This window comes from Panthera leo, chromosome D4, assembly GCF_018350215.1.
Source record: "Panthera leo isolate Ple1 chromosome D4, P.leo_Ple1_pat1.1, whole genome shotgun sequence".
NCBI classification, from domain to species: domain Eukaryota; kingdom Metazoa; phylum Chordata; class Mammalia; order Carnivora; family Felidae; genus Panthera; species Panthera leo.
In genome coordinates, this window is record NC_056691.1 from 28,236,962 (window position 1) to 28,309,050 (window position 72,089).

The window sequence follows — 72,089 nt, forward strand, 5'->3', positions numbered from 1 at the left end:
GGCCCTCCTACAAATGATCTGCAAAAGGCCAATATTCAGGGGCTAATAGAAGCCATGTTTCAGTTGGGTACCCAGAAAGATGGCTTTTGTTTAAATGCTTTATACAGACTTTACAAAGGTACAAATCTTTTGATTCCCATGTCAGTGAAAAATCTTTTGATATAAAAACAAAAACAAATCAATTCATTAAAAAGATGGGCCAATCCATGGGACACCTGGGTGGCTCAGTCCGTTGAGCATCCGACTTCAGCTCAGGTCATGACTCGGGATTCATGAGTTTGAGCCCTGGGTCGGGGTCTGTGCTGACAGCTCAGAGCCTGGAGACTGCTTTGGATTCTGTGTCTCCCTCTCTCTCTGCTCCTCCCTCGCTCACAGTCTGTTTCTGAAAGATACATAAATGTTAAAAAGTTAAAAAAAAAAAAAGATAGGCCAATCCCTTGATATTCAATCTATAATTCAGTTTTGGGAAATTAGAAACAACCATCTGTGTCTTCCAAATCTCCACAAGACCTGAAATACAACCCTAAAAACAAGTCCAAATCCACATATATTTACCAATCCCCTAAACTCACCTATTCCTTTCAAGATATGGATACTATAAAAGATCAGGATATCGGAACAAATTGTCCTGTACTTCAGAAAAGAAAGATCCATTTCCATGTTTTTGTTAACATGTATTTATTTTTGAGAGATAAAGAATGTGAGCTGGAGAGGGCCAGTAAGAGGGAGACAGAAGATCTGAAGCAGGCTCCGCACAGTGAGCTCAGAGCCCGACGTGGGGCTCGATCTCACAAACCATAAGATCATGACCTGCTGAAGCCAGAAGTCAACCACTTAACCGACTGAGCCACCCGGATGCACAAAGAAGGATCCATTTTAAACAGGAATTACTCTGAAACTCTAGAAAAATGTGTACATTATTTTCTCTCTCCTTACAATTATAAAACTTGTTTTAAAATGTAAAGACAGCGTGGATCATCTGAGACTGGAAGAAAAAAAAGAAGGGAAAGTGGCATTTAAAAAATTTTACTTACTTACTTGCTTACTCACTTGATTTACTTAGAGAGCTTTTTAAAATACAAACTGCTAAAAGGGCTCTTGTGCCCAGACTCTACCACCTCCAATATCAGTAAGATATGCTCTTAATTTCTCCCTTGGAGAAAACTTAAAATACTCTTTCTGCAGCTTTGCGATATAAATTTTCTATCCCCATCTTCTCCAAACCTAAAAGCCATTCTTTGAAATGCAAACACTAGAGAAAATGGTGTCATCAGAAAAATACATGAGATATTTGAAAAATGGGACTTTAATGTCCTCTCCTGAAAGTTAATATTGTTTTTACTATCTTGTCTGTGTATATGTCAACATATGTTGTAAATGTGAGATGTTTTCTGTCCCCCCAGATGGTATTACTAACATTAAGGGGTGAAAGAGGTCTATTTAGTTGAAGGCAAGTGCTTGTAAAATTGGGCGTTCTAAAACTCAAAAGATAAAAACCACCTGAAATGTTTCCAAGTTCATGCGATCTGGGAAAATATTTGGTACTAAAGGTAATTTAAGTTTATTGGTTTAATTAAAATAGACATGTCTTTAGAATTATCAACATTATTTTTTTATTATTTATTTATCTATTTATAATTTATTGTCAAATTAGTTTCCATACAACACCCAGTGCTCATCCCAAGTGCCCTCCTCAATGCCCATCACCCACTTTCCCCTCTTCCCACTCCCTATCAACCCTCAGTTTGTTCTCAGTATCCAAGAGTCTCTTATGGTTTGCCTCCCTCCCTCTCTGTAATGTTTTTCGCCCTTTCCCCTCCCACATGGTCTTCTGTTAAGTTTCTCAAGATCCACATATGAGTGAAAACATATGGTATCTGTCTTTCTCTGACGGACTTATTTCACTTAGCATAATACCCTCCAGTTCCATCCACGTTGTTGCAAATGGCATGATTCCATTCTTTCTCATTGCCAAGTAGTATTCCATTGTATATATAAACCACATCTTCTTTATCCATTTGTCAGTTGATGGACTGTTAGGCTCTTTCCATAATTTGGCTATTGTTGAAAGTGCTACTATAAACATTGGGGTACATGTGCCCCTATGCATCAGCACTCCTGTATCCCTTGGATAAATTCCTACCAGTGCTATTTCTGAGTCGTAGGGTAGTTCTATTTTTAATTTTTTGAGGAACCTCCACACTGTTTTCCAGAGTGACTACACCAGTTTGCATTCCCACCAGCAGCACAAGAGGGTTTCTGTTTCTCTGCAGCCTCGTCAGCATCTATAGTCTCCTGATTTGTTCATTTTAGCCACTCTGAGAGGCATGAGGTGGTTTCTCAGTGTGGCTTTGATTCATATTTCCCTGATGATAAGTGTCGTTCAGCATCTTTTCATGTGTCTGTTGGCCATCTGGATGTCTTCTTTAGAAAAGTGTCTATCCATGTTTTCTGCCCATTTCTTCACTGGATAGTTTGTTTTTTGGGTGTGGAGTTTGGTGAGCTCTTTATAGATTTTGGATACTAGCCCTTTGTCTGATATGTCATTTGCAAATATCTTTTCCCATTCCGTTGGTTGCCTTTTAGTTTTGTTGATTGTTTCCTTTGCAGTGCAGATGCTTTTTATCTTCATGAGGTCCCAATATTCCATTTTTGCTTTTAATTCCCTTCCCTTTGGGGATGTGTCAAGTAAGAAATTGCTGTGGCTGAGGTCCAAGAGGTTTTTTTCCTGCTTTCTCCTCTAGGTTTTGATGGTTTCCTGTCTCACATTCAGGTCTTTTATCCATTTTGAGTTTATTTTTGTGAATGGTGTAAGAAAGTGGTCTAGTTTCATTCTTCTGCATGTTGCTGTCCAGCTCTCCCAGCACCATTTGTTAAAGAGACTGTCTTTTTTCCACTGGATACTCTTTCCTGCTTTGTCAAAAAGTAATTGGCCATACATTTGTGGGCCCAATTCTGGGGTCTCTATTCTATTCCAATGGTCTATGTGTCTGTCTTTGTGCCAATACCATACTGTCTTGATGATTACAGCTTTGTAGTAGAGGCTAAAGTCTGGGATTGTGATGCCTCCTGCTTTGGTCTTCTTATTCAATATTACTTTGGCTATTCAGGGTCTTTTGTGGTTCCATACAAATTTTAGGATTGTTTGTTCTAGGCTTTGAGAAGAATGCCGGTGCAATTTTGATTGGGATTGCATTGAATGTGTAGATTGCTTTGGGTAGTGTTGACATTTTAACAATATTTATTCTTTCAATACATGAGCATGAAATGTTTTTCCATTTCTTTATGCCTTCTTAAATTTCCTTCAAAACCTTTCTATAGTTTTTAGCATACAGATCTTTTACATCTTTGGTTAGGTTTATTCCTAGGTATTTTACAGTTCTTGGTGCAATTGTGAATGGGATCAGTTTCTTTATTTCTCTTTCTGTTGCTTTATTATTGGTGTATAAAAATGCAACCGGTTTCTGTATATTGATTTTGTACCCTATGACTTTGCTAAATTCATGTGCCAGTTCTAACAGACTTTTGGTGCAGTCTGTTGGGTTTTCCATGTAGAGTATCATGTCATCTGTGAAAAGTGAAAGTTTGACTTCATCTTTGCCAATTTTGATGCCTTTGATTTTGTTCATTTTGTTGTCACAGTGGTGAGAGTGGACATCCCTGTAATGTTCCTGATCTCAGGGGGAAAGCTCTCAGTTTTTCCCCATTGAGGATGATATTAGCTGTGGGCTTTTCATAAGTGACTTCTATGATGTTTAAGTATGTTCCTTCTTTCCCGACTTTCTTGAGGGTTTTTGTTAAGAAAGGATGCTGAATTTTGTCAAATGCTTTTTCTGCATTGATTGACAGGATCATATGGTTCTTATCTTTTCTTTTAATGTGATGTACCACATTGATTGATTTGCAAATATGGAACCAGCCTTGTAGCCCAGGAATGAATCCCACTTGATCGTGGTGAATAATTCTTTCTATATGTTGTTGAATTCGATTTGCTAGTATCTTGTTGAGAATTTTTGCATCCATATTTATCAAGGATATTGGCCTGTGGTTCTCTTTTTTTTGCTGGGTCTCTGGTTTGTGAATCAAAGTAATGTTGGCTTCATAGAATGTGGCCAGAAGTTTTCCTTCCATTTCTATTTTTTGGAACAGCTTGAGAAAAAATAGGTATTAGCTCTGCTTTAAATGTCTGGTAGAATTCCCTGGGGAAGCCATCTGGTCCTGGACTCTTATTTGTTGGGACATTTTTGATAAGTGATTCAATTTTTTCACTAGTTATGCATCTGTTCAAATTTTCTATTTCTTCCCGTTTGAGTTTTGGTAGTGTGTGGGTGTTTAGCAATTTGTCCATTTCTTCCAGGTTGTCCAGTTTGTTGGCATATAATTTTTCATAGTATTCCCTGATAATTGCTTGAGGGATTGGTTGTAATAATTCATTTTCATTCATGATTTTATCTATTTGGGTTCCCTCCCTTTTCTTTTTGAGAAGCCTGGCTACAGATTTATCAATTTTGTTTATTTTTTCAAAAAACCAACTCTTGGATTCATTGATCTGTTCTACTGGGTTTTTTTTTTTATTCTATAATGTTTATTTCTGCTCTGATTTTTATTATTTCTCTTCTTCTGCTGGGTTTGGGGTGTGTTAGCTGTTCTGTTTCTAGTTCCTTTAGGTGTGCTGATAGATTTTGTATTTGGGATTTTTCTTGTTTCTTGAGACAGGCCTGGATTGCAATGTATTTTCCTCTTAGGGCTGTCTTTGCTGTGTCCCAAAGGGTTTGGATTGTTGTATTTTCATTTTCATTTGTTTCAATATGTTTTTAAATTTCTTCTCTGCCTCATTGACGCATTCATTCTTTAGTAGGATGTTCTTTAATCTCCATGCTTTTGGAGGTTTTCAGACTTTTTCCTGTGGTTGATTTCAAGTTTCATAGCATTGTGATCTGAAAGTGTGCATGGTATGATCTCAATTCTTTTATATTTATTGAGGGCTGTTTTGTGATCCACTATGTGATCTATCTTGGAGAATGTTCCATGTGCACTCAAGAAGAAAGTATATTCTGCTGCTTTGGGATGTAGAGTTCTAAATATATCTGTCAAGTCCATTTGGTCCAATGTATCATTCAGGGCCATTGTTTCTTCATTGATTCTCTGTCTAGATGATCTTTCCATTGTTGTAAGTGGAGTATTAATGTCCCCTGCAATTACCACATTTTAATCAATAAGATTGCTTATGTTTGTGATTAATTGTTTTATATATTTGTGTGCTCTCATACTTGGTGCATAGACATTTGTAATTGTTAGCTCTTTCTGATGGATAGACCCTGTAATAATTATATAATGCCCTTCTTCATCTCTTCTTATAGCCTTTAATTTAATGTCTAGTTTGTCTGATATAAGTATGGCTACTCCAGCTTTCTTTTGACTTCCAGTAGCATGATAGATAGTTCTCCATACCCTCACTTTGAATCTGAAGGTGTCCTCATGTTTAAAATGAGTCTCTTGTAGATAGAAAATAGATGGGTCTTGTTGGTTTTTTTTTTTTCCATTCTGATACCCTATCTTTTGATTGGAGCATGTAGTCCATTTACATTCAGTGTTATTATTGAAAGATATGGGTTTAGAGTCATCATGTTATCTGTAGGTTTCCTGCTTGTAGTGATGTCTCTGGTACTTTGGGGTCCTTACAACATTTCACTCACAGGGTCCTCATTAGAATCTCTTGTAGGGCTGGTTTAGTGGTGATGAATTCCTTCAGTTTTTATTTGTTTGAGAAAACCTTTATCTCTCCTTCTATTCTGAATGACAGGCTTGCTGGGTAAAAGATTCCTGGCTGCATATTTTTCCTGTTCATCACATTGAAGATTTCCTGCCATTCCTTTCTGGCCTGCCAAATTTCAGTTGATAGGTCTGCTACTACGCTTATGTGTCTACCTTTGTATGTTAAGGTCCACTTATCCCTAATTGTTTTCAGAATTATGTCTATATCCTTGTATTTTACCAGTTTCACTATGATATGTCGTGCAGAAGATTGATTCGGGTTACATCTGAAGGGAGTTCTCTGCGCCTCTTGGATTTCAATGCATGTTTTCTTCCCCAGATTGGGGAAGTTCTCAGCTATGATTTGTTTAAGTACACCTTCAAGCCCCTTTCTCTCTCTTCTTCTTCTTCTGGAATTCCTATGATACAGCTATTGTTCTCTTTGAATCACTTAGTTCTCTAATTCTCCCTTCGTGATCCTGGATTTTTTTTTATTGCTCTTTTTCTCAGCTTCCTCTTTTTCTTCTAATTATCTTCTAATTCACCTATTCTCCCCCTCTGCTTCTTCAATCTGCACTGTGGCCGCCTCCATTTTATTTTGCACCTCATTTATAGCATTGTTTAATTCATCATGACTATTTTTTAGTCCCTTGACCTCTGTAGCAATAGATTCTCTGCTGTCTCCTATGCTTTTTTCAAGCACAGCAACTAATTTTATGACCATTATTCTAAATTCTTGCTCTGTTGTGGTGCTTAAATCTGTTTTGATCAATTTTTTAGCTGTCACTTTTTCCTGGAATTTCTTTTGAGGAGAATTCTTCTGTTTCATCACTTTGGCTAGTTTTCTTTTCGTTTTTTTTTTTTTTTTTTTTCTTTTTATTTATTTTTGGGACAGAGAGAGACAGAGCATGAACGGGGGAGGGGCAGAGAGAGAGGGAGACACAGAATCGGAAACAGGCTCCAGGCTCCGAGCCATCAGCCCAGAGCCTGACGCGGGGCTCGAACTCACAGACCGCGAGATCGTGACCTGGCTGAAGTCGGACGCTTAACCGACTGCGCCACCCAGGCGCCCCACTTTGGCTAGTTTTCTGTCCCTTATGAGTTTTAAAAGTTTGTTATGTGCTCTGCACCTGTGAGCACTGATGTATTAAAGAGGAGTTATACACTGTCCAGGGCTGGGCCCTTCAGGAGGTGTTTTTTGGAGAGTGTTACTTGCTCTCTGTTGTTGTGACTTTGGTTATTTTATTTCCCTACTCATAGTGATGTTTTGGACCCTCCACCAGGTGTACTTTGATTTGTTCCTTGAAGTAGCCCTGTAAAGGAAAACAAACAAACAAACAGGAAACAAAAACACAGAAACACAAAAGCAAATATAACAAACAAACAAATAAAACAAAAAACTAAAAACAATCCAAAAGCAAAAAACCAGAAACCCCAGCTTACAAGTAAAGAACAGGATGAAGGCGGTACTGATGGAAGAGCACATACAAAGAGAGAAATGATAGGGCCAGTGAAAAAGAAAAAATAAACATTGACCAAGCAGAGAGACTAAAAGGCTTAATCCATTAAAAGAGAAAAGAAAATAAGGAAGGAAGCGGGGAAAAAGAAACGAAGATAATGTTACCCAGACAGAGAAACTATATGGCTTGATTATTCCCGAGAGAAAGGAATGTAAAGAAGGAGGTATAGAACATGTACTAAGAGAATGGATTAAATATGTTTATTTAAACAAACCAATAACCAGAATAACCAGCCTAGAGTAGGGAAGAGATAAGAAGGAGAAATGGAGGGGAGACTATATCTATATATCAAGAATTGTTCTAGAATTAATCTAGGCAATGCAGCGGTGCTGGTCTGGAGGAGGGTTTCATCTGGTTCCACAGTGTCTATCCTGCCCCAGTAGACACACAGTTACCTGGCTCATAGGGGTGTAGTTTGGTGTAGGTTGGTCCCACCTCCACTATGGGCCCCTCAGACTGATCCCTGACGCCCCACCTTGGTGGTGGTGGGGAGAAAAATGATGACCTCCCAGTCTCTTCTCCATGGCCGAGTGTCCCAAATCACTCCTTTGATGTCGTCCTCACTGTGCCATGGGCACAGACAAGGATGTCTGTCTCACTCTGCCAACACTCTTCTGCCCTGGTACCTGGCTGGGAATTAAACTCCTGCTCTGTGCATCCCGGTACTGGGGAAGCATCTCCCAATATGAGATTCTGGCTGGTTTTGTCCTGTGCCACAGCTCTTCAGGGGAGGGGACCAGTTTCTCCTGCTGCGGACTGCACTCTTGATCTACCACTGAAACTGGAGGTGGCTCCCTTCCTCCCCAGATGTGTGAACAGGGCAGCTGCCCCAGTCCCAAGATGGGGTCTGCAGTTAGAGATCCTCTGACTTGCAGTTAGAGATGGGATCTCTCTCCATCCTGGTCCGAGGTTTTTTCTCTTGCCCAGATACAAGCCTACACTTCCCCAGCTGCTCTTTCTCTTCCTTTTGTTTCTCGCCAGAAGGGGATCCCTCCCCTCCATGCCTATGTGGCCTGTTTTATCTCCCCCAGTTCGCAAGCATCCACCTATGGTCCCTCAGGTTGTTCCAGTTTCTCCCTGGTAGACTCAGTCCCTTTTCCTCCCAGACTTTTGGGGTTCAAAGTCCTTTGGCTTTAGCCCCTCTTTGTTTGAGAGGCATGGGAAGTACGGATCCCCCTACTTCTCTGCCATGTTGGCCATCCATCCCAGAATTATCAGCATTAGATAGGAGACTTGTATTATTGTGTGTTTGCTAAAATTCAAGTAAGTTCAGGCTAGCTCTATTGCAAAACTTGTCAAAAATGGTATTAGGATGGAAATATATATTTTTTATTAGAGAAAGAAAGTGGTTTGTCTCTTAACATGAGGCTGATTGTTTGGGGGCAAAAACAAACAAAAAAAAAACAACAAAAACTTAAGACAATATCTGAGTAAGAAGGAAAGTTATAAAAGGTTTATGGAAAAGGAATCTTTGGAGAGGAATTTATGTGTAGTCAATACTAGCTAAAATTAAAATGAACTTGGGACACCTGGGTGGATTAGTTGGTTAAGTGCCAGACTTTTAATTTTGGCTTATGTCATAATCGCACAGTTCATGAGATAAAGCCCCACATCGGGCTCTGTGATGATAGTCCTGAACCTCCCTGGGATTCTCTCTCTCCCTCTCTCTCTGCCCCTCCCCAGGTCTTACGCTCTCTTTCTCTGTCAAAAATAAACATTAAAAAGAATTAAAAAATAAAATTAAGATAAATTTAAGTAAGAGGTTTTTTTGAGAGAGAGAATGTGTGTGAGCAGGAGAGAGGGGCAGAAGGAGAGAGAGAGAGAAAGAAAGAGAATACCAAGAAGGCCCCACACATATCACAGAACTGGACTCGAAGCTTGATCCCAAGATGCTGGGATCATCACCTGAGCTGAAATCAAGAGTCTGAGGATCAACCAACTGAGACACCCAGGTGCACCAGAAATGAATTTTGATACTAAAATTACCCTGGTGCAGGGTCCTACTTTGGCTCAGGTCATGGTCTCACAGTTTGTGAGTTCAAGCCCCCATCAGACACCGCACTGTCGATGGGATACTCCCTCTCTCTCTCCACCCCTCCCCCACTTGTGTGCACTCTCTCTCTCTCACACTATCCCTTTCTCTCAAACTAAATAAATAAACGATATTTTTAAAAAAAGAGAAAGAAAAGGCACTCTCATGGAAAATTTGTTTTCTCTTTGTTAAAAGAACAAAGTTTTCTTGAACTAATATTTGGCTGTTAATTAAAAATTACAAACAAAGGTTTTTCTTTACCTTTAAAGTTACCTGCCAAAAAAAAAAAAAAAAGGATTCTATATATTGTGAAAATAATTTTTTATGTCTATCCAGTTTTTGAAAACTTAAAGAAAACTGAGTCTATTAAGGAGCTAAATTTTTCTCATAACTATATAACTTCTGATATCTTTTTTTTTTCCTTTGGCATCTTTTATTATCACTGGCTAAATTGCCAACTATTGTCATATAATGATCTATGATCTGGTTTAATCAAATGTTCCAATCTTTTGATATATATATACATATATATATACACAAACTTGATATATATATATATATATATATATATATATATATATACACAAACTTCCCAAAATAAATTTCTGAAATCAAGTCTTTTGACCACAATCTAACTTAAGATTTCGAGAGAGCTCATGGAACATTTCAAAGATTTTCTGAGAAATTAAATTAATTAGACTTTCTTGGTGTGTTAAAAATGACATAAGTTAAAGCACTGTTGAGTAAGTGATGCTAAATCCTGTTAGACTATAATTGTGTAGAGATGTTATTAAAATGAATGTTTCAAAAATCATATAAAGCCCACAGAGACTTGATGTCCAGGTCTGTTAGTATATTGAAGTGTTGTGTGTCACAGAAACAACCAAACGTCCTTGTCAATTGTCCTTGTCAATTGTATTGTCATGAACTCTCACCAGCTCTTTAACCATTTTTAAGCTTTTAATGACTTACAGACATTTATACTTCTACTCAAATACTTTTATAAAAGCTCCTGCCAATGTGTTTCATCTTCAGTAAGGCTCATGAAAAAAATAAAAAATAGAAACAAAACTCTGAGTGCAGATTTCTGATAACCTTAAGGTCATAAAACCGATTTATGTAAAAATATCCAGAACTAGTGGAAAAACTGGATTCGAGCAGAACAAGACTTAATAACATAGGACTGAATGAACCAAGGAGGATTGGTAACATTTTTATGACTTCATGCTCACTTAAAAAATGTTTTGTTGGGGCGCCTGGGTGGCGCAGTCGGTTAAGCGTCCGACTTCAGCCAGGTCACGATCTCGCGGTCCGTGAGTTCGAGCCCCGCGTCGGGCTCTGGGCTGATGGCTCGGAGCCTGGAGCCTGTTTCCGATTCTGTGTCTCCCTCTCTCTCTGCCCCTCCCCTGTTCATGCTCTGTCTCTCTCTGTCCCAAAAATAAATAAAAAAAAAAAAAAAAAAAAAAAAAAAAAAATGTTTTGTTAAGGAAATGTTTTTTTTTAAGCTAACTGACTTCTACCAATTTGATGCATTACACTGTTGTAAGCAGGATTCAAACAGCCATCTTTTCTCCCCACCCGAACCCTCCAAAATTCAGAACTTGAGTGAGTAGTCTTACATTCTTATGGCAATATATTTATTTGCATACGTTCAGGGAGAATCTGTTTTCCTTACAACAGGGACACATTGGAAACACTGGTTACATTACCAAGGCTTTGACGGGAATGTCCTACCTGAGAAAGACATGCACAGACTCAGACCTGACCAGACAGCTTTAAGGAACTAAGGTTGACTTTATGGAGCCTATTAAGCCCCATGAAGACATCAGCCAGGTACCTTGGTATAGAGTTCCCAGCAGCCTTACTGAGTAAAGAAGGTCACTTCCTGACAGGTACAGGAACCTCAGGATATTTGGGGAACCTTGAGTAGAGAGGAATCCCCCCAAATCTATAGGTATTGCAGGTGAACTCTGAGGGCAAGTAATTAGCTTGGCCTCTGGCCTTGAGAAGCTATTAAAAGTTCAATAGAGAAATTTCTATGAAAAGTTCCATCAAAGCAGCTTTTAAAGAGCCTACATGATCAATCACTATTTATTAAATTTTATTTTACTTTATTTTATTTTATTTTATTTATTTTATTTGAATTCAAGTTAGTTAACATACAGTGTAGTCTTGGCTTCAGGAGTAGAACCGAATGATTCATTACTTACATATAACACTCAGTGCTCATCCCAACAAGTGTCCTCCTTACTTCCCATCACCCATTTAACCCATCCCCCTACCCACCTCCCCTCCAGCAGCCCTCAGTTTGTTCTCTGTATTTAAGAGTGTCTCATGGTTTGCCTTCTCCTCTGTTGTTATCTTACTTTTCCTTCCCTCCCCTTATGTTATCTGTTGTGATTTCTCAAATTCCACATATGAGTGAAGTCATATGCCAATCACTGTTCTTGCTACTCTTAGGTAAATAAACAGGACAAGTATTTTTAAAAACTAGACTTATTTTGCAAATAAATGAATGTTAATTTGAATATCTTTGGTAAAAATGAAGTGATTATATAGAGCATATATGTTCCAGTCACATGGCTTTGTAGATAGTAGATTCTAGTACTGATCATCATAAAAACAAGATTCTGATTTCTACAAATGTTTTCCCATGCCCGGCAACAATTCTCCAAACTACCATTTTAGGGACTGTGCCTAGGGTATGAACTTTGGGGAGGTGGTGGGAGGAAGTGTGACGTCCCTTGGACTGCAGCATAAAACATTATTGTCCTTTGCAATTCTCTTCCATTATCTTAACCAATTGTCGGCCATCCATATTGGGTCTGGCACAGCCCTGCGGTGCTACGTGCTGTCTGATCTGGAGTCACAGCTTACAGCTACTGAGGTAAAATCCTGGCCCCCTGCTTGCTTGTTAAGGAAGTTCCCAAAACTCTCTAAGTTTTAGTTCATTCATCTGCAAGATTAGATAAAAGTTATTACGATGATCAAAGGCCATTAGTCAAAACAGAGTATTCCTGAGCAAGCCATAAATCCCAGTTGTCTACTGGTTTCATGAGGCCACAAGGAAGTAGACTGGAATTTTGGATCCTTTTTTTTTTTTTAATCTCACCAGAACTTTGTCATATTTTCAAAATGATTATATATTTTTTTAATTAAAAAATAAACAGAAGAAATTGCTGGGAGGACAATGGCCAAGGTCCCTCTGAGAATCCTTTAAAAGAGCCCCTGCCAAGTTGTTCATGAAAGCTCTAATGGGGGGAAACAAGACAGAGAAATAATGCATTCCTGTCCCATCCCCAGGACGACCATGTAAGCAACATGAGACACTATTGCTCATGAGTCAGGTCGCTGGTTTGGTTAGTTGTTTCACTTGATAATTAGGCATTCACATACTCTGTATTTTCACAAAAAACAACTACCTTTTCCATTAGATTACAAATAGGTCAAGACCTAGACACCGAAATTTTAAGGCAACTGTCGACTCATGTTTGCTGACAAGCCCAGTTTGGAGAGTGAATCCACTAGAAGTGAAGAAAGTAGTTTTTGACCTGCCAATTATTTTTCTGTGAGCGTGCAAGAAAAGAGGAGAAGAACACCAGCTTGATCACCGATGAGCAAGTCTCACTGAGGTGAATCCAGGAGGCAGCACTGCATTTTGCCCAATAATCTACCCACAGGTGGCCTAGTTCCATGCACCATGACCACTTGGGGGCTCAATAAGGAAAGAAAATCTGGGCAGAAAGCCATGATGATGGAAGCTGGATTGGTTGAGAGAGTCCACGTGCACCTTAATCCTTCATTCTCCATCCAACCTTAAGCACAGAGCACACCTGAGGCAGTGTGTTGGAATGGCTCCAGCTGAGAGAGTTGTGGCCTTCTGACCCTAATCTTACGTCCATCTCTGCTGGGTCTTGTGACTTTAGGTGCTCTGCCCTCCCTAGACCTCAAGGGCTTGTCATGTGTCCTAGTATTTTTGGACTGTGATATATCTAAAAATATATCTAAAATCTTCAGTGATATATCTTAAGATATGACCCTAACAAGGGTGTTTTGATGATAATGGCTCTCTTAAATTCCAGAACATCATTAAGAGTAGTAGCTACATGCTAGGGATTGTATGTTGACTGCCATATAACTTATCCTCTATAATCTTTGCAATACTCTTCAGAGGTAGTCATTTTAATCCAAAATGTCACTTCAGCTGAGTTCCCAAACTGGTTCTTAATACAGAACCTAACTGCAGTTTCCATCTACCCCACCAATATAATATTAACCCATCAGCCAGGACCTTTTCAATCTAGTCCAATGAGTCAGCCATTTGGGTTCTCTCCCTCCCTCAAAGAGGTGAGGTGGAAACCACGCTTTGTCCCCTAAAAAAAACATTTCCAGGAACAATCCTATTCCTTTGCTAATAACTTTCTGGACATCCCCTTCTATAAAAATCTTCCATTTTGTTCCACTCCTGGATGCACATCTCTACATGCTCAGTGGGGTCCTGCCTGATTCATGAAGGATTTCAGAAAGCCATTTAGATCTCCCAATTTACTTGGTTGAACTTTGTTAGTTACCAGAAGGAAGAATTTCTTCTGTCCTTTAAGGTCCTTCAAGTTGGGCTAAGAATCTAACTGATGTGAGGCAAAGTTGCAGGAGAAAATCAAATTTAGTTTTGTACATACATGGAATACATGTTGGCATGGAATTCTAATAACAGGTGACATGAGGCTCACTTGACATCCTGAGATGAGGAGAAGGGTGAAGGCTGGGGATACAAAGAGGAGGGAGACCACCGGCAGGCAGGTGAGAGGAGATGTTTGGAAAACAATGTTTGTCTTGTTGTGCAGGTTAATTTCTCAGTTAAGGAGGAATTTCTCTTAATGCCCTCTTCCTACTATAGGCAGATAGTTGAAGGTGTTGGTAAAGAGTTTTTCCTGAATTAGCTGGGTTTTGATTGCTTTTAACTCAAAAACAAATATTATGCCTAGGCTGCCCATGATGGGGCAGCCCGCTCTTGGCACCTACACATTTAAAAAATTTACTCCAAAACGTGATATTTAATCTACTTGTTTTTAACAATTATGTGCAGATTACTTACAAAGCTTTATTAAGCATTAGACAAAGTCAGTTTTATCTTAAGCTATTGTGTTTTTTGTGGATGGGAGATCTTATAAGAGGTAACATAACTTATTTGGCTAGTAAACTCAGGTAGAATAAAAGTCTGTTTATTTACTGTTGATAACTCTAAAGGTGTGTTTGTGTTCATTAAACCATCAACCTCAAAGTACCTTTAATTTTTTTCAGTCTTTATTTTTGAGAGAGAAAAAGAGCGTGAACAGGGGAGGGGCAGAGAGAGAGGGAGACACAGATTCTGAAGAAGGCTCCAGGCTCTGAGCTGTCAGCACAGAGCCTGACATGGAGCTCTAACTCATGGACTGCAAGGTCATGACCTGAGCTGAAGTCAGACACTTAACCCACCCAGGCGTCCAGGCTCCCCTTAAAGTACCTTTAATATCAAATAATTTCTTAGATGTTTTGAATTTGAAAGCACTTGGGTTAGTTTCTACCTTTGGAGTTTTAGAATGCCCAGTGCTTAATGTCATTTGCCTTCAAAGCAACTAAATAGAGGTCTTCACAAAATAATTTTAGCAATGCCATCCGAATGTAGAGGCATTTGTCATACATATAAAGATGCATGTGAACATACAGAGTCGCAGACCCTATAGCCTCTGTTGTAAAATTACTGTCGTGGAATAGGTATAAAACGGACTAGTTTCAGGGCACCTGCCTGGCTCAGTTGGTAGAGCATGTGGCTCTGGACCTTGGGGTTGTTGGTTCAAGCCCCATGTTGGGTGTAGAGATTACCTAAAAAATAAAATCTTAAAAAAAAACTTTTAAGTTTGGATTTGTTTTTATTTTTCTGCCCGATAGAATAAGTTAAGATTGTTGGTCTAGATGGCTAAAGTTTTTTTTTGTTTTTAATATTTGTGGAGAAGACACTTAAGATTTTTATTTATCCTTGGCAAATCAAGTTTTAAATGGCTTTACCTTCCATGTTTGCTTGGTAACAATGATCTCCCTGGAATCTGCACTGTGAAGAGATGGCCCAGATAAGAAATTCCTGGAGAAGACCAGCAGAACACTGAATGTTTATATTTTGAAGGCAAAGGAAAAAAATGCAAGCACTTTCTAGAAGGACTTTTGATCTCGTTGAGCAAGAACTTTTACAATACTTGTAAGACTTTTGAGATAAATAAGGGAGGTTTTTGGATTAGTAAAAAGGATTGGCATTCTTTGGATTATTTTTGGAACCAGATCTCTGTGCTCCAGTGAAGACTAGATCTGTAAGACAAGGACATCTGTTTTTAGCTTCTCAAAGAATTGGCCTGTTGCTTTAATAACAGTCAAAGGACTGACACACCCATCCATCTGTGAGAAAGTCTTCCTCTGGGTAAATTTTGCTTAACAGAAAAAGCCTAAAAATTAAAAAATGAAAAAAAAGAAAAATGAAAAAATTCCTTAGCAGCTTTTAATTTGGCCAAAATTTTTTACTATAGAATTATTAAAAATTTTAAAAATATATTATCAGGTTTTAGCCAGGAAAAATGGTAACATTTCTGGCAGATTAAACATGGATCCAAAAAGACATCCTCAAAGAGAGTGTAAACAGTACTACTTTGACAAGAGCTAGAGCCACTCCCAAAGATAACTGAAGAGAGAGCCCAGGCAAGTGGAAAGCCAAGCCACCTTCTGAGGATGTAAAACCAGAGGGACAAGAAGGAAATAGTTATTCCTAGGGGAAAAAGGGTCCATAACCAATGAGTCTGGACTTGGAAAGGAAGGGATAATGTGAATTTTTATTTGTCACCTGGGCTCAGGAGGAATTGATTTAAAAATGGGACAAACAGGGGCACCTGCGTGGCTCAGTTGGTTAAGTATCAGATTCTTGATTTCAGCTCAGGTCATGATCTCATGGTTCCTGAGAGAGAGCTGCTAGTCAGGCTCTGTGCTGACAGTATGGAATTGCTTGTCCTCTCTCTCTGCCCCTCCCTGAGCTAAACAAAAGAAATGTTTTAAAAGGCAGAGAAAAAAGCATAAAAAGAAGAAGTAAGGAGTTTATTAGTAAGGAATTCATTGTTTGGAAAAGGTGGCCCTGCTAAGAAGAGCAGAGGTGCTCTTAGTAGATTCCCCAGTGTGGACCAGGAAATTCCAGGTTGACTCTTTCAAGGTTACCTTGCTGAGTGTTGAACCTGCAGTTGGGTTAGGTATTAAGTCTTGGTTTCCGGACTTGGGCCCTTAACCTAAGCGACATCATTTTGGGCCTGTGGATTTCTTTTCAACAGCCCTCACAAGGAAGCAGTAGTAAATTAGCCCTACTGTATGCTCATGCCTGATATGTATTATCTCATTTAATCTTCACAAGAATCCTCTGAGGAAAACCTAATTATTATTCCATGTCCTCACTGAGGAAACTGAGGCTGAGGATGTTGCAGAGCCTGCCAGGGCCCCACAACGGGAGAGCTGTAGAATGGCCCAGCTGGCCCAGCCCTGACTCAGCCTGTGTACAGAATCCCTGTGATCACTGCTCTCCTGGAACAGAGAAGTGCTGTAGACAATGTGTGAGGAAGATCACTGGGGTGTCTCATGGACGTAGGTCTAGAGAAGGAGGTCCTGAACCACTGTCTAGATGTGTGGAATCCTGTTTATAAGGAGAGCAAAACCGGTCATCAGAGGGCAAATTAATGGTCTCCCGGTAAATACTTTTTTGCTTGAAATAAATGTCTTTCTGAAGCTTTTAAATTAAATCTCAAGAAAAGCTCATTGGATACTGAAGAACATCCATAATGCAGAGAATGGGGAGGAAAAAGCAGTTTCTACATTCCACCTTTCCTCCTTTTATTAAACCATATTTTTCTGAAAAGAACTCCTTTCTGTTGGCTTTGAGAAAGACATAATAAGGGAGAAGAATCCCAGCCTGGAAGACACAGGAAAGGAGAATTACAGACTACCACGCCTTCCCTGGACACCCCTCCCATGTGCCCATTTCCTTCTAAGGATTTGGGAAACTGTTTGGGGATTGACAGTACACTCCAGATTCTTCCAAAATCCAGAAGCATCCCATCCTGAAATAGTGATAATAAATCTGTCTCTGGGCTCTGCCTCCTCCACTTGCACCCACCTTTGCCTGAAATAATCAGGAACTGCTAGACTAGATTATGGTGTTCTCAGTGCTCAGAGAGATTTTAATCCAAAACTCTAGGACGAAAGGACATGTAGGCTGAGGCTGAAAACCTACTTGGGGCTCCCAAGTGACTTCTAATCATGAACCACCTGCCAGCACATGAATTAGGGGTAATTAGTTGATCTGGGTCCCCAGGGAAGATATGGACCTCTCCTCAAGCACAGTCTCTAGTTCCCCAACTTTTCCTTCTCCAGGTCAACTGAGTCACATACCACTTGCCTTGGGCAAGTGAGACCCAGCCTTTTCACTTGCCAGTAGGCAGAACCCAGAGGCTCTGTGCACAGGCAGGCTGAGACAATCACGTTGAGACACACAGTGGGGGGGGGGGGGGAGGGGGGCCTGGCCCTGGGAAAACCAGGGTCTTAATGCATAGCCTGGGACCCTAAACTAACCTGGACCTGCACCTGTGACTGGGCCAGGGTAGCTTCCCCTGCCACAGGTGAAGCATGGAGTCAATCCTGAGGGGCGGGGCCATCTGGAACTGCCGCCAAAAGGTAGTGGCCCCATGATACACCCCTCCAGCTGGGCTGTGGGATGGCAGTGCCATGGGTCCCTGTCCATATGCCCTGGAGGCGGCGGTGGTCTCAGGGCAGGGAGCAGTTCGACAAGTCCCCTGCACAACCCACATCCTCAACCTTCCTCCCCAGCCCTGTGCAAACACGTCAGAGGATATATTCAATATTTTTTCTCCACCGTGGTGGCTCTAACATCTCAGAAGAAAAGAGGATGGTTTTTTAGATGGTTTGGTTTAATCAGAAACTCATGTGTTTTTCTTTCTTAGGTTTTGAGATAAGCTTCCTTCTCCTCTCTTCCTTGTTGCCCTTTTCTTGGGAATAGCTTCAGCTGCTCCACAACTCAATCAGAGCTCTGATGCACATTGATCCCAGTGGAAGGCAACACATGGGAAGCTATATGGAGTAACATCTAACCTGTCCAGAGGGACCCCTGCAGAGAACGTTCCATGTTGGTAGGAGGTCAGAGCAGAGAGTAGCTTCATGAACCCACTCTTACCAAGGCAATAAGCAGGGCACCATGGCTGTGCACAATGTGGGCATATGTCCTGCTCTGTGGTTGCTGGGGAACAGATCCCGGAAGCATCAGGCCATCTTTGGCTATGTTTTCTCCTCCTCTGTGAGCACATCCACTTGGAGCAGGTGAGTTGGTTTTAAATAGAAATAAAGATCATAGGGAAGGATTTAAGGTGGCAGAACAGCATGGACACTGAATTGTCTTATCACTGAAATGCAGCTACATCACCACCAAACCATTTTGAGCACCTAGGAAATTGATCTGAGGATTAGTGCAACAATCTGCATAACTTGAGCTACAGAACTCAGCAGGTCCATAGTGTGGAGAAGTCAAGTGGGGGAGAGGAAAGCCCTGGAGGGAAGGGAGCCACTTTCATGGAGAGAGAACAGAGAGAGAAAGAGAAATAAGGAGAGTGCTGCACATCAGGATCATGCACTAAAAGCACTCTCCCTGAAAGTAGCTGGAGAGAAAGAAAGAGAAAGTGAAAATACTCGCAGGAGACTGAACAAGAAATCTGTTCCCCAAAATCATTTACAGGGAGAAAGAAGACGGTTTCAATACCACCAGGATTCTATAAAGAGTGGAGAGCAGAGTGAAATTTCAGAGTTCAGTTCCTGGCTGTGCTCTGGAAGCAGGGCAAATCCCTAGGAACAGGCAGTGGGGTCTGACTGATCTGTGTGCCACATGGGAAGAAGCGGTTCCCCTGCTTGGAGTGCATTTGGTAGAGGCCAAAGGTCCCAGTGGACCACAGAGGGTAGCCAAGTTTGTGGTTATTGGGATAAAGATGCCAGACTGCAGTAAACCTGGCTCCTGCTGTGTGTTGTGGTTTGTCATAATCTCTGAACCTCTGTCACTGCATGACTGCACAGACATTTTCTGGGGCAAGGCAGCACCTGGCCCTTGCTCAGCGAGACCCTCCCCCAGAGATTTGGCATGGATACAAACCACAGTGTTCTCTGAATTAGGGGATTTTGAAACACAGCCCCAACTGAGATAAAACTCTAGAGGGAGGTGCCGCCTGGACGTCAGACAGCTTGGACATGGACAAGATAGATACAGGGAGTGGACAAAGACCTGAGACAAAGGAGGGATGCTTAATCGCGGGTGGGTGAAAACACAAAATTCCTGTGCCAGAGACTAGGGAACTAGGTGAAGCTGTCTCACACATGCGCATGCACACACTCACACTGATCCATCCCAGTAAGCTAAGCAGCGCCACCTAGTGAAGAAAGGAGCTGTTAAACCAAGTCCTGCCTAACTGACCCCTCCAAGCACACCCTCCAGAAGATCAGCACAAGTCACTCTACCTGGTTAGATTATGGACTGTTGGGGTACCTGGGTGGCTCAGTTGGTTAAGCATCCAACTTCGGCTCAGGTCATGATCTCATAGTCTGTGTGTTCAAGCCCTGTGTCAGTATCTGTGCTGACAGCTCAGAGCCTGGAGCCTGCTTCAGATTCTGTGTCTCCCTCTCTCTCTCTACCCCTCCCGCACTCACACCTTGTGTGTGTGTGTGTGTGTGTGTGTGTCTCTCTCTCAAAAATAAATAAACATTAAAAAAATTTTTAAAAGATTATGGATTGTAGAATGCTTCATAGTTTCAGTTCTAGGAGAAACTGGATGTAACTTCATTCAGGTGTCATTCTTTCTTGCTGGTTCCCTTACTTGTTCGTTTTATGTACCTCTGTTTTTGCTTAAGTTGTTTTCTTTTCTCTCTTTTTTGGATATACAAAGAAATTTTTTTTCTCTTTTTACTTTATCTTTTATTTTTAAAATTTTTTCTCATTTTCTTTATTATACTTTTTTAAACTTTTAAATGTTTTCTTACCTTTTTTTCTTTCCTTCCCCTTTTTTCTCTATTCTCTCATGCTTCTTTCAACAATCTGACTGAAAGACAGCTCGGACCTAGCTTTCTTTATTTGTTTTTTTGCTTTGTTTTTAATTTTTTTTTACTTTATTAATTCCTTTTATCCCTTCAAAATGATGAAATGAAGGAATTCATCCCAAAAGAAAGAACAGGAAGAAATGACAGTCAGGGACTCATCAACAAGATTTCTGAACTAGAATTGAGAACCATAATAATAAGAATACTACCTGGGGTTGAAAAAGGTATAGAAGATACGAGGGAATCCATTTTGTAGAGATAAAATAAATAAAATATAAAAATACTATAACAGATACCATCTCAAATGGGTGCAACGATGGAAATAATTGACAAAGCAGAGCAGTGAATCAGGGATAGAAAAGATAAAATTATGGAGGGGCACCTGGGTGGCTCAGTCAGTTAAGCGTCCAACTTCAACTCAGATCGTGATCTCACAGTCTGTGAGTTCAAGCCCTGTGTCGACCTCTGTGCTGACAGCTCAGAGCCTGGAGCCTGCTTCAGATTCTGTGTCTCCCGCTCTCTCTGCTCCTCCTCTGCTCATGCTCTGTCTCTCTCTGTCTCAAAAATAAATAAAAACATTTAAAAAATGTTTAAAAAAAGATAAAATTATGGCGAATGGTGAAGGAGAAAATAAGAGGAAAACAAAGGCAAAAGATCATGATACAAGATTAGAGAACTCAGTGACTTATTAAAAAGGAATAACATCCAAATCATAGGAATCCCAGAAGATGAAGAAAGAGAAAAAGGGGCAGAATGTATATGTGAGAAAATTATAGTGGAAAACTTTCCTAATCTGGAAAAGGACACAAACATCAAAATCCAGGAAGTACAGAGATCTCTCATTAGATTCAACAAAACCCACCATCATTAAGACATACCATAGTCAAATTCACAAAATAGACAAGGAAAGAATTACGAAAGCAGCAAGGGGAAAAAAGTCCTTAACATATAAGGGAAGACATATCAGGTACACAGCAGACTTATCCACAGAAACTTGGCAGGCAAGAAAGGAGTGGCAAGATATATTACACGTGATGAATCAGAAAAATATGCAGCCAAGAATTCTTTAACCAGCAAGGCTCTCATTCAAAACAGAAGGAGAGATAAAGAGTCTCCCAAACAAAAACTAAAAGAATTTGTGACCGCTAAACCAGCCCTGCAAGAAATTTCAAGGAGGACTCTCAGTGGAGAAAGATAAAACAAAACATCAAAGACCAAAAGCAACAAAGACTAGAAAAGACCAGAGAACATTACCAGAAACACCATCTCTACAGGCAATATAGTGGAACTAAATTCATATCTTTCAATACTCACTCTAAATGTAAATGTACTAAATGCTTCAATCAAAAGACATAAAGCATCAGAATGGATAAGAAAACAAAACCCATCGATAGGTTGAGTCCAAGACACTTATTTTAGACCTGAAGAAACTATAAGATTGAAAATAAGAGGATGGAGAGCCATCTATCATGCTAATGGTTGTCAAAAGAAAGCTGGAGCAGCCATACTTATATAAGACAAACTAGATTTTAAAATAAAGACTGTGACAAGAGATAAAGAAGGGCATTATATTATATTTAAGGGGTCTATCCACCAAGAAGATCTAACAATTATAAATATTTATGCACCCAACATGAAAGCACCCAGTACATAAATCAATTAATCACAAACATAAAGCAACTCATTGATAATAATACCATAATAGTTGGGGACTTCCACACCCCGATTATAGCAATAGACAGATCATGTAAGCAGAAAATTAACAAGGAAACAATGACTTTGAATGACACACTAGACCGGATAGACTTAACAGTTTCATTCAGAATGTTTCATTCTAAAGCAGCAGAATACACATTCTTCTCGACTTCTCATGGAACATTCTCCAGAATAGATCACATACTGCCTCAGAAATCAGCCCTCAACAAGTACAAAAAGATTGATATCATGACTTGCATATTTTCAGATCTCAATGCTATGAAACTCAAGATCAACCACAAGAAACAATTTGGAAAGACCAGGAATACTTGGAGATCAAAGAATACCTTACTAAAGAATGAATGGGTTAACCAAGAAATTAAAGAGGAAATTTAAAAGTATATGGAAACCAATGAAAATGAAAACATGACACCTCAAAACCTCTGAAATGCAGCAAAGTCAGTCATAAGAAGGAAGTATATAGCAATCCAGGCCTTCCTAAAGAAGGAAGAAAGGTCTCAGATATACAACTTAACCTTACACCTAAAACAGCTTGAAAAAGAACAGAAAATAAAGCCCAAAACCAGGAGAAGAAGGGAAATTAATGAAGATTAGAGTAGAAAGCCATGATATAAAAAAACAAAACAAAACAAAACAGTAGAACAGATCAATGAAACTAGGAGTTGGTTCTTTGAAAGAATTAACAAAACTGTAAACCTGTAGCCAGATTGATCAAAAAGAAAAAGAGAAGGGCCCAAATAAATAAAATCATGAATCAAAGAGGAGAGATCACAACCAACACTGCAGAAATACAAACAATAATAAGAGAATCTTATGAGCAATTATATGCCAACAAATTGGCATATAATTCTTCCAGTTTGGAAGAAATGGACAACTTCCTAGAAACATATAAACTACCAAACTAAAACAGGAAGAAATAGAAAATTTGAACAGATCCACAACCAATAAAGAAACTGAGTCAGTAATCAAAAATCTCCCAACAAATAAGAGTCCAGGGAAGGATGGCTTTCCAGGGGAATACTACCAAACATTTAAAGAGAGTCAACACCTATTCTTTTGAAGCTGCTCCAAAAAATAGAAATAGAAAGAAAACTTCCAAACTTGTTCCAGGAGGCCAAAGGTACCTCGATTCCAAAACCAGACAAAGACCCCACTGGAAAGAAGAACTACAGACCAATTTCCCTGATGAACATGGTTGCAAAAATTCTCAACAAGATACTAGCAAACCAGTTCCAACAATACATTAAAAGATTTATTCACCACAATCAAGTGGGATTTATTCCTGGGATGCAGGGCTGGTTCAGTATCTGCAAATCAATCAATGTAACATACCACATTAATGAAAGAAAGGATAAGAACCACCTGATCCTCTCATTGATGCAGAGAAAACACTTGACAAAATACAGCATTGTTTCTTGATAAACCCTCAAGAAAGTAAGGATAGAAGGAACATAGGTCAATATCTTAAAGGCCATATACAAAAGACTCACAGCTAATATCATCCTCAATTTGGAAAAACTGAGAGCTTTTTCCCTTAATGGTCAAGAACACGACAGGGATATTCACTCTCACCACTGTTCTTCAACAGAGTGTTGGAAGTCCTAGCCTCAGACAACAAGAAGAAATAAAAGGCATCCAAATTGGCAAGGGGGAAGTTGAACGCTCACTCTTTGCAGAAGACCTGATACTCTACATGGAAAACCAAAAAGACTCCACCAAGAAACTGCTGGAGCTGATACATGAATTCAGCAAAGTCACAAAGTATAAAATCAATGTACAGAAATTGGTTGCATTTCTATACACCAATAATAAAGAAACAGAACGAGAAATCAAGGAATTGATACCATTTACAATTGTACTGAAACCCATAAAATATCTAGGAATAAACCTAACCAAAGAGGTAAAAAATCTATACAATGAAAACCATACAAAGCTTATGAAAGAAATTGAAGAAGACACAAACTAATGGAAAAGCATTCCATGCTTGTGGATTGGAAGAACAAATATTGTTAAAATGTCGCTACTGCCCAAAGCAATCTACATATTCAATGGGATCCCTATCAAAATAATGCCAGCGTTCTTCACAGAGCTAGAATAAACAATTCCAAAATTTGTACAGAACAAGAAAAGACCCCTAATAGCCAAAGTAATGTTTAAAAAGAAAACCAAAGCCAGAGGCATCACAGTTCTGGACTTCAAGCTATAATACAAAACTGTGATCATCAAGACAGTAGTATGGTACCGGAACAAAAACAGACACATAGACCAGTGGAACAGAATAGACAACCAAGAAATTGACCCACAAACACGACCAACTAATCTGACAAAGCAGGAAAGAATATCCAATAAAATAAAGACAGACTCTTCAGCAAATGGTGTTGGGAAAAGTGGACAGCGAAATGCAGAAGAATGCACCTGGACCACTTTCTTACATGCTACACAAAAATAAACTCAAAATGGATGAAAGATCTAAATGTAAGACAGGAAGCCATCAAAATCCTCGAGGAGAAAACAGGCAAAAACCTCTTGGACCTTGGCCACAGCAACTTCTTACTCAACATGTCTCTGAAGGCAAGGAAAATAAAAACAAAAATGAACTATTGAGACCTCATCAAGATAAAAATCTTCTGCACTGCATAGGAAACAACCAATAAAACTAAAAGGTAACTGACAGATATTTGCAAGTGGGGTTGTGTGTATTATCAGTTGCAAGTATTACCTTTATTATAAAGATAAATTCTATAAAGAATTTATCAAGCTCAACACTCAAAAAACAACTAATCCAGTGAAGAAATGGGCAAAACACATGAATAGACACTTCTTCAAAGAAGACATCCAGATGGCTAACAGACACATGAAAAAAATGCTCAACATCACTCATCATCAGGGAAATATATATCAAAACCCCAATGAGATACCATCTCACACCAGTCAGAAATGCTAAAACTAACAACTCAGGCAACAACAGATGTTGGTGAAGAGACAGAGAAAGAGGAACACTTTTGCACTGCTGGTAGGAATGCAAAGTGGTGCAGCCACTCTGGAAAACAGTACGGAGGTTCCTTAAAAAATTAAAAATAGAACTACCCTACCATCCAGCAATTGCACTACTAGGCATTTACCCAAATGATACAGGAGTGCTGATTTGAAAGGGCACATGCACCCCAATGTTTATAGCAGCACTATTGACAACAGCCAAAGCATGGAAAGAGCCCAAAAGTCCATCGACAGGTGCAGGTGAATGGATAAAGAATAAGTGGTATATATATATATATATATATATATATATATATATATATATATATATATACAAACACACACACACACACACACACACACACACACACACACACACACTGGAATATTACTTGGGGATCAAAAAAATGAAATCTTGCCATTTGCAACAACATGGATGGAACTGGAGTGAATTACGCCAAGCAAAATAAGTCAGTCAGAGAAAGACAAATATCATATGATTTCACTTATATGTGTAATTTAATAAACAAAAACAGATGAACATAGGGGAAGGGAAGCAAAAATAAGATAAAAACTGAGAGGGGAGACAAACCATAAGAGCCTCTTAAATACAGGGAACAAACTGAGGGTTGTTGGTGGGGTGTTAAGGGTGGGGATGGGCGAAATGGGTTCAGGGCATTAAGGATGGCACTTGTTGGGATGAGCACTGAGTGTTATATGTAAGTGATGAATCACTAAATTGTATTCCTGAAATCATTATTACACTGCAGGTTAACTAACTTGGAATTATATAAAAGATAATTAAAATATAAAATAAAATTAGATCTTTAGCACACACACACAAGAAGAAATAAAGATGATAGGTTATTTGTTTTTCTGCAGGATGAAAAAGGGTGGAGAGGAGTGAGTGAGAGGAATATAAAAATGATTGAACAGCACAATCAGGAATGTGACCAAGGGAAACATAGCTTCATGATGGCAATGAGTGACATTGGTGACATGGTGAGTGTGGCATGAATTGCTGACCATTTGTGCTTCATCTCCCTGGTACTATACCAAAAAAAATCTCCTGCTTGTTAACATTCTATTTCCTTTTTCTTGAAGACCAATGAAGAATTCAAGCATGTGACGAATGGCCCTCAAATCCAGAAGCACAAGAAGGGGAAAGTATTCTGAGCATCTCTCTTTGCTGAGATCCCTTCATCTGTGGACTGGAGAGAGAAAGGCTATGTAACTCCCGTGAAGGATCAGGTGTGACAATATTTAGCAGGTTCCTCTCAAGAATAAAGGCAAAAGGAATCAGTGTCCTTGCTATGGTAGACTGAGAAACAATGTGCAGTTCGCTATGTTTTAACAGAGTTTCAGATGTGTGGGATGCTCTCAAATCTTACTATTTGTTTTGTTGACTGAGAGCTTTATAATTAGGTTTGTGGCTTATGTTGGATTTTTAGTGCAACTGGTGCCCTTGAAGGACAGATGTTCCGGAAAACTGGCAAACTTGTTTCTCTGAGTGAGAAGAACCTGGTGGACTGCTCTCTGTCTAAAGGCAATGGAGGCTTCAGTGGTGGCCTAGTGGCTTGTGTCTTCCAGTGTGTTAAGGAGAATGGAGTCCTGGGCTCAGACAGGTCCTATCCTTATCCTGCACAGGTAAACAGAGCTCCTGATCTTCCTATCAAAGTTGAACATTTTAAGGAAGCAGAGATATCATATTTAATATTCTCATTTTAGATTGTAGTCTTAGTATCTGCAAACTTTCAGAACTGTCATTAAAATTTGTTAGCCTTGCACAGTTCTCTGCTCATATCATTACCATATTACTGTTCCTACATCTCTGCTATGTGGTGATATACATGCTGTCTTATATATAGTACAGATTTCTCCAGAATGAAAAATTTCTCAGGGCAGGTAGACCATGAATTTCTTGCTTAAATAGACACCTTCTACTGTTCATTTCAAAACAACCAATAGCATATCAGGTCCTGGGATTCTTTTTTTTTTTTTTTTTTTTTTTTTTTTTTTTTTTTTAATATATGAAATTTACTGTCAAATTGGTTTCCATACAACACCCAGTGCTCATCCCAAAAGGTGCCCTCCTCAATACCCATCACCCACCCTGCCCTCCCTCCCACCCTGCCCTCCCTCCCACCCCCCATCAACCCTCAGTTTGTTCTCAGTTTTTAACAGTCTCTTAGGCTTTGGCTCTCTCCCACTCTAACCTCTATTTTTTTTTTCTTCCTTCCCCTCCCCCATGGGTTTCTGTTATGTTTCTCAGGATCCACATAAGAGTGAAACCATATGGTATCTGTCTTTCTCTGTATGGCTTATTTCACTTAGCATCACACTCTCCAGTTCCATCCATGTTGCTACAAAAGGCCATATTTCATTTTTTCTCATTGCCACGTAGTATTCCATTGTGTATATAAACCACAATTTCTTTATCCATTCATCAGTTGATGGACATTTAGGCTCTTTCCATAATTTGGCTATTGTTGAGAGTGCCGCTATAAACATTGGGGTACAGGTGCCCCTATGCATCAGTACTCCTGTATCCCTTGGATAAATTCCTAGCAGTGCTATTGCTGGGTCATAGGGTAGGTCTATTTTTAATTTTCTGAGGAACCTCCACACTGCTTTCCAGAGCGGCTGCACCAATTTGCATTCCCACCAACAGTGCAAGAGGGTTCCTGTTTCTCCACATCCTCTCCAGCATCTATAGTCTCCTGATTTCTTCATTTTGGCCACTCTGACTGGCGTGAGGTGGTATCTGAGTGTGGTTTTGATTTGTATTTCCCTGATAAGGAGCGACGTTGAACATCTTTTCATGTGCCTGTTGGCCATCCGGATGTCTTCTTTAGAGAAGTGTCTATTCATGTTTTCTGCCCATTTCTTCACTGGGTTATTTGTTTTTCGGGTGTGGAGTTTGATGAGCTCTTTATAGATTTTGGATACTAGCCCTTTGTCCGATGTGTCATTTGCAAATATCTTTTCCCATTCCGTTGGTTGCCTTTTAGTTTTGTTGGTTGTTTCCTTTGCTGTGCAGAAGCTTTTTATCTTCATAAGGTCCCAGTAATTCACTTTTGCTTTTAATTCCCTTGCCTTTGGGGATGTGCCGAGTAAGAGATTGCTACGGCTGAGGTCAGAGAGGTCTTTTCCTGCTTTCTCCTCTAAGGTTTTGATGGTTTCCTGTCTCACATTCAGGTCCTTTATCCATTTTGAGTTTATTTTTGTGAATGGTGTGAGAAAGTGGTCTAGTTTCAACCTTCTGCATGTTGCTGTCCAGTTCTCCCAGCACCATTTGTTAAAGAGACTGTCTTTTTTCCATTGGATGTTCTTTCCTGCTTTGTCAAAGATGAGTTGGCCATACGTTTGTGGGTCTAGTTCTGGGGTTTCTATTCTATTCCATTGGTCTATGTGTCTGTTTTTATGCCAATACCATGCTGTCTTGATGATGACAGCTTTGTAGTAGAGGCTAAAGTCTGGGATTGTGATGCCTCCTGCTTTGGTCTTCTTCTTCAAAATTACTTTGGCTATTGGGGGCCTTTTGTGGTTCCATATGAATTTTAGGATTGCTTGTTCTAGTTTCGAGAAGAATGCTGGTGCAATTTTGATTGGGATTGCATTGAATGTGTAGATAGCTTTGGGTAGTATTGACATTTTGACAATATTTATTCTTCCAATCCATGAGCAGGGAATGTCTTTCCATTTCTTTATATCTTCTTCAATTACCTGCATAAGCTTTCTATAGTTTTCAGCATACAGATCTTTTACATCTTTGGTTAGATTTATTCCTAGGTATTTTATGCTTCTTGGTGCAATTGTGAATGGGATCAGTTTCTTCATTTGTCTTTCTGTTGCTTCATTGTTAGTGTATAAGAATGCAACTGATTTCTGCACATTGATTTTGTATCCTGCAACTTTGCTGAATTCATGTATCAGTTCTAGCAGACTTTTGGTGGAGTCTATCGGATTTTCCATGTATAATATCATGTCATCTGCAAAAAGCGAAAGCTTGACTTCATCTTTGCCAATTTTGATGCCTTTGATTTCCTTTTGTTGTCTGATTGCTGATGCTAGAACTTCCAGCACTATATTAAACAGCAGCGGTGACAGTGGGCATCCCTGTCGTGTTCCTGATCTCAGGGAAAAAGCTCTCAGTTTTTCCCCGTTGAGGATGATGTTAGCTGTGGGCTTTTCATAAATGGCCTTTATGATCTTTAAGTATGTTCCTTCTATCCCGACTTTCTCAAGGGTTTTTATTAAGAAAGGGTGCTGGATTTTGTCAAAGGCCTTTTCTGCATCGATTGACAGGATCATATGGTTCTTCTCTTTTTTTTTGTTAATGTGATGTATCACGTTGATCGATTTGCGAATGTTGAACCAGCCCTGCATCCCAGGAATGAATCCCACTTGATCATGGTGAATAATTCTTTTTATATGCTGTTGAATTCGATTTGCTAGTATCTTATTAAGAATTTTTGCATCCATATTCATCAGGGATATTGGCCTGTAGTTCTCTTTTTTTACTGGGTCTCTGTCTGGTTTAGGAATCAAAGTAATACTGGCTTCATAGAATGAGTCTGGAAGTTTTCCTTCCCTTTCTATTTCTTGGAATAGCTTGAGAAGGATAGGTATTATCTCTGCTTTAAATGTCTGGTAGAACTCCCCTGGGAAGCCATCTGGTCCTGGACTCTTATTTGTTGGGAGATTTTTGATAACCGATTCAATTTCTTCGCTGGTTATGGGTCTGTTCAAGCTTTCTATTTCCTCCTGATTGAGTTTTGGAAGAGTGTGGGTGTTTAGAAATTTGTCCATTTCTTCCAGGTTGTCCAATTTGCTGGCATATAATTTTTCATAGTATTCCCTGATAATTGTTTGTATCTCTGAGGGATTGGTTGTAATCATTCCATTTTCATTCATGATTTTATCTATTTGGGTCATCTCCCTTTTCTTTTTGAGAAGCCTGGCTAGAGGTTTGTCAATTTTGTTTATTTTTTCAAAAAACCAACTCTTGGTTTCGTTGATCTGCTCTACAGTTTTTTTAGATTCTATATTGTTTATTTCTGCTCTGATCTTTATGATTTCTCTTCTTCTGCTGGGTTTAGGCTGCCTTTGCTGTTCTGCTTCTATTTCCTTTAGGTGTGCTGTTAGATTTTGTATTTGGGATTTTTCTTGTTTCTTGAGATAGGCCTGGATTGCAATGTATTTTCCTCTCAGGACTGCCTTCGCTGCATCCCAAAGCGTTTGGATTGTTGTATTTTCATTTTCGTTTGTTTCCATATATGTTTTAATTTCTTCTCTAATTGCCTGGTTGACCCACTCATTCGTTAGTAGGGTGTTCTTTAACCTCCATGCTTTTGGAGGTTTTCCAGACTTTTTCCTGTGGTTGATTTCAAGCTTCATAGCATTGTGGTCTGAAAGTATGCATGGTATAATTTCAATTCTTGTAAACTTATGAAGGGCTGTTTTGTGACCCAGTATATGATCTATCTTGGAGAATGTTCCATGTGCACTCGAGAAGAAAGTATATTCTGTTGCTTTGGGATGCAGAGTTCTAAATATATCTGTCAAGTCCATCTGATCCAATGTATCATTCAGGGCCCTTGTTTCTTTATTGACTGTGTGTCTAGATGATCTATCCATTTCTGTAAGTGGGGTGTTAAAGTCCCCTGCAATGACCACATTCTTATCAATAAGGTTGCTTATGTTTATGAGTAATTGTTTTATATATCTGGGGGCTCGGGTATTTGGCGCATAGACATTTATAATAGTTAGCTCTTCCTGGTGGATAGACCCTGTGATTATTATATAATGCCCTTCTTCATCTCTTGTTACAGCCTTTAATTTAAAGTCTAGTTTGTCTGATATAAGTATGGCTACTCCAGCTTTCTTTTGAATTCCAGGAGCATGATAGATAGTTCTCCATCCCCTCACTCTCAATCTAAAGGTGTCCTCAGATCTAAAATGAGTCTCTTGTAGACAGCAAATAGATGGGTCTTGTTTTTTTATCCATTCTGATACCCTATGTCTTTTAGTTGGCGCATTTAATCCATTTACATTCAGTGTTATTATAGAAAGATATGGGTTTAGAGTCATTGTGATGTCTGTATGTTTTATGCTTGTAGTGATGTCTCTGGTACTTTGTCTCACAGGATCCCCCTTAGGATCTCTTGTAGGGCTGGTTTCGTGGCGACAAATTCCTTCAGTTTTTGTTTGTTTGGGAAGACCTTTATCTCTCCTTCTATTCTAAATGACAGACTTGCTGGATAAAGGATTCTCGGCTGCATATTTTTTCTGTTTAGCACACTGTAGATATCGTGCCAAGCCTTTCTGGCCTGCCAAGTTTCAAAGGAGAGATCAGTCACGAGTCTTATAGGTCTCCCTTTATATGTGAGGGCACGTTTATCCCTTGCTGCTTTCAGAATTTTCTCTTTATCCTTGTATTTTGCCAGTTTCACTATGATATGTCGTGCAGAAGATCGATTCAAGTTACGTCTGAAGGGAGTTCTCTGTGCCTCTTGGATTTCAATGCCTTTTTCCTTCCCCAGTTCAGGGAAGTTCTCAGCTATAATTTCTTCAAGTACCCCTTCAGCACCCTTCCCTCTCTCTTCCTCCTCTGGGATACCAATTATGCGTATATTATTTCTTTTTAGTGTATCACTTAGTTCTCTAATTTTCCCCTCATACTCCTGGATTTTTTTATCTCTCTTTCTTTCAGCTTCCTCTTTCTCCATAACTTTATCTTCTAGTTCACCTATTCTCTCCTCTGCCTCTTCAAGCCGAGCCATCGTGGTTTCCATTTTGTTTTGCATTTCGTTTAAAGCGTTTTTCAGCTCCTCGTGACTGTTCCTTAGTCCCTCGATCTTTGTGGCAAGAGATTCTCTGCTGTCCTGTATACTGTTTTCAAGCCCAGCGATTAATTTTATGACTATTATTCTAAATTCACTTTCTGTTATATTTAAATCCTTTTTGATCAGTTCATTAGCTGTTGTTATTTCCTGGAGATTCTTCTGAGGGGAATTCTTCCGTTTGGTCATTTTGGATAGTCCCTGGAGTGGTGAGGACCCGCAGGGCACTTCCCCTGTGCTGTGGTGTATAACTGGAGTCGGTGGGCAGGGCCGCAGTCCGACCTGATGTCTGCCCCCAGCCCACTGCTGGGGCCACAGTCAGACTGGTGTGTGCCTTCTCTTCCCCTCTCCTAGGGGCGGGATTCACCGTGGGGTGGCGTGGCCCGTCTGGGCTACTTGCACACTGCCAGGCTTGTGGTGCTGGGGATCTGGCGTATTAGCTGGGGTGGGTAGGCAAGGTGCACGGGGGCTGGAGGGGCAGGCTTAGCTCGCTTCTCCTTAGGTGATCCACTTCAGGAGGGGCCCTGTGGCAGCGGGAGGGAGTCAGATCCGCTGCCGGAGGTTTGGCTCCGCAGAAGCACAGAGTTGGGTTTTTGCGCTGCGCGAGCAAGTTCCCTGGCAGGAACTGGTTCCCTTTGGGATTTTGGCTGGGGGATGGGCGGGGGAGATGGCGCTGGCGAGCGCCTTTGTTCCCCGCCAAGCTGAGCTCTGCCGTCCGGGGGCTCAGCAGCTCTCCCTCCCTTTGTCCTCCAGCCTTCCCGCTTTCTGAGCAGAGCTGTTAACTTATGACCTCCCAGACGCTAAGTCGCGCTTGCTGTCGGAACACAGTCCGTCCGGCCCCTCCGCTTTTGCCAGCCAGACTCGGGGGCTCTGCTTGGCCGGCGAGCCGCCCCTCCGCCCCGGCTCCCTCCCGCCAGTCCGTGGAGTGCGCACCGCCTCGCAGCCCTTCCTACCCTCTTCCGTGGGCCTCTAGTCTGCGCTTGACTCCGGAGACTCCCTTCTGCTAATCCTCTGGCGGTTTTCTGGGTTCTTTAGGCAGGTGTAGGTGGAATCTAAGTGATCGGCAGGACGCGCTGTGAGCCCCGCGTCCTCCTACGCCGCCATCTTCCGGAACCCCCCCAGGTCCTGGGATTCTTAATACCCAACTTGAATTGAAAACCATTCAGCTACAAACTGTCTTGCACTCATTTTCTCCTGGAGGTGGATCATAGTGATCAGGTCTCTTTCCCTTTCCCTTTGAAAGGATGAATCCTGCCTTTCACACAATCCAGAATATTCAGCTGCTGATGAGACTATCTCCTGGGAGTCTATGGGCTGGGAGATTATGATCACAGAGGCAAGTGTGGGGCCCATCTCTGTTGCTATCGATGCAACTTTACATTCTTTCTAGTTCTAGAAAAAAGGTAAACATTTATCTATGTAGAAATGTGGGCAGAGAAGTGGGAAAACCACCATGATATATGACAAGATTGACTCTTTGGTATGTAGAATTTAATGTAGAATTTTTCTGGGTTTGGATTTAACACAATTGTTCATTCTGTACATGTAATATTTGTGCCTGATGTATCCATTGACATGACTGGATCTATATTCCCCATATTTTCAGCACTTCATAAGTATACTTAAAGATGACATAATTCTATCAGTATACCTTACCTTACTTTCCATTTTACAAATTATTACATATTTCAAATTTTCTGAATGATTTTACTACAAAAAATTGGAACAAAGCCCTTGGCTCAGGTAATTTTGTGTTCTGTGCTCTTCCTTAGGCTGACATCCTCAAAGTAGAATGAGAAGATTTTCACAAATGGTTTTTTATGCCTCTTGTCTAATTGTTTATTTTTAAATTTGTTAAATTAATTTATTTATTTTGAGAGAGAGACAGCACAAGTGTGGGAGGAACAGAGATAGAGGGAGCGAGAAAGAGAATCCAAGCAGGCTCCACACTGTCAGTGCAGAGGCTGATGTGGGGCTCGAACTCACGAACCATGACATCATAACTTGAGCTGAAATCAAGAGTCAGAGGCTTAACCAACTGAGCCATCCAGATGTATCTATTTTTTTAACTTTTTAAAAATGTTTATTCATTTATTTTTGAGAGAAAGAGAGAGAGAGAGATCATGAGCTTGTGAGAGGCAGAGAAAGAGAGGGAGAGAGAGAATCCTAAGCAGGCTCCACGTTGTTAGTACAGAGCCTGATGTGGGACTGGATCTCATGAACAGTGAGATCGTGATCTGAACAGAGACTAAGAGTCAGATGCTTAACCAACTGAGTCACCCAGGTGCCCTTATCCACTTGTTTAAAAATGAGAGTGCACCACTTTGTATTGATTCCAGTATTAGATGAGAACCTAACTTATTAGCATAGCTCAAAAAAGATGTCTTTTAAATATTATCTGCCTTTGTGTCATTTTAACTAGTTTTGAAATGTTTCCCATACTATGGTTGATAGGTTGAGTTACTATCACGTGTATCTGGGGTGTTCTCAACCCAACATTGAATTTTCCTTTTCCAGGTATCTACTATGATCCAAAGAGCAGCAGTGAAAACCTGAATCACAGTGTTCTGGTGGTTGGCTATGACTTTGAAGGAGAACAATTGGATAACAAAAAATATTAGGTTGTCAAGAACAGGTATAAAATGCCAAAAATACTTCTCTTTGGAACTGAAAAGATTTCCCTTTATAAATCAGTGCTTGGATGCAGATCCTCAAACCCTTTGAGCACAATTCTGAAATCCCAGCAGTGTTTACCTCACTTAGGGGGAACACGGACATTTTCATCTCATGATAACATTAAGATACTGACTCAGGGTGCCTGGGTGGCTCAGTCTGTTAAGCATTCAACTTTAGCTCGGAACAGAATCTCACAGTTTGTGAGTCTGAGCCCTTCTTTGGGCTCTGTGCGGACAGCACAGAGCCTGGAGTCTGCTTCGGATTCTGTGTCTCCCTCTCTCTCTGTCCCTTCCCTGTTTGTGCTCTGTCTCTCTCAAAACTTAATAGACATTAAAAAAAATTATAAAAAAGGATACTGTCTCAGTCTTTCTAGGGTATTGATATAATTATGATACCATTATATTTCTAAATTGGAAATGGAAATTTTTTTCTTATTTTGGAAACACATCTGGCCCCAAGAGTTTCCTTTTCCTGCTCATGTTGCAGTCCATTAAAGGTTTTGGGATAGAATTCTGTGCAGGGTTAAAACCCAACCATGAACAAGAATGGCCTCTCCTGATTCTTCCTAAATCTGTGTTGGCATGTGGTGCACTGCTCAGTATCAGGTACTATTGTTCATGAAGATAAATGTGTTTGATTGAGTAAAATGTCAAACCCTGTGTTCTTTCAGCTGGGGTACATCATCCGCTACATACTGATGGTCAAGGACCGGGACAACCCCTGTGGAACCAGGGCCTGCTTTCCTACAGTGTGAGATGATAGTGTAAGAAAAGGCTTGACTCGGGACAGAATTTGCTGAAGAGGATTTTATCTTAACAGTGACCAGACCTTACTGTGTGAGATAAAATACTTGAACGGTTGAAGATCCAAGTTGTGAATTGATTTTGTGACAGTTTATGCCGGTAATGTTCCCAACTCTCTCATTATTGCTGTAAATAGCTTTGTATGAACTTATCAAATAACTTGTAAAATTCATCTTTTATTTTTATTTACTTATTTTGAAAGATTTATTTATTTTAGAGAGAGTGTGTATGTGCAAGGGGATGGGCAGAGGGAGAGGGAGAGGAAAGAATCCTCAAGCAGGCTCCCTGATGAGTGTGAAACCCAATGGACATTGGGCTTGATCCCAGGACCCTGAGATCATGACCTAAGCCAAAATGAAGAGCTGGACGCTCAACCATCTGGGACATGCAGGTGCCCCAAAACTGCATATTTTAAAATAATGTATGAAGTTTTTCCTTTTAAAATAAAGACATTTCAAAGTGGAAGTAGGGTAAGTTTTTAATTAATTAAATTTTCATAGAGTTAAAAATGCTATTGGTGTCTAGGAATGTAACAGAATGTGCCAGTGGCCCACTAGGAGAATGCTGGATGGTGTCTGGTTCTTGTAGTGTAAATAAGCACATGTCATGGCAGCTGCCCTTTGGCTGTGTCCATCCCAACACTTGAATAGAGCAAAATATGAACAATGATCTGTAAGGACAAAGGTACGTTCTTTCAATGAGGAAAAACTTGACATGTTAGAAAAGTGAACATACATACATTGAATTTCCAAGGTAGAATAGTGCCTTAAAGATCATGGTCATTTGACCCAAATGGTTACATCCCACCCAAGTACAGGACAGATGTCACAGTCAGTTTCAGGTGCATCTTCCCCAAATGCCAGAGAAGATCATGTAACCTCTTTGTGGGTGAGGAAGAACCGGACGCAGTGGGTTACAGGAATGTGTACCTTGGGTCCACAAGGGTTAATGGTAAACCCCAGACACGAGGCCAGCTTCAAAAATAGAACTGGGCCTCAGAGGTGGCAGACAGGTGAGGACATCCAAAGTGATCATCTGAGGCCTCATTTACACCTAGCCACTCAAGCCCGGAATTGATTAAAAGAAGACATTCTGCCTACTGTTCGCAGGCTAAAGAAGCACATAGTTCCATTTTCTCTCTGCAGGTTGACTCATGTTCCCACTCAGAAAGCATGAGGAGAAGATGTAAGGTTGTAGTTAATAGACCCCATAACCGGTCATGAGCACATGAGGTGGAAGACAGCAGGTCTCAGCCCACAAGACCTCCAGCACCTTGAGACAAGTCCCTTTGGACTGGGCCACTTGTCACGTCAGAAGGACACTCCATGAGACTTCCCTCCTAGACGCTTACATTTCCAACTGTTTAACCTAAAATGACAAATGTGGTGTGTGCAGGGAAATTCTGTGGGCTTCCTGACTGTGCTGTCAGGGGCAGTCACAGGAGAGGTGGGGACTCCCCAGCAGAATCCCTTCTGCCAGGGGGAAATTGTATTGGAACAACCAGAACTGATGCAGCACCTGCTGGGTCTCAGCCATCACCTGGTGGAAGGCACATCCCCAACCGCCAGGAGGAGCAGGTGCTGGGAGGGGGAGGAGGTGGCTCAGAACAGCAGGAGGAAGAGGTGTCTGATGAGAACCCAGAGGAGCCAGTCAGGGGGACAGGAGAAAAGAGGGGTGTCTGAGCAGAGGCTCGGGCTCAGAACCCCGGAGAAAAGAGACAGTGTATCTAGAGAACATGGAAAGAGAGTGAGGTGAGGGTGCGGGGGGATGAGGCTGGGTCCACACGAGGGTTTTAGGACAGGGGGGCACCACTGGGGAAGCAATGGAGAGACTGGTTATCTGTTAATGTAAACACACTCTCGGAATCCTCGCAGCTCTGTGATTTTGTCAAAAATCGTCTCTCCCGTTTCCCACCTGGGCTCAGGGGCATGGTTCTTCCTGGAAGTCTCTCCAAAAGCTGGAACCCCCCGTTGCTTGGGAATGGCTGGTGTCTACGCAGGCCCACTGGTGGGATGCAGGTGTGGGCGGGGCGTTCAGCCTGGGCTGGTGACCAGAGCGATTGCCCAGCCCTCCCCATTGCTTGGACTCCCACAGTTTGAAGGCGTCTCTGAGTTCAAGTCCCAACAACAGGTGTGCCAGGATGCTCACAAGGAGCTCCAGACTCCTATGGCCTGACCTTGCTCCCTGGTGAGACTCTGCTCCTGCAGGTATTTGGGGCCTGTCACCAGGGATGGCCCAGGGACCCGGAGACAGGCTGAGACCCTACCTCATGATGGGGAGAGCCAAGGCCACTGAGCAGAGGGGCGTGTGGGATGAAGACAAGGCTGGGGCCGTCTTTGGAACATGCAGTCTGCCACAGTTGGTCTCTGAACATCCCTTAGGAAGGACTCCTTGTGATTGTCATCTTGCTTCACCATGCCAGGCTCGCTCAGCCTGCTGTCCACACTGTCCTGGGAGTTCAGACCAAGACTCTGAGAACATGTGCAGGTGCCGATGTGAGGGAAACCAGGAAGAGCTGCCTGATGTGTGAACTTCAGATATTAGAAACTTGTGTAGTTTTCAAAGTTATGTATATTTTTTAAACTTGTGAAAAGTTCCAAAGTGCATCTTCGGAGTTTTCAGAATGGTTGTGTTTTCTAAGTTTGTCTCCCTTTGGACTGAGCAGCTTTTCACCAGCACTGCCTTCAAGGTCATTTGAACGAGTGAGCTGGAGTCAGTGGAGGGCAGCGCTGGAGTCAGTGGAGGGCGGATTACCAGATTACCAGACGTGCCCTCCCTCAGCTGCCCAGGAGCAAGCCAGCCTTGCGTCAGAGAGGCTTCTGGAAGTTCTCTGGGGCTTCAGCAGTGTGCCATGGCTACCATGCCTCTAGGGTCTTCAGAGTGCAAGGACCAGAGGGGCTCAGGCGGAGGGGATCCCCTCAATCCTGCACACCGGACAGAAGTGCTGGCCAAAGTCAAGGTGCCAAGATCAACAGCACACAAAACAGAAAGGGCCACAAGTCAATTATTGCACAGTGTCCCCCGGCACCTGGTGGTACAATTATAGCCAGAATTAGGTTTCTGCCTTTCCCCTGTCACAGGAGAAAAGGACACCAGTGCCCTCAAAAGATTTGGTATGTTAGTAAGCTGTGTGTTACAAACTAGGGGGAGAATGTTCTATTCCACTTGGTGACATACTCCTAATGGATGGTGTTGCTCACAGGACATGGTGACTGCAGTTCAGATGCTTTCCCTGCAGGGGAGGGGGAACCAGGGACTGACTTAAAGGGAAGGGGAAAGGGCAGGCTTTGAAGGTTAAATTAGAGGGTTGGGAGGCAGATTTGCTCTGGGGTCAAGGGCTTATCTGCAATACTACATGGCAACAGGGAGAGATCCAGCCAGCGCCCCATTTCTTCCCGCCTGGTGGGCAGCTCTGGGATGAGTGACTGTGTCACAACAGAACGTCTTCAGCCTCTGCGCTGACTTGGGTCACAATTCAGGGGAATTACTGGCAGGCTCCCCCAGCCCTTTCCCTCCCCTGCAGGGCTTTGTGTCTGAACCTATTGGAATTTGTGGCTAAGGGAGAAGCTAGAATAAGGACAGCGTCAAGTTCTACAGAGCACTGGGCAGGGGGAGGAGTTCACAGATGACAAGTACCTGCACAGATTATGTTAAATGTGAATGGAATGGCCTCCCTGTGACATACCAAAGACATCAAAGGGAATATCTGTAGTGGAATATAATGTGTTGCAGTGTATAAATGCTGGGGCCCAGGGCATGAGAGTTGTAGTGAAATTGGCAGGTATGGGGACCCGTGCACAGTCGCTATGAAGTGCCTGCAGACACCTGTGCATCCTGGAGTGCTGGGATGGCACGCGGACACTGCAACAGCATGCTGACCTGATTTTCATAAGGGCAGCGACAGAATAAGACATGGGTAACATCGCTGACCAGATTACCACTTCCAGGTGTAAAGTAAGTAAGTCCCAGGATGTACTGTACAGGATGGGACCACAGTTCATTACACTCTATTGCATATTTGAAAGTTCCTAAGGGAGGAGCTTTTAAAAGTTCTTATCACAAAAAGCACAGACAAGGCAGGAGTTCTGAACCTGGAGCAAAATTTAAAATCTGCTCAGGGCCTTGCCTTTTTCTGTAACACACCTTCTGTTACCTGTGTTCAGGATAAGCACTGAGGACCCTTCCTCCAGTAGCTGTGACCCTCACAGAACCTCCACGCTGGAATCAAACTGCAATTTTTGGGCCCCTTGGGGTCTGGGAAAACCACCCTGGAGGGATCTGTCAACTGTGGGCTGCTGAGAAGATTCCTCAGAAAACACTGGCCCAGACTCTCCTCTGCCAACTCCACCAGGTTCCCACCCTCACCCTGTCATCCAAGCCAAGAGGTAGGTGCTTCATTCTTGGTTCCGGTCTCTCAACTCCGTGCTTGCTTTGTGCTGTCTCCTGTCACAGTCTAGGAGGAGTGCTGGCTTTGTTTTGGTTGCTTGGCTCGTGTCACCTGGGTCCCCATACCTTGGTGACCTTAGGTATGGTCAGCCTGGCTGTGGGTCCTGTGTCTACCCCCTTCCTGGCCTGCCCTTGCAGATGTCCCAGCAATAGTAAGGACAGGCCTCACCGAAATCAGTGTCAAATATCCAAAAGTGCAAATCACAAATGTCAAATTGTAGATGGTGTTGTTTTCTACTTGGGGAGCTACTTGGGGGGCTGGGAAGGGTTCAGCCCTTGAAGACACAACGAGTTTGGATGAGCATAGCTTCCAGATTGCACAGACCAACATTGGGCACAGGATGGTACCTCCTCTTAGGCTTTCTTCTTGGAATGCTAAGCACACCCAGTGACTGGAGAGCAGAGAGCAGTGCAGTTGGGTTCCTGTGGAATCCCATTCCTGTGCATCTCAAAGTTGATTCTCTTGGAATGAATGCTCTGTAATGAGGTTTCAAGTTGGGATTGTCCACTCACACGGAGCCTCATTGTAGACAAGTTTTGCTACATTCCTCTACCTTCAGCAGACAGTTATGTGTGGATTCACACCCAAAACTGAGGGTTGCCTGTCCTTCCCCAGGGAGAGCCACCTGAGATGAGCATGTGGAAATTGTGTCATCTGGGATGTTGTTTCTGCTGAATCACACCGAGCAAGGGAATTACATCTGGGAAAATAAGAATATAGCCTATCATTGATTTTCCATAACAGTTTCAATTTTGTACCTCAAATTCACTTGTGTACATGATATCACATAGTGTCATATCTGTAGCCACATCAAAAACAATGGTATTATACATGGTGTTTCTATGTGACCCCTCTCTCCATGAGGAAGGACATCTGGGTTGAATTTGTCGGGAACGGGGGACAGTTTACTGAGGTTAACATGCCCTTTCCACTTATTTTTTGTGAACACAGGAGAAGAATTGGTACTTTGGGAAGAAATAATACCAAAGTGGATTGATGTCTACACTGTTGCTCATACATATTGCTACTACTTTCTGAGCACCAAGTGTGTGCACAGCACTGGACAAAATACAGTACATGTGATACCTCATAGATGTCCACACGAGAGCCTACAGGGTATCTCTCCACAATTTCACTGAAGCCTGGAGGGGCCAAGCGGGCTGCCCTTGCAACACAGCTGGCAGTTCATGAAGCATCTGGTTCTTTTGCCAGTGCCTAGTGATGACTTCAGCATAAAGGCAATCTCATACACGCATTTTTCATTTTCTTCTGTAGTTTTGATTTGATTTATAAATGTAGGATGGGTTACACCCTCTCTGAGGGCAGCAGTTTTCCTGATTTAATGATTAGGCTCAGACTCTGAATATGGACCAGGCCAGTGCTTCTAGTTGTAGGTCAAGTTCCCTCACAATTCCTGCTGTTGCCCCTAGAGGGAGCCAGCTCCCTGCTGTGGGGTTAAATTTACTCCAGTCTGAACCACAAGGGAGGCAGGATAGGATGAGAACTTGTGTGCCTGAGTGAGAGACAGAGAGAGAGAGACAGAGAGAGAGACAAAGAGATTGGTGACAGAGAGATAAGGATAGACAGAGAGGGAGACAGAGAGAGAGAGAGAGACAAAGAAATCTATTTAGATCTGTTACTTGGAAATTGCATAGGTCCTCATAGATAATGAAGATTATGCCCCAGGAGCCCAGGAGTTACCCTGAACCAGCCACACATCAAGTGACACATGGTTCCTGGGGAGGGAGAAGTGTTATTTGCTACTCACCCCTCACCCCTCAGAAGTCATGTCTCCATTCATCTTCCTTCTCACCGATTTTCCCTAACTTGAAGAATCTGCAAGTAGATTCTTGATTAAATGCAGCTCAGGGTGGCAGGATTATCTACAAGTGTCAACGTGTGCGGCAGCATCCTTCAGCCACTGCTTAGGGAGACTTGGGACTTGGGGCCCAGTGACAGAAGATTCTGTCAGGAGGATGTGCCCTTTGGACCCAGGAGCCACCCCAGCTGCAATCAGCACAGCGATGCAGCGGGTCTCCCGGGGAGGCTGCTGACCTGGTCCAGGTGCCACACACGTGTCATCTCACCGGATTCTCCCGACTTGGTGAGCTTGTGTGATAAACCCCCTTCGGGGAGAAGTAACCCGGGGCTCAGAGACATAATGTGCCTGTGACAAAGGCAGAGGCTGAAACCCAGGGTCTGGCAGTGCTGTGTACATGGGTGAGGGAGGGAGGAGGAAAACTGGATTTGCTGCCAACATTCACACTTGGAGAGATGTCACTGGACAAGTTGGGTATTTGGGCTTCTTGCAGAGGGCTGCTGCCCTCTGTCCCCAGAGAGGAGCACAAGGGAGGGTCTTCTGCCCAGCTTGCAAAGGGGCTTCTCCATCAGGCCACTAGGGGCCAGCAGTTAGCAAAAAATAATGTTTTCCCTCTGTAGTTTTAATGTCTCCACATGAAATCATTATTGTTGTAATACTGTGTACAAGTCTGTCCTAATCTTTTATCCTCCCGACAAAAAATTCCTGCAGGAGGTGCCAGAATGCCTTTCATTTGGTAAATCTGGTCTGCTCCTAAGAAGCCGGAGGCCGTGGTGCCACTGAGACAGTCCATCCCTGACGGTGCTTGTCCAGGACACAGGTTTGACAGCACAGGGAGTGGACAGACCCCTTCTCGGGAAACCCGAGAGCCTTCGCCACTTGGACTAAGAGTCTGCAGAGAAGCACACTGCGACGGGGCCCACGTTGCCACTGAGGGTTGCGTCATTTCTTCTTTACATTTCTATTGGCCAGGTGTCCTACTTGTATAATCAGAGAGACCTATTCACTTAAGAGTAACTGTTCCTGCTTTTCTCCTTCCTGCCTTGAATTTTCCCATTGAGCTTGTCCTCAGTCTGAAATCTTTGCTCTTATGTAAGGGCTCACTTTGTGTTTGGCTCACCGACTGTGAAAGCCAGGCAGCCCGGGGGAAATGGTCAATTCTTCAGGACTTTGCAATGTGTGTTACTATTCCCTGCAAACCTAAGGTGCTACCTACAGCTGTATCTCAGCTCCCCGGGTCCCTCCCCCAGTGCACTTATGGGGAACCGCCTCTCACCGCCCAAGTCCCAGCCCTGAGGCAGACAGACTAGCTCTGCCCTCAGGACAATGGAGGAGAGACAGGCAGGCGCGCTAGTAATGGGGCCGTGGGTCCATGGGCACCACTCCTGGGCCCCCAGGCTCTAGGTACAGACGCAAGGGACGCAAATCGTGTTTCCAGCTAACCTCACAGGTCTCACCATAAATGTTCATGCGATATTTCAAAATTGATCCATTATTTCTACTAACAGACGTGGACTTGAAAAGTGGATCGTTAATATCCCTCCCATAACGGAAAAGCACTACTGCTGCCATTGATAGAAATATTGCGTGAACAGCCAACCACGGGGCTGACATCTGGTACGTGCAGTTGCTCAGTCCTGCTTTCTCAACAGGGGAGATTAGCCGGGATGGACTTCAGACCACAAACCGAGACCTGCCCCTAGAGCGACCGAAAGCCCTGGAGGGGATTCCATAAAGGAAGACCTTTCTCACTGGGACGCTCAGCGGCACTGAACACCACGGACAGCTCCTGTGGGCACTTATTGTTGCCTTTGACAAAAGACGGTCTCTCGGACCTGAGTGGTAGTGCTTGATCCACATCAGTCAGGGTCCTGGTGGGGACATTAATGAAAGGCAGAGTCATGGGCAAAAGTCACAGGAAGACCCAAGAGACAGTGAAGCATCTGGAGGCTGGGACAGAAGGAAGCCATTACCTCCCCTGGGGCAGAAAGACACAGGGATAAATCCTTTCCTGGGGAAGCTGGAGCCCAGGGGTGAAGCCGCTCAAGAATTTAGAGTCACAGACACACAGCTGGAGTCAGAGAAGCAGCACTGAGTGATGGGGGAGGAAACACGTGAGCCTAATCTCCCCCCAGCCCGTGCAGTGCCCCCCATTAGCCGACCCTAAGTAGAAGCCCAATGACAGGCAAGCCTGGGAGAGGCCGTCCATGGGGTCCACCTTTCGGGGCGTCCCTTCCTTAGGAGAGTGGATGCTCTTTTCTCATGGCAACATTCTCCTGAATGGCGATGGCTCTCTCTCTTGCTTCAAAGAGACCCTCACGTACAGAGATGTGGCACCACACTGCCCGAACCCAGAAGTCAGGGTTGTCTCTGTCTTTCTCTGTGTGCAGAGCTCCACAGAAGGTTCTCGCTGGCCCAGCGTGGGTTCTGGAGTGGGCCTGCATAAACATCAAGGGGTGGGGAGATGGAGTTCCCTGGTGGCCTGGCCCCAGGGCCCCAGGGCCCAGGGGCAGTGCCGGGAAAGGAGCCATCCTCCCCACGGGGAGAGTTCTGTTAACAGGGAAGGGACCAGAAGAGCTCTGGACAAAGAAAAGCAATGGATGGCAAGAGCCTGTCTACTTTTCTCAGATGCAGGTGCCGGGACTGGCACGTGTTCATCAGAATGTGGGGCTGCCTAGGCTCCGGGAATGTTAAAGTAAAACAGCGAGGCATATAACCCAAGTCCGAAGGGCTTAAGGAGCACTGCGCTCACTGCTCCATCCTGGGAAAGGCCTTGGGGGACAGGCCAGGGGGCCTTTCAGGGTGTTCTGTTCCTGAAATCAGGTGAGGTGGGAACTGTCTGGTGAAGTCCCACCATGCGTGGCTGGCTCCACCCCCTGCAGGAGGAAGAAACCAGAACATGGCTCAGCCCCTGCAGCCAAATGAGACTCATCAACGTCCAGAGTCCACGGGGCTGTCACTAAGCCTGGATGGCGTGACCCTGGGAGAGCCCCTCCAACACCAAGGGCAGGCCTGGCTGTACCTGAGCAAGCAGCCGCTAGATGGCAGGCAGGCTGTAAAACCTGAGGGAGGTTGGGAGACCTGAGGCTGAAAATGACTGCCTTTGTAAGGAGTAAAAGATTTCCAGGTTTGCAAGATGAGAAACGTTCTGGAGATGGCTGGTGCTGAGGGTGCACAGGACTGGCTGCCCCTGCACCCAGCAGGTAAATGTGCTAAAACGACTAATTTTGAGGTTTGTCTCTCTTACCACAATTTCTTAAATACAAAGTAAAAAAAAAAAAACTCATCAAGCTGAAAGTTAAAAATAACCAGGTAAGAGAAAACTTACAGAGGAATATGCAAAGTTACCCAGTGTGTTTAGAGTATGCAGAGAAGCTGGGCTCCCAAAAAGGGCTGAGATAGAAAACATGATCCAATGCACTTTGTAAGAATTTGAGATTTGTTACTTTAGGGAAACATCTAAAGTGGTATCAGAGGAGGAAGAATTAAAAATTTTGTTTGACTGTTTTCTATTTGTTTTTCCATTTTTTCCCCCAGTTTGAATCTATATGAGGGGTGGCATCATAGTCTTGTCCGGACTTTGGATTTTTGAGGACTTAATTGAGCCAAACTGTTTGTTAGGTGCACGGTTATCATACTCATTGTCTCCAGACCATGGCTGAGCAGGTATCGTGAGTGCCAGCCCCCAGCTCACAAGAGGTCACAGAGACAGGTTCGCCCATGTGCCTGGTCACCCAGGGGGGTCACCAGGCTCAAGTCAACAGTGCCTGAAAAGTTGGCCCTGGGGTGTTATTTTCAGGGATTGGAGCTATATTTTGGGTGACCACCTGAGAGTAAGATCAGACTTCATCTTTGCAACCAAAGGCCCTGTGCTGCTGAGAAGTGGGGCCTCAACCCCCTCAAGCCTGGAACTCAGCAGCTTCCAGACACAGACCAGGACCGGGACGGGAGCGCAGGTCCCCACTGAACACCCTGGAGGAGGGAGGGCCATGGAGGAGAACCTGGAAGGGATTTTAAGGAGTGATCAGTGTCTTGTCATGGGCACTTCTGGAAATTTGTGTGGCAGGAGAGGAAATGACCCAGGGGACAGTTGCTAATCTTCCAGAACCCCAGTCTCAGATGCTTGCTGGTTGTGACTATTGCTCATAGGACCAAGTTGCTCCTAAAGAATGAAGAAGAGTGTAGGTGTAGGGAGGAGGGGCAGGAAAGAGGTTGCACAGGTTTCTACAGCAGAGGTTCCCCCGAGGTGGGACTGTGATGTGCCTTCCCTCTTGGGGCTGATGTTTGGTGAGGGGGCCTGGCCGGGTGCCTGAGGCTGTGACTCCACCCTGTGGGACTCCTGTCAGGGGCACAGAGAGGGTACTTAGGCAAGCTCTGAGGAGGATAATGTGCCTTGTCCCCTCTGAAATCATGGAATTTACAACTAAAGAGACTTCGGAGGGTTTGATTAAGCCATTCTCTCTGTGACCTGAAACTAGGGTTTAAGATTTTAAACAGAATTTTACCTTCAATTATTACAATTCAGACTAATTGTCAGGCTGTCTGCCCACACTTGGGGGCCAGTTATTCTCCTGTGCTAAGTATTTACAGTATAATATAGTATATGAGCATGTGTGTGTTATGAGTGTACATGTATATTTGTATACTGTGAAAGTGTGTATGCATACGTGCGCATGTGTGTGTGCATAAGTATATATATATGCATGTGAGCGTATATGTAACTGTATGTGTGCATATGTGTAAGTGCATATGTGTATATATATGTGTGTATATATGTGTGTGTGTGTGTTTGCGTTATTGTGTGTGTATGTGTGTCTGTTTTTCATGAGGTAAAGGATTTTCTGGCCCTAAAAAGTTGATCTCCTGGGCAAGAGCCTTGAGACTCACTGATTCATCCATGAATGCCCGTTTGCCACATTCAAGGGGATGGAAAAAGCATCCTGAGAACTTTTCCTAGAAAAATATGAATTTATTAATGAACTGTTGACATACCTTGTAATACTTTTTTACAACATATAACAACTTTTATAATATCACATTTTAGCAGGAATGGAAAGAAAGTTCAATCTTCCCACCATCATGAGAGACAAAAATGTTGGTCAACATTATAGTTATTATTAGTTTAGAAAACCTTCAACTTCAAAACTCATTATGGGTGAAGTGTTAAGAATTTTTTTCAAATCTGGAAAACCTCTATCAAGTTAGATATTTTTTATTGAAATGTAAACTTTAGAATCTTCAGACATGTGGAGTTTTCTCACTTGCTGATTCATTTGAATGCTCATTGAATTGCAACAATATTAGCCAGTCCGTGGAGGTCTGCCTCTTTAATCTGGTTTGAGGGGCTGAGATCATCTGCAGGCTCCACTTGCTGGGACACAACTTCACTAGTGCTCTGGGCTCTTCTCCCTGTGAGGCTCCCCTGCCACCCAGCGCAGGTCCCCACTTCTCCAGCTTCCTTATATCTCTGCTCCTGGGAGCCGGCTGTCCACTGGGGCCCTGCCTGGCCTCCCACTGGGAAAGGACTGGGGGACCGTATCAGTCAACAAGGGCTGTACATAGCAAGGAAGCCATGAAAGACCCTTCTGTGTAGAGAATACCCAGCCCCAGGGCCAACATGCAAAACTGGTTATCTTATAGAATGTTCTGATTTGTGGCCATATCTGATTGTTCCTCCTGGTGACATCTAACTTATGCACTATAAACTGGACAAATGTGGACTTCCAGCTGGATTAGCTTCCATTCATCGTTTTGACAAGATACTGTCCTTAAAATAAAAATAAGCTTTACTACCTCTGTTCCCAAAGTGTGTAGTTTGAGACTGTTTTTAACATAGATGAGCTTCTCATTTGCTGACTCCAGAACCTGAGCAGCCCTACTGTGTGCCCCAGATTCCCACACTGTGTGAATTTCATGAAGAACATGGAGACTGACACTCAGTTACACAGAGTAAGACCCCTTAGAAACAGCAACAGCTTCCCAGCGCAATCACCAGTCATGGTAAAATAGTTTTAAAACATTGTATTGGCTATCAAGAGAAAAAGAAAGAAAGAAAACAAGCGTTTAAAAGAAAGAAATCTGAAATCTGGGGAGGTCAGAGTCTCAAAGTTATGGACATTTTTTCAACTGAATAACTTAATCTTAGAAAAAATCATCCCATGGTCCTATTTCTTCTCCATTTCACAAGACTAGTGACCACGTTTTGTTTTTGTTTTTGTTTTTGTTTTTGAGGTTTATTGCTGTTTTGCTTGTCTAGAACCATTTGTTCTGTGCTGTGCATAGAAATGCAGGGAAAGCCCCACAGGCCCTGCCCATGAAATATATTGTGGCCACGTGGATGCTGTCCCCTGACACTATAAAACTCATCCCGTTTTCCTCAGGAAGGGCCTCACTTTGGGAAGACCGGCGATTCTGGTTGCTCTTGAAATGCGCTCACAGATCCCAACGTTAGTAGGAAACCTGGAGTCATGCACATGTCAGACCATGGCCCTGTCATGAAACATAAGGGTCAGTGCATCTCTATTCCATAGACTCTGGGATGGAGAATGGGAAGAGCGGGTTTTACTTCATAAGAGTGTTCATGTTCCCACCTGAACTTCCCATCCCTGTCCTTCCTTCCACGTGACAGAGAAGCCTGGAATCCTCATCCACGATAGCCATGTAAACATTTCTAAGACAACTAGTTATGATGCTGCCTGTGGATTCCTTTGTCTCTTGAAGACGTGCACAGTGGAAGACAAGGTGATTGTGAATCAGAGTGTCCTCAGTGCCACCCAGCTTCTCCTGAGCATCTGGCATTGGAAGGACAGTGTATCTATCTATAAAGCCTGGCTTATTATTGAAAGCCAGGAGCTCAAAACTCTGGTTTTGCAAGTTAAATCCTGAACATTTGACTTTTATTTTCATGTCTCCTTTACTACACTTCCCAAGGCAATGGATGCTTCTGGTGAATCAAGGGTGTGTTGCCTATACAAATGTGAATAAAAAATGAACATAAACCTTCCAAATATATTATCCTCATCACATTTGAAATTGAGGGGCTGGGAGGAGAGGGTAGTGGGTATTAGGTTTTCATGGGAACAGAGTTCAATGTGAGATGAGGAACATTCTGGAAGTGGGTGGTGATGAGGTTTGCAAACAGTGTGACTGCACCAAATGAAAATATTTAAAGGGATCAATTTTGTTATGTTATGCATATTTCACCACAGTAAAAAGTAATCCAGCTTGCTTCCCAGTGAGCAGGTGAGTGTGGGAAGATTTCTCACCCCTACCTGGAAAAAGAACAAGGAACAAGTTGGGCACAATGGTGGTGGGTGGGCTCAGAAGGGCAGTGCTAACCCCTGGGGTCCAGCTGCCTGGTGCAGTCCTGTGAGTGTCACCAGCTTGCAGGGACCCTGTGCCTGCCCCACCTGTCTAGATCATGAGCTCTGAACAAGCAGGGGTGCAGAGGGCTGGGCATCTTCCCTGCAGCAGCATATTTCCTGTCTGGCCTTGCAAATGCTTGTGTGCTGTGTAGACTGCTATAAGGTGCCTGGAGGAGGGGGCTGTGGGGCCCACATTTCACCTGCATTCAACCCAAGCCCTGTGCACCTGGAGTGGATCTCTTTCTGTATAGGGGACTGTTGGTACCAAGCTTGACCTTTCTAGTAACATCACGGCAGAACACCTGTTGGATTTTTGCCCAGACTGCTTGGATTCCTCTGACTCAAGTGCTCACTGAGCCTCTACTGTGCAAATCATGGGGCAGCGACCTTAGAATAGTTCCCCTCTGCAACAGGGATGCACACAAGTCAGGTGGAGGACAGTGGGGCGTGGGGAACAAGTTCCCAGCCAGGATGCAGAGGACGCACACCGGAGTACACATGGCTGAAAAATGTTTTCCTGTGCTCTTAAGATCTCTGGTCTAATGTAAGATTAAACTGACATAAGGCAAATTCGTCAGAGGAAGCATCCAAGTTGTATTAAATTTTTATATTGACATGGAGGCCTTCACAATTGAATTAAATACCCCAAGGAGTGACCACAGCTGGAAGCTTCTATAACTTTAGAGGAAGTCTTGATAATTTGTAAAGAAATGACAAGGCAAAGCATAGTAAGTTTTGGGGAAGTGACAAGGAGATACTTTGGAGGGCAGGGGATGAAACTAGTGGAAGAACAGGATTATTTAGGAATTGTGTTTGCATAGATGTGTTAGGTGTTGACTCCCAGCCTCCGTTGGTCAGGATGCTCTCTTGCTGGATCCTTTCTCAGGGGAGAACACCTTTCTCAGGGAAATTTTATGACCCGCTTCTGGAAAGCGGATGTCAGAGAGTCCTTCCTGCACCTACTGCTTCTCAAGTGCCTGCAGCTCAAAACAACAAATATGTTACAGTCACTTACTTTGGGGGAGTGTGTCCCAAACCCCTGCAGCCTCAGCGAATAGTAGAATGTCTTAGGAACAAAACTGAGGTTTCTGCGGAAGAAGGAATGCTGCATCTAGACTGTGACACAGTGTGTGTGTGTGTGTGTGTGTGTGTGTGTGTGTGTGTTTACGTGGGATGGAGGGCTTAAACTCTGTTCTGTTTCTCTGGGAACCTCAGACTGATACACGGACCCATCTTATAGACCCACGCACCATCTCTTACTTTCCTCCATATTTTTCTCATGCCTTTTCCCTTCTTTGCAAATAATAATAATAATAATAATAATGATAGAAGGTAATTAGTTTCATTACAGGAAGTGAATACAGAGAGTAAAGACAGTGTTAATTGTCATCAGGTTAGGTAGAAGAAAAAGGCCTTCGCATGGAGCCAATATATTTATTTCTTCCTCAATTTCTCTATTGTGATGTGAAGAATGCCTTTGTATAAAACCAGGTAAGGGATTGATTTCCAAGCTCATAAGAGCTGGAGTGGGTTTCTAAGTAATTCCCAACTTTCTCAAACCACTGAAGAGCTTTCCACAGTCAACCGTCTCCCTACTGCTGGACACTTTGATCCTTCCCATCTTTTTGCTCTTACAGACAATATGTAACTTTAGAAAGGCTCATCTAGGTTTCCCTGCTGACCCCCAGGTCAGAGGGCCTGCTTATCTAAACTTCTCAAAGTCCACAGAGCTGCCACATTGCCATCCTGTGGCCGTCCTGTGATCTGTCTCTCCAGCAGGCAGAAGAGGGCCGTGTCCCAGCACCTGAGGACATCTGAAAGGATCAGTCGCTGCTGTTTATTGTGCATCTGCTAAGTGAGAATGGATGGGCCATGTTCTTCTCATTTCCTGATCCTCAGGGAGGCTCACCGTCTCTCATGGCTTCATCTACTATTTGTATTTTCTCCTCACAAACTGTAATCTTATATCCTTAGTTTATCTCTCTGAGGTGATTTATCTTTTCCTCCTTAATAGGTATGATCCTGATGTGCCCTTTGTGTTACATATTACAAACATTTTCTCCTGTGCTGTAGACTGTCTTTCAACTTTGTTTGTGGGAGGTAATTCCCATTTTGACATAATCACATCTATCTTTTCTTTACACCTTGTACTTCTGTGTCCTTGTGCCCTGCCCTTCTCCCTCTTGTCTCATTCAACTAAGCAATGGACACTTCATTCCTTGATGACAGCGACCTTATAGGAGGTATTCTCTCTCCCTGCAATTAGGAAATCTTTTGGTTTTGTTTGTTTGTTTGTTTCTTGTTTTGTCTTCAAAGGTTGGCTTTCAGAGCCCTTGGACTCAGGAATTCTTATTTGTATGTCAAATGCTGAAAAGTGACTCTTTTTCCTCTTTACATTCCTGCTGTTGAAATCCTCATTTTCCATGAGACAAGGATGTCCCTGGCCATAGAGAGGACCAGTCCCTAGAAATGGAATGCAAACGGGAAAAGAACACTGACATTTCAGACAGTACCACTGCCCTGTGACACACATGACACAGGTCTGCAGGTGGCTACAGGGCCCCTCTCAGCATCTGATACAGTCTCCCCTCAGCCCTGACAACTGCACCCAGGACCTGCTCTAAAAGAAAGAACTTAGGAGTGGGAGGTCTTCTGCTAGGAGAAGAGAGTTGTGGTTCCTGGGGGGAGAAAGGAAGATCTCCCCATGAGGCTGTGCAAGTCACAGACACAGGAGGCACTTTCCAGAAATGTTGAATGGACACAGTGACAGAGGGTTCAGGACTGTGCCTGGGGTAATGATGTGGGGCCCCAGGGAGGACTGTGGTGCCTTGGTTGCTGTCTCCAGGACTGCAGCATAAAACATTGGCTATTGTACTGTGCAATTGTCTTTAATGATCTTTACTGATGGCCAGCCTTCAATCCCGGGTCTGGTACAGCCCTGTGTGCTGCCTTGTCTGGAGTTACAGCTCCTGAGATCAAACCCTGGCTCCCTGCTCACCAGCTGAGGAAGTTGCCAACACTCTCCAAGCTTCAGTTCATTCATCTCTTCAATGCAATAGGAGTTATTATGGTGAAAAGGCCATCATCCAAAGGAGAGTGTTTGTGACTATTCAGTTGTCCACTGGCTTCAAGAGGCCACAGGAAAGTAGTCTGGGATTTTGGATGCATGTTGTTTCCATTTCGCTTATCTCTACTTTATAAAGTCTTCATAATTATTGCTTGTTTTATTAGTCTTCTAACGAAAGAAAGAAAGAAAGAAAGAAAGAAAGAAAGAAAGAAAGAAACTGCTGGAAGTACAAGGGCCATGGTCCCTCTGAGAATCCTTCACAACAGCCACTGCCAGTTTGTTCATGAAGGTTGTAATGCAAGGAGACAAGCCAGGGCAACCTTGCATTACTGCCCCCCCCACCCCACCCAGGGACATGACATAAGGAATGTGACATTGTTGCTCATGAGCCAGGTGACAGGTTTGGTTGGTTGTTCCACTTGGTAATGAAACATTCATGTACTCTTCATTTTTATAACAAACCACTGCATTTCCATTAGATTATGGATACGTCCAGGACATAGAGACTGAAATTTTAAGGTAATCCTTCACTCATGTCTCCTGGCAAGTCCAGTTTTCCTGGACCGTTGTAGGTCCTACAAAGTCATTTTCACTTGTTTTTCATTTTTCTGACAACACGCAAGAAAAGGGGGGGGAGGAACACCAGCTTCCCAGATGGATCACTGATGAGCAAAGTTCACCAAAGTGAAGCCTGGACTCAGCATTGCATTTTGCCCAAAAATCTGCCCACAGGTGACCTATTTCAGTGTGTCGTGCACATTTGGGGGCTCAACAAGCAGGGAAATGCAGGGCAGAAAGCTTTGATGATGGAAGCCAGTTTGACTGAGAGACTTGAAGGGCACCTTAGTCCTTCACTGTTCATCCAACCTCGAGCACAGAGCACACCTGAGGCAGCGTGTTGGAATGGCCCCAGGTGAGTGTTTGTGGCCTTGTGTTGCTAATCCTCTGTCCATCTCTGCTGGTCCTATGACCAGGTGCTTTGCCCTCCTCAAACCTCAAGGCTTTGTCACATGATCTGTTCTTTCTCTGTGTTGTCAGATAATTCTATAATCTTCAGTGATATATCTAAAACATGTCCGCAATGAGAGTGTTTTGATGGTTTAAGGGCCCCAGTAAACTCCAGAACATCATTAAGAATAATAGTAGTAGATACATGCTAGGGATTGTATATTGACCAATATATAATGTATCCTCTATCATCCTTACGATACCAGTAGACAGGTATTTTTAATCCCCTTTTGCTGATGAAAATGGAGGCTCTGCGAGGTGAAGGGACTTGCCCAAGGTTATACATGGCTAGTAAGAAGTAGAATCAAGACTTGAAACTAGAAATACTCAATTTCAAAATCAGCAGCCTGAATGACTACATATTCATTTGATTATTGTCTGCCTTTTCCTGCCGATCGATCATCACGTTCATGTAGTTCGTAAATAAGTACTTGTTAAATGAATGAACACTATCTCACATCCACACCTAAGGAATGGAGGCATAATGGTTGAATGGCAGATCATTGTTTTGTTTGTAGTTTATTGAAAGATCAGAGTTGCCTGTGGCCCCAGCCAGCTCTGTGGTACCCTGGTGCACAAGTGTGAATTCCTCATTTCACTCCAGAAACACTTTGTGTTGAGACTTTTGTAAGATTCCATCATTTTTTAAAAAAATATTTTAAAATTTTTACATGTTAAATATTTTGAATGCTAAATATTTTACATGCTAAATCAGACCACTTTTCTTGTTCTAAAGCCAGGAATACTAAATTAAGAAGAGAACATGAACAAAATATTTTTCATCAGGAGAAAACTAATTCTCGCCTCACAGGGGAAATTTCCTGGGTAAAATATAAGTCTGAAAAACATGGCTAACACTATTTCTTCTGCAGAAAACTAATGTTAGTCCTCCCTTTCAGCAGCAGTGTTCAAGGTCTAACCCTCAGTGTGACTATATTTGGATATAGAGCTTTTAAGAATTAATTAATGTTAAATGAGGTCGTAAGAGTGGGGTCCTAATTTAATAAAATTGGTGGCACTATAAGAAGATATAGAAATACTGATCTCTGTCTCTTTCTGTCTCTCTCCAAACACATTACCAAGGAATGGCCATTTTAAGACAGAACAGAAAGGTGGCCATGTGCAAGATAGGAAGGGATCTTTCACCAGAAACCTAAACAACCATCACCTTGATCTTGAACTTTCAGCCACCAGAACTGGGAGAAATAAATTTCTGTCCTTTAAGCTTCCCAGTCTATGGTATTTTGTTATGGCATCTGAGCAGGTGGACCTATCCCTATTTCCCCTCTTTGCTCTAGCAAAGACAGTGGTCTATTGCATTGATGACATTATGCTGATTGGAAATTTTTTGTTTTAGAGGGTGAGAAATAAACCACACAAAAATTTAAGGGCCTTCTATTTCTGTGAAATTTCTAGGTGTCCAATGATGTGGGCCTGGTGGAGAGATCTCTTCCAAGGAGAAGGATACCTTATTGCATCTGGCCTCCTTCCCCTGGCCAACCCCAAGAAAGAGTTACAAGGCTTCCTTTGGGTTTTGGCATCTTTGATTTTGGAAACAACCTATTCCTCCTGTGGATGTTATGTCATGTCTATTTACTGAGTAACCAAACACACTGCTGGTTTTGAGTGATGTTCGGAAACAAGAGAAAGCTCTGTAGCAGGTACAATAACTATGTGGCTGTTCTGCCACTTGGGTCACATTCAATGGTGCTTGAAGTCAGTGGCAGATAGAGGTGCTCTTTGGACTCTTAAACAGGCCCCTGCAGGTGAACCAGAGCACAGACACCGAGGATTTTGGAAGAAATCCATAGTCTCCTTTTGAGAAAGAGGTCTTAGCCTGCTGCTAAGCCTTAGTAGAGTCTGAATATTTAACCACAGGACATCAGTTTACAGTGTGACCTGGGCTGCCCAGCAAGCATGGATGTTATCTGATGAACAAAGCCATGAAGTTGGACATGCACATCAACACCCTTCATCAGATGGAAGTGCTATATGCAGCAGTTAGGCCCAAGTGGGCCCTGAAGACATGAGTAATTTACTTTGGAGAGCAGCCAAATGTCCATGGCCCCCACCCTTGCCTTCTTTTGCCCAGCCTGCATCTATGGCCTCACTGGGAGTTCTCTATTAACAGATAAGATTCAGGCCAGGTTTACAGGTGGTTCTGCACAATGGGTAGGGTTCACTTGACAGTGCACAGCTGTGGCACTATAGTCTTATCTGAGACCTCTGTAAAAGACAGTGGGGAAGAGATAGTTTACCCAGGGGCAGAACTTCCAGTTATAGACCTGGTGGTTCACTTTGCTTGGAAGGAGATACAGCCAAACATGCAATTATATTCTGATTTATGAGCTGTGTCCCATTATTTGGCAGGATGACTAAAGACTCAGAAAGACCATGATTGGATAAGTGGTTCCAAGGAAATTTGGGAGGAAGGTGTGTGAACAAACCTTTTTTAATGGGTAGAAAGTGTGAAGATATTTGTGTCCTGTGTGAATGCTCACTAAAGGGTGAACTCAGCAGAGGAGGATTGTAATAATCAAATGGGTAGGGTGACCCGTTCTGTGAATACTAGTCAGCCTCTTTCCACAGCCACCCCTGCCATCGCCCAATGGACTCATGGACAAAGTGGCCATGGTAGCAGGGATGGAGATTATGCATGGGCTCAGCAACACAGGCTTCTTTCACAAGGGCAAGCTGGCAATAGCCACTGCTGAGTGCCCAATCTGCTGGCAGCAAAGACCAACACTGAGTCTCAGATATGACACCATTCTCCAGGGTGATCAGCCAGCTACCTGGTGGCAGGTTGATTACATTGGACCACTTTCATCATGGAAGAGGCAGCATTTGTTCTTCCTGCAATAGATAGTCGGATACAGATTTGCCTTCACTTTATACAATGCTTTTGCCAAAACTACCACCCATTCAATATAATTATGGTATCCCACACAGCATTACCATATTCAAGGACCTCACTTGACAGCCAGTGAACTAAAGCAATGGTCCCATGCTCATGGAATTCCCTGGTCTTCTCATGTTTCCCAACATCCAAAACAGCTGGCTTGATAGAATAGTGTGATGGCCTTTTGAAGACTCAGTTACAGCACAAGCTGCATGACAATATCTTGCAGGACTGAGACAAGGCTCTCTAGCAGGCTGCATGTGGTCTGAATCAGCATCCATATGGTGCTATTTCTCCAATAGCCAGACTTCCAAGGTCCAAGAATCAAGAGGTGGATATGGGACTGACAGCTCTCACTATTACCCCTAGTGATCCACTAGTAAAATTTATGCTACCTGTTCTTATCTCCTTATTCTCTACTGCCCTAGGTTCCTTAGTTCCAGAGGGAGAAATGTTTCTGCCTGAACATACATAATGATTCCACTGAACTGAAAGTTAAGACTGATGCCTAACCGCTTAAGTTCTTCACACCTTTGAATAAACAGGCAAAGGAGGGAACTATAGTACAACCTGAGGTGAATAATCCTCATTACCAAGGAAAAATTGCACTGCTACTCCACAATGGAGGTAAAGGAGAGTATGTCTGGAGTACAAGAGATACCTTAGGTTTCTCTGTGATTAAAGTCAAGAGAAAATTACAGTAATGCAATCTAGCAGGCTAGTTATGGCCTAAGACATTTCCAGGTTGAAGGTTGGGGTCCTGTACCAGGTAAAGAATCATGACCAGCTGAGGTGCTTGCTGAGGGTCAAGGGAATGCAGAATGGTCCATCTTCAGTATTCACAGAGCCAGTGGAAGAAAGTAGTTATAAATACTAGATATGTAGTACCATGTGGCCACTTCCAGAATGAGGGCTGTCATTATCATGAATGTTTCCTTCCTATTTTGTCATGAATACGTATGTGTATGTATGTGCATAAAATATCTTTGTCTTTTTCCCTCTTTTATTTCTTTATCATGTCACATAAGATGTGATGACTTTGCGTCATAACATTTAGGTATTGTTTATTTTACATCACAGTATTTTAGTTTGGGGGTATCAAGGACAAGAGTAAATATGACCCAAGAACCTTATTTCCCCTGGGGCACCTGGGTAGCTCAGTCAGTTAAGTGTCCAACTTCAGCTCAGGTCATGATCTTGCAGTTTGAGCCCCACGTCAGGCTCTGGGCTGACAGCTCGGAGCCTGGAGCCTGCTTTGGATTCACTCTCTCTCTCTCTCTCTCTCTCTCTGTCCATCCCCTGCTCATGCTCTGTCTCTCTCTCTCTCTCTCAACAATGAATAAACTTAAAAAAATTTTTTTTTAAATCTTATTTCCTCTGTGGGAAAAGGCATTAGTGCATTTTTGGTTGTAACAGCTTAGTTGGATCATTTTAGGAAGAATTATGACCGTATCATTGTCTTTGTGTGGAGATGAAGTATGGTTTGAGAAGATGTGTGAGTATGTCAAGTGGACAAGGACTTGAATTGTGAGAGTTAAATTTATGTGTCAACTTGACTAGGTCAGAAAATATTTGAACATCTGTTCAAACATTCTCAGTGTGTTTGTGAGGGTGACTTGGAATGAGAATAACATTGGAATTGGTATACTAAGTAAGGCAGACTGTCCTCCCTAATTTGGGCAACCCTCTTCCAATCAGTTAAAGGCCTACATAGGTTTAAAAAAACAACTGACCCTCTCCTGAGTAATGGGGAACTCCTCTTGCTACCTGACTTCTAGCTGGGACGTTGGTCTTTTCCTGACCTTGGACTGGAAGTGAAGCACTGTCTCATCTTGGGCCTGGAGCCTGCCAGCATTTTGAGTGGAACTTGGACCATTGCCTCTCTGGGTCTGACACCTGGTAGTCAGGTCTTCCCAGTTGGACTGAACTACACCTTGGGATCTTTTGTGTTTCCGGCTTTTTGGCTGTAGATCTTGGGAATTCTCAGCCTTCCTGAGCATGCGGACAAATTCCTTATCATAAATCTCATTCTGTATATATACATCTTGTGGTTCTGTTTCTCTGGAGAACCCTGATTAATAAAGGCTGCCTGAAGTCTATCCATGAACCCAAGATATCAATGGGCATCACTTTAAGAAGCCCTGCCCTAGAGGATTTTAAGTCTCAGGATTTGTCTACAAGGCATAGAATACACAGAACAAATCTGGTCTCAAGTCTTCAGGACCCAATGTTATTTTGCCCTGATCTTGTTTGCGTACATAGCCTTTACCAGCTTTCCTTTTTTTACCACCTTTCCTCATAGTCCAAGCAGCACTCCTACGCAGGGCACATATTTCAGGTCAGAACTACATGACCTCAAAAATCTCATACTCCACAGGGGTAGCAGATGCTTACTTATGATGTTAACAAAGCTGCAGAGAAACTGGCTCTGGGGACCATGTCATCCTGTGCTGCCACCATGCTATCCTCTGGCGACTTGATGACCCAGCTGACAGCTCCCAGTCTCCTCCTTTACTGTAGGCTCCATATCTAGCATCTGGGAAGGTTACAGAACCTGTTTGACAGGCCCATGGTGATGACAGTCTTCATGTGACTCTCATTGCTGCCTGCAGATGTGGAGTTACTGCTGACAACCTGATTTGTGGAGACATCACTGGGGGAGTAAAATAAAAAACCAATTATATCATGTGTTTGGGATATCTGGAAGAATGATCCCAGCTAATATTTTCTTGAGAGAGTTTAAGAGTTTGTCTTCATTACTTTCTTACACCATACACAAAAATAAACTCAAAATGGATGAAAGACCTAAATGCAAGACAGGAAACCATCACAACCTTAGAAGAGAAAATAGGCAACAACCTCTTTGGCCTCAGCCACAGCAATTTCTTGCTCTCCGTCTCCAAAGGCAAAGGAAATAAATACAAAAATGAAAATAAAAAGCTTCTGCATTGCAAAGGAAACAATCAACAACACTAAAAAGCAACTGACAGAATGGGAGAAGATATTTGCAAATGACATATCAGATAAAGGGTTAATATCCAAAATCTATAAAGAACTTACCAAACTCAACACCTGAAAAATAAATAATCCAGTGAAGAAATGGGCAGAAGACATGAACAGACACTTTTACAACCAAAACATCTAGATGGCCAACAGACACATGAAAAAATGTTAAACGTCACTCGTCATCAGGGAAATACAAATCAAAGCCACACAGAGATACAACTTCACACTGTCAGAGTGGCTAAAATCAACAATTCAGGAAACAACAGATGCTGGTGAGGGTGTGGAGAAATGGGAACCCTCTTGAACTGTTGGTGGGAATGCAAACTGGCGCAGTCATTCTGAAAAACAGTGTGGAGCTTCCTCAAAAAATTAAAAATAGAATCACCCTATGATCCAGCAGTAGCACTACTAGGAATTTATCCAAAGGATACAGGAGTGCTGATACATAGGGGCACATGTATCCCAATGTTTATAGCAGCGCTTTCAACAATAGCCAAATTACCAACTGATGAATGGATAAAGAAGATGTGGTTTATATATACAATGGAATACTACTTGGCAATGAGAAAGAATGAAATCCTGCCATTTGCAACAGTGTGGATGGAACTGGAGAGTATTATGCTAAGTGAAATAAGTCAGTCAGAGAAAGACCGATATCACATGTTTTCACTCATACGTGGAACTTGAGAAACTTAACAGAAGACCATGGGGGAAGGGAAGGGGAAAAATAGTTTCAAACAGAGAGGCAGGCAAACCATAAGAGACTCTTAAATACAGAGAACAAACTGAAGGTTGATGGTGGGGCCGGGGAAGGGGGAAATGGGTGATGGGCGTTGAGGAGGGCACTTGTTGGGATGAGCACTGGACGTTTTAAATAAGCAATGAATCACAGGAATCTACCCCCAAAACCAAGAGCACACCATATACACTGTATGTTAGCCAACTTGACAATAAATTATATTAAAAAAAAAGAATTGGTCTTCATTAAACCTGTATATATAATAAAAGAAAGATAAGGCAGAAGAAAGGGAAAATTTTTTTCTATTTACTTAAACTTATTTGTACATGGCTACCCATGGAAAAAAACTGAAATGTCACATGATTCTATTTATATGATTACCCCTACAGATTATTACAGACAATACTAAAGTATTTCCTAATACTAAAGACAAAAGGAAATACTATCATAAAGAACTGATATCTACAATAGAGATCTCCCCATAACAATTTGAATCTGTAAATTCTCAACTGGTATATCCAGTGGGGCTAAGATGGGTGTGTGTGTGTGGCGGGGGAGAATTCTCAAACACTGAGTGACTATAAGTTGGCTTAGTTTTTTGTAGGGTATTTGAAAATATCTACAAAACTTTTGATGGCCATACTAATGGATGTGTTAAGTTTCCAAATAATCTAGAGGAATATATACACAAATGTACAAAGATAATCATACAATACTTTTCATAGGAAAAAATTAAAAACAATCCGAAGACAGACCAAATGTCCCTCTATAGATATGTCCCTGTGGTAGAATTCCATACAGCCATGAAAACAACCACATAGATCTACATGTACTGACATAAAAGGATGAATTGCTATATTTTGAGTGAAAGGAAGTAGTATATAAAATGTTATCTGACATACATAAAAAAAGGAAATCATAGAGTTTAGCTTTTCTTTACTTAGGCAACAAATGACATAGAAAGAAGCTTCAGACATTGTAGAAAGTATTTTCATCTTCCAGTAATTTCTCTGCTACTCCAAATAAATATTTGGTATCCAGAATCACTTCAAATACCTTCTATTCTACCCTGTCCGGTGGAGAAGAGCAATTATCTTCACTTCTCAGGCAAAACAGGAAACCCAGTTTCCTTAAAAAGAAAACCTAGAATAGAAATGTTATCTGTCCACCCAGCCCTACAGAGACTTGTGTCAACCTGTGGAAAACAGGACTCAGCTCTTTGCCATGCATAAATGCTGTCTTAGTCTGTCCCGGCTGCTATGACAGAGCAACATAGACTGGGGGCTTGTACACAACAGAAAGTTTATTTCTCAGAGTTGTGGAGGCTGGAAGCCCAAGATCAAGGCACCAGCAAATTCACAATCTGACAAAGGGCTATTTCCTCTTCATAGGTGGCCATCTTTTGACTATGTCCTCACAGGGCAGAAAAAGGTTAAGGAGCTCCCTGGGACCATCTTTGTAAAGGCACTAATCCCAGTCCTGTGGGCTCCAATCACTTCCCAAACACCCTGCCTCCTAATGCCCTCACCTTGGGCATTAGGGTGTCCATACATGAATTGGTGGAGGCATGAGCCTTTAGTCTACGGCAAATGCCCAGTGGTTCTCTGCTCTGTCTCCACCCCAATGCCTATCAGCCACCACCACCTTTATATGAGTCCGTATGTGTGGAGAGCTTTCCCAGAGCCAATTCCAGTGTTTCGTGTGCATGAGCCCAGCTTACCCCTCAGAACAAGCTTCGCCTTCCTGGTTCACAAAATAAGAAAACTGGAACCAAGAGAAGCTAGTGGAGCCCAAGGTCACACCCTGGGAAGCCGGCAGCCTACACCAGAATCTGCACACTCTTCTCACTTCGCCCCCTCACTTGCCTGGGAAAGCAGCCATGGGCTTTGGGTGATCTTGCAGTGATCTGTAGGAGGCCCCATGTTATCAGCACTGCCCACCACACGTGTTCGCTGGCAAGTCAGGGCTCCCAGAAAGAAATGTAGTCCCTTAAAGCCACGACAGATCTCAGTGTCCAGGTAGAAATTTACACTCTGGAAACCTGGAGCTCATTCCCTTTGGAGGAAATAATTTCTTCTGCGTACAAAATGGTACCCACCGCCACTCAGGATTCTGAGAGTGTGCTGCAGCACACAAAGCACGGAGTGCCAAGACAGGGCTTGTCTCTTTGAAACACTATTGTGGGTTTGTTGTTTTGTTTTGTTTTGTTTTGTTTTGTTTTGTTTTGTTTGTTTTGTTTTGCAGATAGCATTTTCCAGGGATATCCATATCAATATCTCCAACTGTATGTGGTCTTTTTACCAAATGACCTTGTCATACCTTGCATTGACTGATGAGGTCTATGTTCCTCTTCTTTAAAAAATTTTTTTTAATGTTTATTTTTCAGATGCAGAAAGAGAGAGACAGAGAGAGACAGAGAATGAGTGGGGGAGTGGCAGAGAGAGGTAGACACAGAATCCGAAGCAGGCCCCAGGCTCTGAGCTGGTAGTACAGAGCCCGACACAGGGTTTGAACTCACAGACTGTGAGATCATGACCTGAGTCGACATCAGACACTTAACCGACTGAGTCGCCCAGTTCCTCTTATGTCCCCTCTTCTTGAACCCGGTGGAATCTGATAACTGTCCCAGAAGCAGAACAGTCTTCTGAGACTGGAGCATAAAAATGCCATACTCCTCCACCCTGCTATGGGGACACGTGCTCCCGGATCCCAGCTGCCAGGAGGATTCTTATTCAGAAATATTCATTCCCTCAACAGGGTGGACCTTTCTGCTCAGATGCGGTTGGGTCTGTCTGTGTGACTTGCTTTGCCCAATGGAATTACATGGAAGGGACAGTGTGCCAGTTGTGAGCTCAGGCCCTAAGAAGCCGGGTGTTCCACTCACTCTCTCCTATTTCTGCCATTGCCACGTGGAGACCAGGAGGATGTGAGATGCACGGAGCAGAGCCCACTGACCCAGCCTGGATCAGAAAACCTTCGGCCAAGGCACGGACCTGCGAGAACCAGTGAGCAACTGTTGTTTTCAGGCATGCTTTTGGTGTGTCAGGCGGCACAGCTGTACTTAGCCACAACAGGGATTTGGGGCGTTCTCGTCCTGCTGACATGACCAGCCCTGAAAAAAGGCTCTGGCCTCACAGACAGAGGTGATCTGAACTCCGGCTGTGGAGCTTAGAATTGGGAGGAAACAACGATCTTACTAGCCTCTCACCACCTCAAGTTGTGACCACAGCTAAGTCGTGAAAGAGACTCGTGTTATTAGAGAATGTGACTAATGTGTACTGACATCACCCAGTGAAGCTGTGAGGGTGATGGTTTTATACAAGCAGCCATAAGTAAATAAATAAACTGTAAACGAAGCCCCTGACAGTGGAATCGGAAAACTAGAGTTTGTTGGAACAGCAATCTACTGTCTCCATGCTCGTGGTGCATTTTTCACAAAACATTTTGTAAAACCTTGGCATGAAGCCTTTAGAGCTTTCCTGTTGCTTCAAATAAAGCAAAGTGGCTTGCTAGTATAGCAGAAGGGCTATGTTTTAATACAACCCTTATGCATTTCTGAGCAACGTCAATGCCTCCTCTCGCTAAATGCCACAAAGAGCCCAGAACCGCAGAGCTGCAGAGACAGCCTCCTTGCAGCAGGAACAACCACAGTCCACACTGGGTCTGAGAAGCTCGTCAAAGTAGCCATGAGGGTCATGACAAGTTTATGTTAAGAGAGAAAGTAGACACTCTGCTGCACTCCTCTATCGGATGACACTGCTGAACACCCAGTACTCGTCTGCAGACAGGATCAAGGAACCATTTTCACGCGGGTGCCTGTGGATGACCCTGGACAGAAAGAACATAGGCAATGACAGCAGCCCTTTTGTTTGGTGCTGAATGAGCTCCATACATCTGTGCACTATGTGCATGAGGTAAGAGTGATGGAAACATCTTATCTTCGCCAAGGAAGATATGCAGACGGCCAATGAGCACATGAGAAAGTGTTCACCACTATCAGCCATTAGAGGAATGCCAGTTTAAGTCAGGATGATCATCTTTACACACCTATTAGATTGGGTAAAATACAATAGAGGTAAAACCTAATACTGGTAAGAACGTGGAGAAACTGGACCACTCAGCCATTGCGGGAGGGAATGCAACATGGTATAGCTATTCTAGAATATGGTTTAGCGTTTTCTGCTTTTCTCAGTTTTATTGACATATAACTGAGATATAACATTGTATTAAAGTGTACAGCATAAAGATTTGATATGTGTATAACATGCAAAATCATCCCCACAATAACTTTAATTAACATCCATCACCTCCAAAGTTATAATTATTTTTCCTTGTGATGAGAACTTATTTTTAAAGTTCATTTATTTAGGGGTGCCTGGGTGGCTCAGTCGGTTAAGCGTCTCACTTCAGCTCAGGTCATGATCTCACAGTTTGTGAGTTCAAGCCCCGCATCGAGCTCTGTGCTGACAGCTCAGAGTCTGGAGCCTGCTTTCGATTCTGTGTCTCCCTCTCTCTCTTCCCCTCCCCTGCACATGCTCTGTCTCTCTGTCTCAAAAAAAAAGTTCATTTATTTAGAGAGAGACAGAGAGAGAGTTGGGGAGAGGCAGAGAAAGAGGAGACAGAGAATCTCAGGCAGGCTCCGAGTGTCAGCGCAGAGCCCGATGCAGGGCTCGAATTAACAAACTGTGAGATCATTGCCTGAGCCAAAATCAAGAGTCAGAGGCTTAACCAACTGAGCCACCAGGATACCCTGTGATGAGATCTTTAAGTTTTACTCTCTTAGCAACTTTCAAATATACGATACAGCACTGTTCACCATAGTCACGACACTGGACATTACATGCCAAGAACTTATTTATCTCATAACTGGAAGCTTATACCTTTTGTCTTCCTGTCTCCACGTCCCCAACACCCAACCAGTTTCTTATGAAATGAAACATTCTATTATGTTATGACCCAGCAATTGCACTTTTTTTAACCCCTTTTCAATCACCTCCTCCTTCTTGAGAGTGTTTCAGGTGTCACTGACCAAACCTATCTCCAGGACCAAGCCCAACATCTCTTCCTTCATCTACAAGCCACAGACATGTATTTAAAATTAGCACCTGCAGCAGGCTCATTAGAGCAAATGGAACAATTTCAAGACTGTCTATGCTATTGAACAAGATCCTTTATTTTTTTCTGAGAATGCCATCCTTAGAAATAGATAAGTCTGTAATGTCAAGAGGAGTATAAGAAGTTGGAGAGTGAAGCCAATAGCCAGAATCAGAGTGGATGGGCGTCATCACATTGGGGGTGATGACATCACTCACAGAGGTTTGCCCCACACCTACTAAGCTTCTGATTAAATCCAGCTGTACTTGAAGAGAAACTTACTAAGTAAGCTGAGAAGCTGGAAATGTCTGTTACAAGGTGGTTGACCTGTCACCTATTGTCCCTAGGGGTATAGACAATGCCTAACCAGGCTGGAATATTAGGAAACTTGGCAGAAAAATGTGAGAATGTAGGATGTAGTGGTTACTACTTGCTGCCTGCACTAAACTCCAGCAAGAACCGTACTTCCTTTACAGAGAAACTTCTATGCACACCACCCATCAGGAAACAGGGAAAAGAAGGAGACCTTGTTAAGAGAGACTAGTTCTGTGCACAATAATTGAAGACGTTTTAGATTCTGTTCATCTTTTTACCTGCAGAGTTAGAGGCACTAAATTCTCTGCCCCAGAGTAATGTTGGAATTGAAGATGGAACAGAAGGCAAGATAGCAGAAGGAACCAACAGCTTTTATCCCCTCAGGATTCTTTTTTTTTCTTTTTGTAATATCCTTTACTTTTTGACCCCCTTCCCATTTCTCCCACTCTACAGCCCCTGTGTTTGCCAACCACTAATCTACTTTCTGTATCTATTAGCTTTGTTTTTTTGTTTATTTGTTTGCTTGATTTTTGTTTTGTTTGTTTTTCTTTTTTGCTTTTTGTTTTGATTCCACATTTGACAGAGATTATATAGTATTTACCTTTCTTTGTCTGACTTATCGCTCTTGGGATAATGACCCTCAAGATCCATCCATATTGTCACAAATGGCAAAATTCCATTCTTTCTTATGGTTGAGCAGTATGTCAGTATATATATATGCCACATCTTCTTTATGCATTCATTTATTCATTCATTGACACTTAGGTTGTTTCTATATCTTGACTCTTTTAAATAATACTGCAATGGATATGTAGTACATATACCATTTCCAATTAGTATTTTCATTTTCTATGAATAAATACCCAGAAGTGGGAATTCTGGATGTTATGGTAGTTATATATTTAACTAGGGGGAATCTCCATGCTGTTTTCCATATGAACTGTACCAGTTTACATTCCCACAAAGTGTGTATACAAGGGAGTCCTTTTCTCCACATCCTCACTATGTTTTTTATTTCTTATCTTTTTGATAATAGTAACACTAACAGGTGTGAGGTAACATCTCAGTGTGATTTTTATTTGCATTTCCTGGTAATTAACAATGATGAGCATCTTTTCATGTACTTTTTGGCCATCCATGTGTCTTCTTTGGAAAAATATCTATTCACATCGTCTGTATATGTGTGAGTTCATTTCTGGGCTTTTTCTTCTGTTCCATCCATCTATGTATTTGTTTTCATGCCAAAGACATGGGTTTTCTCTGTATTATTTCTTACAACTGCATCCGACTATAATTATTTCAAAAGAAAAGTTTAATGAAAAGAAAAAGCTTATCTGTATGTTGACAAGCTAAATGGGGGCTGCCATGTTGAACAAAGGCTATTTCTTAGCCACCAGCATCCATTTCCTCTTGTCTTGGTAGGAACAGCGTGCTCTCATTTGTGGTTTCTTCTTCCCCATCACATGCAGTCTTGTTGGAGAGGGGGCTCTATTAAGATGCCTTTCCCTCCCTTAGACACGGGATGAAATATTGGCAGACATTGTCTTCCAGGTTTTTCAATCTGGAAGCAGAGTGGATGCAAGGATGGAGGAAACAATGTGAATTCTTTTACTACAGCAACTGAGCCCTGACCACATTGCTGACTAGTTCCCGCTGCTTAGATGCCAGATTTGCCCTGGATTCCAGGTGTTTTGGTCCTGACATCTATTTCTTAGCATTGCTATGAACTCTGTCAATATCCCAATATCTTCTCCAAAATTCTATTTTAAAAAAAAAAAGAATATAATTGGTTTGGATTACCTGTCTTTTGCTCTTCAAAGATACCTTAAAATACCTGAGCTGTCAATTACCCTAGTTTCACATCATGTCAGTTTTCTTACTCTTTGCATGTGGACTAACTTAGAGTTCGCCAACTCCAAATTTTCATCATTGGGACATGCAACAAGGATTCAAAGACTCTCTTAGACAGAAGTCACTGTGAAAGGAAATGCAGTGATATATTTAAGCCATGTAACAACACAAGTTGTTGACAACTACTACAAAGGTGGTGATGACTATGATAGTGATGATGTTGGTTTCCTGGACTGTAGAATGTCTGAAGCAAAAGTTGCAAGTAACTTGCTCTTGTTGTTGATAAAGTGAAACCAAGTAGACTGATGATCTTAATAAGTAGCTGATATACTTGTAATAATCTGGCCATCTGAATGCAGATAATAATAATACTAACCATGTTATAAGCATTTTTTTCTACTAAATAATTTAAAACATTTTCTGTACTTGTTTGAACATTAATTTTTTCGTGAAATTCTTCCTTCACATATAGTGTGGAAGGAAAATTTGACTGCCTTGGATGAATTATCACAGATTAAAGTTGGAAAAAGAAACAGAAAAATATGTAAACATAAATGTGAATATTTCAGCTCCATTTATTCATTTTTAATGTGACCAAAATGAGAGCAACTTTATGCATGGATGTACTTTGCAAATCAAAAAAAAAAAAAAGCCAAATCTAAAAGAATTGAAAGTCATCATTTGGCTCTGCTGCCCATACTTTTAGTGCAACATGCAACCTTTCTTATTAATCAAGCACCTGCTGACCCAATCATTGAGATACTGTGTTCAATGGTGTAGTAGACATGAACATGACTTTGAGGAGCTCAGCCTAGCCAGGATTACCAAAAACTTATAAACACTGTAACAGGCACCTGAGCACTCTGAAGTCTAGAATCTGTGGAAACACAAAGAAAAAAATCCATTTACTGGCTTTTCATTAGGGGACTGGAGGGAAGAGCAGGATTCTACCAGGCACTTAAAGAGGTAGAATGGTAATAAAGAGCATTCTTTAATAAAGGTAAATAAATTTAATAAAGGCACAGCTTGCCAAAGGCACTGAGGCACAGGAGAGCCCCTCGGGCAACATCAGGTCATCACAGTAGCCCACTGACGGAGTACACCATTCATTGCTTTGTGACAGGGATGAGAGATGAGCCTGGAAATGCCATTTAGGGCCAGTGGTAAAGAATGGCAGAAAACAAAGATAATGATGAGAGTGATGGTGCTCCTTCAGAATGGGATAAAAGGATGAGCCCAGAGATAATACTGTGAAGGACTAAGTAGTCCAACAGTCACGGACAATTAGAAACCATTTGCTATGACTACACCACGCAAAATAAAACATTTAAAATGTGATATTACCTCTAGCATAATGGGTCAAATGTGAGACAATATGTAGAGTTCTGTGAGTATAGTTCTGTGAGTATAGTTAGGACATGTATGCTTCATTTATCAGTTTGGGAGTACAATTTAAGAATGTTAACCAGATGTAGCTTGGCTTTTTTAGCGTATAGGCTTACTTATTTATGGTTCATTTCACTAATCTGGTAACCTGGTTCACAGGAAGTAAAGAAATCGGTAGGTATTGCCTATGTATCAAATTCTCAAATAAATATTTTCTGAATGAAGCAAGGCTTTTGGAAGGATTTTCTGTGACCTCACAAGGAAGCAGTATTAAATTAGCCCTACTCTATGCTCATGCCTGATGTGTATTATCTCATTTAATCTTCACAAGAGTCCTCTGAGGAAAATCTACGTATTGCCCCATGTCCTCACTGAAGAAACTGATGCTGAGGACATTGGGGAACCTACCGGGGACCCACACCAAGAGAACTGTATAATGGCCATGCAGGCCCAGCCCTGACTCCAAACCCCTGTACAGAATCCCTCTGACCACTGCGCTCCCAGAGTACAGAGTGCTGGAAACAACATGTGAGGAAGATCACTTGGGTGTCTCAGGCATGTAGTAGGTCTGGGAAAGGAGGTCGTCAACCACTCACTGTTTAGACATATGGAATCCTGTTTATAAGGAGAGCATAACCAGTCGTTAGAGGGGAAAATCATAGACTCCTGATAAATAATTTTTTGCTTGAGATAAATGTCTTTCTGAAACATTTTAAATTAAATCTGAAGAAAAGCACGTCAGATAGTGAGGACCATAATAATCCATAACACAAAGACTGGGGAGGAAAAGCTGTTTCCACAATCTGCCAGTCCTCCTTTTATTAAACCATATTATTCTGTAAATAACTCTTTTCTGTTGGTTTTGAGAAAGGCTTGAGAGGGAAGAACAATCCCTACTTGGGGGAGGCAGGAAGGGAGCATTACAAAATAAGACACTTTCCCTGGACACCCCTCCCATCTGCCCCTTTCCCTGAAATGACTTGAGCCTTGCCCAGTGCATACCTTGTTTGGGGGACTGACAGCCCTCTCCAGATTCTTCCATACCCAGGGGCATCCCATCCTGACACAGTGATAACACCTCTCACTGTGGGCTCTGCATCCTTTACCTGCCCCACCTTTGATCAGAATAAACAGGAACCACTAGACTAGATTATCCTGTTCTCATCCCTCCAGGAGATTTTCACCAAAAAACCTAGGACTAAAGGACAGGCAGGGTGATGCTGAAAACCCAGCTGGGGCTTCCTATGAGGTTCTTTTCATGAACCACCTTCCAACGGATAAGTGCATGGTAATTAGTTGATGTAGGTCCCCAGGGAGATGCAGGACCCTCCCCGTCCAAAGGGCTGTCCCTGGTCCTCCACCTTACCTCCCCCTGGGGCCACTGAAGCAGGCACAAATTCCCCTGGGATAATTAGGGACCCAGGCATCACATGCCCCAGCAGCCCAGAATTCCAGGGCACAGAGGCCCCTCCCACAAGATGGATCAGCCAATTGCAGTGCAGGCAGGTGGGGCACAAGGCTGGTAGGGCCAATCTCAGACCTTAAATGAGCAGCCTCCCAACCATTGCCAGGCCTCCTGGACATCCCCTGACCTAAAGCTGTGACTGAAACTGCACAACTACATCTGCCACAGGTGAGATCCCCAGAACTGGCATGAAGGGTGGGCCACCTCTGAAAACACTGGGGACAGCTGCTTTGGGGATCTGGGGTTTGGGGCTCCCAGGAGGCACTTTTCCAGGACCTGACCTCTCCAGACATGGCAGCTTGCCCGCACACCACCAGGACTCAGGACTCCTCACTCCCTGCACTGCCATTTACATGTTCTGAAAGCAGGAGGCAGGTCACAGGGCAGGGAGTGGGAGCACTGTACATCCCACATCCTCAGCCTTCCTCCACGGCCTGTGTAAACACTCAGGAGGATAAATTCAATCTTTTTGCTCTACTTCAGTGGCTCTAACATTTCAGAAGGAAGAATGGCTTTTTAGGTGGTTTGATCTAATCAGACACTCATTCTTTTCCTTTCCTAGATTTTCAAACATGCACCCTGCCTTCTTCCTGGCTACCCTTTGCCTGGGAATAGCGTCAGCTGCTCCACAAGTCAATCAGAGCTTAGATGAACAATGGTCCCAGTGGAAGGCAACACACGGGAATCTATATAGCATGGTTGGTAACATTTAAACTTTCCAGGGGGACCCCTGAAAGAACATTCAATGCTGGTAGGAGTTCACAGCAAAGAGTAGCTTCTTGAGGCCGCTCTTACCAAGTCAGTAAGCAGGGCACTGGGACTTTGTACAACATGGGCATATGTCCTGCTGTATGGTTGTGGAGAACAGTTCCCAGAAGCCTTAGGCCATCCCTGGGTGTGGGATATCCTCCTCTCTGTAAGCACATCCACTAGGTGTAGGTCTTTAGGTTTTTTTATTTTTATTTTTTTAACATTTATTTATTTTTTAGAGAAAGAGAGAGACAGATATAGAGCAGGAGAAGAACAGAGAGAGAGGAAGACATAGAAACCTAAACAGGCTCCAGGCTCTGAGCTGTCAGCACAGAGCCTGACACTGGGCTCGAACCCCGGAACCACGAGATCATGTCCTGAGCCCAAGTTGGATGCTTAACTGACTGAGCCACTCAGGCATCCCAGGTCATTCCCAGGATTTAAATAGGAATATAGATGATAAGTTAAATATTTATCTCCAGGATGAAGAAGGACAGAGGAGAGCAGTGTGGGAGAGGAATATGCAAATGATTGAACAGCACAATCGGGAACACAGCCAAGGGAAACACAGCTTCACAATGGCAATGAATGGTTTTGGTGACATGGTGAGTGTGACACAGATTGCTGAATGTTTCATGCTTCCTCTAAGTACTTTTTCAAAACATCTCATGCTTGCCAACATTCTGTTTCCTTTTCCTTGAAGACCAGTGAAGAATTCAAGCAGGTGTTGAATGACCTTAAAATCCAGAAACACAAAAAGGGGAAAGTGTTCCAAGCACCTCTCTTTGCTGAGATCCCTTCATCTGTGGACTGGAGAGAGAAAGGCTATGTGACTTCTGTGAAGGATCAGGTGGGACAATATTCAGCAGATCCCTCTCAAGAGTAAAGCCAAAAGGAATCAGTGTTGTTGCTTTGGAAATTGAGGCACAATATGCAGTTTGTTATGTTTTAGAAGAGTTTTAAGATTTATGGGCTGTTGTCAAAGCCTTGCAATTTATTTTGTAGGCTCAGAGTGTTTGCATTTTGTTTTCAGGGTGACTGTCATTCTTGTTGGGCTTTTAGTGCAACTGGTGCCCTTGAAGGACAGATGTTCCGGAAAACTGGCAAACTTGTTTCACTGAGTGAGCAGAACCTGGTGGACTGCTCTTGGACTCATGGCAATAAGGGCTGCCATGGTGGCCTAATGGATAAAGCCTTCCAGTATGTTAAGGACAATGGGGGACTGGACTCAGAGGAATCCTATCCATATCATGCACGGGTAAGTGGAGTTCCTTATCTTTTATCAAAGTTGAGCATTTCAGTAGAAACAGATCCTGTAATTAGAATTCTTGTATTTGATTGTTGACTCTATACCTGCAAAGGGTCAGAACTGCCATTAAAATGTATTAGCCTAGCACAGCTCTGTG

General features: G+C 42.5%; 1 protein-coding gene and 1 pseudogene across 3 annotated transcripts in view; both read left to right on the plus strand.

The window, feature by feature from the left end:
- Positions 1 to 18,378: 18,378 nt before the first annotated feature.
- LOC122204537 lies at positions 18,379 to 37,648 on the plus strand (annotated as a pseudogene).
- Positions 37,649 to 70,505: 32,857 nt separating this feature from the next.
- The window catches only part of LOC122204923 (procathepsin L-like), a 3,362-nt gene continuing 1,778 nt past the window's right edge, over positions 70,506 to 72,089 (plus strand). For 2 of the 3 annotated variants that reach the window (XM_042912760.1, XM_042912761.1), the window contains exons 1-4: positions 70,506 to 70,631; positions 71,166 to 71,288; positions 71,387 to 71,533; positions 71,717 to 71,941. In XM_042912760.1, the coding sequence (XP_042768694.1) occupies positions 70,506 to 70,631; positions 71,166 to 71,288; positions 71,387 to 71,533; positions 71,717 to 71,941 (621 nt within the window). Of the gene's footprint in view, positions 70,636 to 71,165; positions 71,289 to 71,386; positions 71,534 to 71,716; positions 71,942 to 72,089 lie in introns of all 3 variants that reach the window. The other variant, XM_042912762.1, reaches the window with a different exon arrangement.